The sequence below is a fragment of the Dipodomys spectabilis genome, unplaced genomic scaffold (assembly GCF_019054845.1).
Source record: "Dipodomys spectabilis isolate Male_0828 unplaced genomic scaffold, ASM1905484v1 ptg000075l, whole genome shotgun sequence".
In the NCBI taxonomy this organism is placed as follows: Eukaryota; Metazoa; Chordata; class Mammalia; order Rodentia; family Heteromyidae; genus Dipodomys; species Dipodomys spectabilis.
The window spans coordinates 12,462,984-12,535,072 of record NW_024870752.1 but is presented as its reverse complement, the minus strand read 5'-3'; the positions used below and the strand labels follow the sequence as shown (position 1 = coordinate 12,535,072).

The window sequence follows — 72,089 nt, the reverse complement described above, 5'->3', positions numbered from 1 at the left end:
TAGAGCCTTATCCAGAAGTAGTCCTGAGCAAGCTGCCTGTTTGTGCCAGGTATGTAATTACTAAATGCTCTGTCCTTCTAGAATTCGACATGTGAATGGGGAGCATGTATTATTCTCTAGGTACAGACATTTGATTTGGGAATATTTTATTTATTTTAATAAGGGAAAAGTACATAATGATTGTTGGGTGTGTGCTTCCCACAGTATGGAGAATTGTTCCACATTAAAGGTGGAAGTAATTAGCACTGTTGTTGACAGGTAGTTTGTGTTGTGCCTTTGAATGGTAAGCTTTTCAGAGAGACAGTGTGAGAGCTGGAAGATGCTCAGGACTGGGCGTAGACCCTAGTGAGATGTTTGCTCTGCCTTCCTATACCATGAAGCCAGGTAAAATGGGTGAACTCTTTCTCAGCCTCTTTTTTTTTTTTCTGGTCTGTCAAATAGAGAGAAAGATGCTTCTTTCACAGTCTGCTTGTGTATACATCATTTAATATTGTAGATAAAGAACCTCACACAAGCCAAGCACTGGTGGCTTATGTCTGTAATCCTAGCTACTCAGGAGGCTGAGATCTGAGATCACGGTTCAAAGCCAGCCCAGGCAGGAAAGCCCATGAGACTCTTTTATCCAATTAACCACTAGAAAACTGGAAGAGGTGCTGTGGCTCAAGTGGTAGAGGGCTTGCCTTGAACTGAAGAGCTTAGGGACAGCACCCAGGCCTAGAGTTCAAGCCCCACAACCGACAAAAAAAAAGAACTTCATACAACGTCCCGCACAGAGGGTGGCAATAATTGGTGCCCTTCTCCTAAATGAGATCTACATTTACCCAGGAAGGTGTCAGGTGCACTTTGCTAAGGATTACCCAGGAAGGTGTCAGGTGCACTTTGCTAAGGAGTAGGTTTGTTCACACCAGGGCAAGGTGTAGGCAACGTTGCTGCTGGCCACTGGAATGTGTGCTAAATTATCTTAAACTCTAAATTCAGCTACTTAACATGGCTGAAGTAGCAGATGTGCGGAAAGCACAAAAGAGCTGCATCTTTCCCCTACCTTGGCTGTGTGCGTACCCATGCTTTTTCTGGGGCTTGAACTCAGGACCTGGGTGCTATCTCTGAGCTTCTTTTTGCCTAAGAGCTGAGAGACTGCGCCCAGGTCCAGAGTTCAAGCCCCATAGCTGACAAAAAGAAAAAAAAAAAAAGGAGTCTCACAGACTTTCCTGCCTGGGCTGGCTTTGAACTGTAATTCTCAGATCTCAGCTTCCTCAGTAGCTAGGATTATAGACATGAGCCACTGTGGCCTACCACTTCTAAATATTTTTATGAGCAAAAGTTCATTGTGCACATTCTAAATATCATTGCAATTTTATAGTATGTGTAGAAAGTACTTTGAGCAAGTTCACCCTATCTATGTTGCTCTTAACTACTCTTTCTCCTCTCTTCTCCTTTTTAATGTTTTTTTTTGTTGTTGTTGGGTTTCATTGTCCTTTTTTCATTGTAACATTCACTCCCCTGTCACCTTTCCCCTCCTCCTACCATCCAATCCTTCCATCTGAAAAACACTACCCCTTTTGCAATCATAATGTACTATGTTTTCTTAATTCTAGATTGCATATGTGAGTGGAAACATTGGAAGTTTGTCTTTCTTAGCTCGTTTTATCTCATTAATACATGAAGATCTCCTGTTCTGTCCGGTTGAAATGTTGTTTCCTACACATTCAACATGATTGCGTTAATTACTATCTACATGAAGCTGTTTCCCCAGGAGAAGAGAGACGGAGGTGGGCAGGTGAAGGAGTAAGAGATGCATCCATTCAGAGAGGAGGAAACAGACACCAAATGTAGACTGGAGAGACAGATTAACCATTGTGATCTGAAGGCAACAATAACACTAGCCCAGGTTTCAGCAATGACGTCGTGAAAAATTTCATTTTGTCTACTGAATAAGCAACAAATCCACCAGATGGGGCTCTAATGTTCTAGTTCAGTGACTGAAAATCCAAGTATTTACTGCTAACTTTAGAGGGGAAAAAAAATACATCTCCCATATTAACCTCCAGGAGAATTTGCCTGGGATAGGATTACATCTCTAATAAGCATCTCTGTTGTTAAATGTCTTTTAATTCCCAAGAGGTGACTTATAAAGAGAATGGTCAATTGGCTAAAAAAAAAAAATGAGGCATCCAAAATAGTTGAATTCAATCAATTCAAGTAGTTCGGCGTTAAATCCTTTTGTGAGCCTTCTTTTAAGGGAACAAAGATGTATTTATACCCCAAATGGAATGCATTATCGCTGGCACACTATTCTGCCTCTGAAGTTAATGACATAGTTTAAACTAGGAATTGCTTAAAATTATAATAAATCACTGTAATATTTATCACAGCTGTCATAGATGCTGCCCAGTCTCGTTATTTTGATAGGTTCTACTTTGAGTATTGAAAATCCAGGCTTTTCTTTTTAGGGCTGGGATATGGGTTACCTAAGGGACACATTTTTTTGTCTGTAGTGTTCAGATACTTGTGGAAACATCCCAGTTTTTGGACTTCGTTATCCATGGCTCGTCACAGTCGTTCATCCTGGATGAAGACAGGGCCTGGAGCTCACTCCCGAAGTGATAGAGCTAATGAGGATGGGGATGGAATTTTAACACAGGCCTTGCCGATCCCCTGGAACGTCAGATGGTAATACCTCCTGCAGTTGGAGCAAAGGCCAGACAAGGCTCTGGGCTGGGCTGTGTGTCTACGGTAGTCTGCTTGCTGGCTTTATCGCCTTGAGCAAAACAGGTGTGCTCAGCCTGCGTGCTGCCTCTAGCAATCCCCCTCTTAGGATTCTAACCCCCTCTGCTTCTGCCTGACTTATTCCTACAACTCTTTCAAATATCTGCTGAAATTTCATCTTCTCATTGATTTAAAACTTCCTCTGCCTACCAGTAAGATTTCTGATGGGCTCATTGTTGTTTTCGTGAGTCCTGATAGCATGGATTCCTGTCTGTCTGTCTGTCTGGTCTGGTCTGTCTGTCTGTTTCTTCTCTGTCTCTCCTCCATCTGTGTTTCTAAAGTACCTGGAATGGTATCTGAGATACAGATCAATATCTAATGAATAAGTGTAGATTGGCAGGGCTGAAGAAATGAAGGAAGTAAAGGAAGGAAGCAATGGATCAGCCTGTGTGACTACTGAGGGTTTTTTGTTTGTTTGTTTGTTTTTGTTTTTTGTCAGTCAAGGGGCTTGAACTCTGGGCCTAGGTGCTGTCCCTGAGCTCTTCAGCTCAAGGGTAGCATGCTACCACTTGAGCCACAGCACCACTTCCGGTTTTCTGGTGGTTTATTGGAGATAAGAGTCTCACAGACTTTCCTGCCCGGGCTGGCTTTGAACCATGATCCTCAGATTTCAGCCTCCTGAGTAGCTAGGATTACAGGCGTGAGCCACCAGTGCCTGGCAATGGACAATAAATATTTTGTTTTTGGTGATGTAGAGGAGCCGGGGAGGTTTGTCCCAGCATGTTTGCAATGTGGTGTCCACAGGAGGGTCCTTCCTGGCCAGTAGTCCAGCTCCTGTTTTAACGAGTGTGATGTCTAAGAGAATGGTTTTATTTACTTATTTAAAAAAAATTTCTATATATTTTTTATTATTAAAAGATGATGTACAGAGGAGTTACAGTTATGTAAGTCAGGTCATGAGTACAGGTCATGGGGCTTGAACTCTGGGCCTGGGCGCTGTCCTTGAGTTCTTCAGCTAAAGGCAAGTGCTCTACCACTTGAGCCACAGTGCCACTTCCAGTTTTCTGAGTGGTTTATTGGAGATAAGAGTCTCATGGACTTTTCTGCCTGGGCTGGCTTTGAACCTCGATCCTCAGATCTCAGCCTCCTGAGTAGCTAGGACGACAGGCATGAGCCACTGGCACCCAGCATGAGTACATTTCTTTTTGGACAGTGTTTCCCCCTCCCCTTGCTCTCTTCCAGTTGAGAATGGTTTTGATACCTAAAATATTCTTTGGTTGGAGTTTCCTCTCTTTCTAAGCCTCCCAGGTATCATGTATGTGGATGCCCACTCACTCTACTGTGCCACACACTGTGGATACTCTGCAGACAGAGGTTTTCTTCCAACCACAGGAAAGCAGATAGAAAACAAAACAGAAGCCAGTCTGTGTGTGTGTGTGTGTGTGTGTGTGTGTGTGTGTTCCTGGGGGTTGAATTCAGGTCTGGGCTTTGTCTTTTAAGATTTTTTTTGCTCAAGTCTAACTTTTACCAGTTGAACCATAACTCTACTTTCAGTGTTTTTGGTGATTAATTGGAGATGAGTCTCATTGACTCTTTTCTGCCTTGGTCTGAATTTGAACTGTAATCCTCAGAGTAGCCTTCTGCGTAGCTAGGGTTATAGGCATGAGTCACAGACTACTGGCAGAAATCAGTTTTTAAATCACAAAGCACTAATAGAATGCTAATTTTATTATTTACTTATTTATTTATTTTGGTCTGTTGTGGGGTTTGAAATCTGGGCTTGGGCGCTGTCCCTGAGCTCTTCAGCTCAAGGCTAGCGCTCAACCTCTTGAACCACAGCGCCACTTCCGGTTCTCTGAGTGGTTTTATTGACGATAAGAGTCTCACAGACTTTCCTACTCAGGCTGGCTTTGAACCGTGATCCTCAGGTCAAAGCCTTCTGAGTAGCTAGGATTACAGGTGAGAGCCGCCAGTGCTGGCTTAGAATGTTAATTTTAATGTTTGTTATATGGCCTCGAGGGTGACTGCTACCTTCCCAATAATCTCATTGTTTGTTCCTTATTCTGTCAGGTGAATAGTGCTTCACAATGTTGTAACTAAACCAGCATCTGCTCCAGGTCACTTTGAAGAAAGCAATCATTTATTTATTTAATTTTACTTTTGCTAGTCCTGGGGCTTGAACTCAGGTCCTGGGTGATGTCCTTGAACCTCTTTGTGCTCAAAGCTAGTGTTCTACCATTTGAGCCACAGTGCCACTTCAGGCTTTTCCTGAGTAGTTTATTGGAGATAAGAGTCTCATAGACTGGGCTGGACAAGTTAGCCTAGACTGCCTTTCAATTGCAATCCTCAGATCTCAGCCTCCTACATATCTAGGATTACAGGCATGAGACACTACTGCCTGGTCTTTTTTTGTGTGCTAGTTGCTTTGTTATTATTATTGTTATTATTATTATTTTGGTCTTTTGTAGCTTTTTTTTTCCCCCCCCCCAGAGCTGAGGACTGAACTCAGGGCCTTGTGCTCACCAGGCAGGTGCTCTTCTGCTGAACTAAACCCCCAACCCCCTGTTTTTTTGATATGACTAAAAATGGATCATAAGATACTAGATTCTTGTTATGCTATGACTTCTGGAAGTCTATGAATTCCACAACATATAACTGGGTTTCTTTAAAATTTGTGGCCAAATAATGCCAAATAAGATGATATTTTATTTGACAAGTTGATTTGATCCTCTGTATTAGCCATTAAAATGAAAATGTGAAACAGCTGGGTGGCGGAGGCTCATGCCTATAATCCTAGCTACTCAGGAGGCTGAGATCTGAGAATCATGGTTCAAAGCCAGCCCTGGCAGGAAAGTCTGTGAGACTCATCTCCACTTATCCACCAGAAAACTGGTAGTGGTGGTGTGGCTCAAGAGGTAGAGCATTAGCCTTGAGCTGAAGAGCTGAGTGACAGCACCCAGGCCCCATGACCATCAAAAAAAAAAAAGAAAGAAAATGTGAAACAACATCTAAAAGACTATTCGTCAAAATGAATTCCAAGAAATGAAAACATATTTTTTTATATTGTTGGTTTTTTTTGGGTTTAAATTTGTTTGGATTTCTTTTTGGGGAAAGGAAGGGTGAGCAAATACAGTCATTGTACTCAATATAAAAATGAACTATGTACGCTGGGTGCCGGTGGCTCATTCCTGTAATCCTAGCTACTCAGGAGGCTGAGATCTGAGGATCATGGTTCAAAGCCAGCCTGTGCAGAAAAGCCTGTGAGACTCAATTATTGTCAATTAACTAACAAAAAGCCATAAGTGGAGCTGTGGCTGAAGTAGTAGAGTACTAGCCTTGAGCAAAAGCAGTTCAGGCCAGTGCCCAGGCCCTGAGTTCAAGTCCTCGGACAGTCACATGTACATATAAAAAACCTTGTGGGTAGGATGGGAGAGGGAAAATTGGGGAGAGCAAAGGAAGGGATGAAGATGCTCAAGAAGCATTGCACTCATAACCTGACTTATGAAATTGCAACCCTTTTGACAAATCCTTAAGCTTTTTAACAATCACAAAATAAATTGAATCCCTCTGAACTAAACCTACCTCAAAAAATATGAAACTCTTTGAAAAAAAAGTAAAATGTAACATACAAACTATTGCTACTGCTGTTATAGAGTCTGACTTTGTCCATGTTTCATGGCTGCTCATTTGGGCACGCTGATTAGAAAGTCCAGTCTGACCACTCTGGGCACCAGTGGGAGGACAAAGCCAGCCCAGGCTAACCTCACTCACCCAGCTCCACCCCCAGCCACAGTCCAAACCTAGTCTCCTTCCCTCACCTTCTGGCAGTGTGGGTATGGTTATCAGCAACCAGCCTCACATCCAAACCCATCCTCCAGTGAACCCCCTCCACGTGGGGGCCCACTAGGTGGCCGTCCATGGGATATGCACCGCTTACGGAGACAAAGGCCACGAGGTCATTTCAGGTGACTGTTTAGTCCAAAGTAAGCTCGGCGGACTCTGTGCTCCTGACGCAGGAGGCCTCTGGAAGGGAAGAAGTCAGGAGAGAGGCTGAGAGGGCCAATGCCCGTTGGTCGCCCTAGAGCAACATGAAGCACTATCACCTTCCTGGGTTCGGCACCAGATGTAAGGTTTTAGGCAAGGAAAGAGCACACAGGAGGAGGTAATGGTGAAGAAAGGAAACTTTATTGGGGTATGCTCCCGGGCACACTCCCTGGTCAGGATCAGAGAGGTCGCCCCGAGTCTGGTTGTAGCAGGGTTTATATGGCCAGGGTCAGCAGGAACTTTTAGCATGTAACTTGTTTTGCCAGTTTGAACAGTTTCGGGCTAGAGCCCCCAAAGGAGAGGTCTAGATAATTGGGACAGGTGGTGTATAAGGAAGTGGCTTTTCTCAGCTGCCTCTGCCCTCCAGCGGCCTGACACACATATCACCCAGTTTCTGGTGGTCAGGGGGTATTTCTGGCTCCAAGTGTCACCCTCAGGGTCTGTCATGGGGACAGTCAGTGTGTTTAGTCATCTTAAGACTTAGCTGGGGCCAAACAATCTTCTCCCAAGATGTCTCACTCACATGACTGCTGGCAGGGGGCCTCAGTGCTTGGGCTTCTCTATTAGCTGCCTCAGTCTTCACAGCATGGCTGGCAGTGGCTTGCTGCCTACCCAGGGGGCCGATCCAGCAGCAGACAAGATGGAGGCAAACAGCTGGCTTTGTCTATCTAGACTTGGGAGTCACTCGTGGTCATTTCCATACAAAGACAGTGATGACGCAGTCAGTGGTGTTTGCTTCGAGATGACTAGAGGATAGCAATTCTGGGAGGGGTTTTGGGATTGTGGTACCTCATGATCTAGTTTGAGGTGAATAATTCAGATGTAAAAACTCTGTAGCACACATAGCTCTTCTCTTTTCTCCTGGTCATGCCGTGGGCTGCTGAATAAGGATTCATTGCCCTCGATTTGCTAATCAGTCGATGCAGGAATGAGAGGTGGTATAAACCTGTGCTAAGAATGGTGTGGAAATGAAGCCACCCACAAGGGACATTTTCAGCACAATATTTAAATCAATAGAAGAATCTGAGATGTGACAAAATAAGAAGAGACCATAACAATAAAGAAGCAGGGGGTTACCTGGCTATTTCTTAGAAACCTTCATCTTCTGTCTGGGAGATGTCAGACTATAGGAATGCAGCCCTGAGCTATGGCCAGCAGAGGGCAGACTTCCCTGAGGCAGAGACCTCGGAGTGAACTTCACAATAAAGGAGAAATAGAGAACCATTAAGGTTTAGAGTGGAAAGCAACCTGAAAAAGCCCTCCAGCAAGACCTTATTTCACAGATGAATAAACCAAGGCCTACAAAAGCAAAAGGAGCTTGTTCAGGTTCTCTTAGCCTGCAAGTAGAGTACATGGGATTTGAACCCATCTCCTTGAATATGTTTTGCTTTCATTAAAGTCAATCTTTGTTCATTAGCACGGCTCGAGGAGTACTGGTGGCTCTTGACTCACAGATGTAGCCTGCCACATTTTAGACAAGTGGAAAGGACTAGACTCGCCTCTTTGTTCATTGTATTTGGGCACAAGGATAATAAAATGTGTGATAGTTTATTTTTGACTTGTCACTTTTGTATTTATTATTTTATTGAAAAACATACACACAGTGGAGAAACGACCTAATTTAATAGATCTTACAAAATGGCTCATCATTATAAAATTCATAAGGTTAATATAAATTTAATCAGTGTTCAGTGGACAACGCTCATTGGATGAATGGCACGGTGTTATTTTGCTAGAACAAAGCTGCTGCTTACTACCTGTATTCAGTATTAAGTTTGTGGTGTTTACCTGCCTCTGTGCTGTGTGATAAGCCAATTTTCCCACTATTTTATTCTGTGTAAACCACGAATGAGCCTTCATTTGTGTAGTGAGTCGTTTTAGGATCATTTTGTTTTTCTTTAGTGATAGTGCTTTATTTAGTGCTAGTGTTCCTATTCTCATTAGTTGGATAGCTTTCTTATCTCCAACGTAACTACAAACACAAATGTGGCCTGCTGAGTCTTGGAGGGGTGATTGGTCATAGGTAATTACCCACAGGATATATGGATATCAATGTAAGCATCTCAATGAAAACCCACTCCAAAACGCATCGGCCGCCTCGTGGTTCCCTGGAAATATATTCATAAACCCTCGGGCATCCTCAGGATGCAGCCAGGGACAATGCATAATGCATTCAGTTTTAGACCTGGTAATTTGTTCTAGACAGGCTCTCATATGCTGTCGGAGTAAGCATTACCTTGCTTTCAAATGGAACAAGGAGGGGCATTCACATGTATGTGATTGTCCGTGATAAATGAAGCGCTAATTAATAAATGTATGGGAGCACAGGAGAATCTTCACCTTGTCTCCAGTCACTCAGTTTAAAGGTAGATACTGCAGAAATGGCAGAGTTAGGGCTTAGGCTGGGTTTCCTGGCAGCTTAGCCCCAGAAACTGGCTTTGACCTTCTGCTGACTCAGCCCTGCTGGAAATGGCGCATCCGTTAAGACTTAACTAAAACCCGAAGCTCAGGGAACAATGTGCCACAGTTACCAATGAATACCTTTTGGATTCAATCTAAATATCAGGAGATCCTGCCAGAACAATTGTGCCAAGCTTCTTTTTTGGCATAAGCATAGTGTCCGGGTAAGAACATCAGAAGGCTAGGGCTGTTTTCTAAGGCTGAGATGTAACATTCCAACTCTAGCGTCACATGTCAAGCATGCAGTCTGTCACGAGAGTTTTGCTGGCCTTAGGCCAGCATTTCACAGGGTTTATGTGTATGGAAGCATCCAATAATAAACCTTAAATAGACACCATTTTCATTTATCAGGGGTCGCTTCCCGAACCCCTAAGGCACAGAGACCTTTGTGGCTAAGCCTTTGGATGTTGTCTATTCTGCTCAAAGGTACCGCACCCCTCCCTCTCTTGTGTTTGGGGTAGGGATGGGGAGGAAGTATCCTCTCCTCCCATCTCACCATCACTTCCAACTTGGGATTACACAGACTCTTGAGGGTCTGAAGATGAATATTAATTGGGCTTAATTGCCCAATACAGTTTAGTGGAAAATTTAAAGGTGTGAATGTTTGAACAGTTTGGAGGGATGCTGTAGCTTCCATGCCCATCTCCACCTGTTGAAATCTTTCACTATTTTTCTCCATTTATTTATTTAATCTTTAAATAGCTGTACAAAGGAATTGCCATTTAATGGAACAGTTTATAAATACAATGCGTCTTTTTTTTTGTTGTTGTTGTTGGTCATGGGGCCTGAACTCTGAGCCTGGGCACTGTCCCTCAGCTCTTCAGCTCAAGACTAGCACTCTACCACTTGAGCCACAGCGCCACTTCCGGCTTTTTCTGCTTATGTGGTGCTGAAGAATCTAACCCAGGCCCTCATGCATGCAAGGCCAGCACTCTACCACTGAGCCACCTTCCCAGCCCATACAATGTGTCTTAATCAACATTCTCATCCTCCTCCCCTTATTTTTTTCTTAAGTTTATGGTATATACAATGAATTCTTTGCTGCATCCTCCCCCTCCTCTCCTCTTTACTTGTCTGCCCTTCACTTATTGGCTCTACCCCTGATCTTGTATGTACCTGTTTTCTGGGTAGTTATTTTGTTGGGTTTTGACTTTTTTTTTCTTTTTTTAAAATAAGTTTTTTATTGTGAAAATACTGTACAGAAGGGTTACAATTACATGAACAAGGTAATGAGTACATTTCTTATCCAGCATTGTTGCCTCCTCCTTTGTTTTTCCTCTACCATTCCTTCCCTCTCACCTCCTCAACTACCCCTCCCACCCCTCCCTCCTAAATTGTAAAGTTTGTTTTTCCACATAGTGTCTTGTATATCTCATTGTTGCAATGGGTCAACCTGTATCCCTATTTAAACAATTTATTTTTTCCCTTCCCTTCCCCAAATTATACTAACATCAAATACAGTGAAAACAGGGGTTTATACCGTGGGGGAGGGACATACTAAGCAACAAAAAAATCGCATGGTACCTTATAAATACATTAGAAACAATAGCAAGGAAGAAAAAACCACTTGTGTCTTATCTTGGGGTTCATTTCACTTAACATCATCTTATCTGACCTTTTCTGCTTGACTCAGGCATATACTAGTTATTGCAAATAAGGGAAACCATGGGGACCTGTGTTTCTTTGGGCCTGGCTTACTTCACTTCATATAATTTTTTCCAAGTCTTTCCATTTCCTAACAAATGGGGCAATGTCATTCTTTCTGATGGAGGCATTTTTTTTCTCTCTTTTCCTCCTTCCCTCCCTTCCTTCCTCCCTCCCTCCCTCCCTTCCTTCCTTCCTTGGTCTTGAACTCAGGGCCTAAGAACTGTCCCTGAGCTTTTTTTTTTTTTAAACTCAAGGCTAGCTCTCTACCACTTGAGTCCCAGTTTCAATTCTGGCTTTTTTTTTTTTTTTGTAGTTTATTGGAGATAAGAGTCTCTGAGCCTCCGAAGCCGGGCCTAGAGTGCTGTGCACGTCTGTCCTGGGAATCCTGGCGGATGGGGACCGATTTGCGGCATGTGCAATGCGATCGGCTTTCTCCCACACGCGAGGCCGCGGGGCGCGGTGCCTAGGGCCGGGCTGCGCCCTGTATTGCGCTGCCGCCCTGCCGCGGCCGCGGCAGGGGGCCCGGGAGGGTCTCCCCGGAGAGCTGGGCGCACCGTGTGCGCGCGCGCGTGCCGCGGAGGGCGCGTGTGCCGCGCGCGTGTTCGGCGCGCGTGCCATGCCGCGCGCACGGGGGGCGCATCCCGCTCCGGTGGCGTCTCCAGCGCGGCTCGGACACGTCGCCGCCCCTCTCGGAGTCTAGTGTTCCCCGGTGGCTCGAGGCCTAGGTGTGGGATCCTCCCTCGGCGCTGGGGCCAGGCCAGGCCAGGCCCAGGGCAGGCCGGACAGAGCCGGGGCGCGCGGAACCACCACCCCGGACAGGCCGCAGGGCCCTGCCCCGCGCCGCCTCCGGTTTCTCGGCCGCTTCCGCCTCCGGGTGCCTGACCCGGCGGGCGGGTGAGCTGAGCCGCTCGCGCGCAGTGCTCGACCGTGGGAGCCGGCCGCGCGGAGGATTCGGCCATTAGTCCCGGCCGGCCAGCCAGGCAGCCAGGCAGCAGCGCGTCCCCAGCCGGGGTGCCCAGCCAACGCCACCCACCTCCCGTGTGAATCACGGGGTAAGTGATTTCCTCGGACGGGATGGGGAAAGGGAGGAGGAGAGCGGGGAGAGGAGGACCCCAAGGGTGAGCGCGCCGGCCCCTCCCCTGGCTGCCAGGCTGGCTTCCCAGGCAGGACTGGCGGATCCATCCAGCCGATCGCCCCCCCAGCTACCGGGGTCCAAGCCGCAGAGAACGGGGCCTAGAAAACCGCCCCAGACCCGAGGGGGCTCGGCCTCCACCGCGGGGTTCAGCCGCAGCCGACACGCGCCCAGGAGGAAGCAGCGCAGGTGGGGGTCCAAGTGGGAAGGGTCACCCCACTAGTCTGTTCTTCCACGATGAGAATTCAACATCGCTGGAAGACTGCGTCTGAGAGCCTACAACCTCCCGAAGGAAGTATTTCCCTAGTTTTCCTTTAATTTTTAAATTGCTGTTATCACGATGATGGACAGAGGGGTCACCCCGCCTCACTCTCCCCCAGGGTATTTTTTTTTTTGCCTCCCATCCCCTACCCATGGGTTGTCTAGTTTTCATTTTTAACATGGTGTCTGGTGAGTACCGCTGCTGCATTTCCTAGTTTTCTGAGGTGGAATTTGAACCTGATTTCCCATCACAGACACTCATCCGTGGGTTCTAGGATAGAAGAGTCCCTGGCTTTGGACTCTATCGGAGTCAGGTCACCAGGTCTAGGCACTCTTAGTTTTGTTGGAGAAAGAATGTTAATTAAAAAAAAAAAAAGTGTGTAGAGAAGGCCTAAGCAGGAGCAAGATGGTTAACGTGAAACAAAGCAAAAGCAGAGCAAAAATGCCGTCTGTGTGTGGGTCCCCAAGACCTCAAGCTTTTACTAGGACCTGCTTGACATGGAGGTGGTCAATTCTGGAAAACTGGCTTAAAAGTTTACTAATGTCCAGGGTTTGCAGGTTCATTGGGAAACAAATGAAGCCTGAGCTGCTAAATCTCTTCTTTGCAGTTTCTTCCAGAAGAGCCCTCATATAATCAGGTTTTTTTGGGGAAAATAAAAAAACACCCAGTGGAACCACACTATTTTTATATATTCTCTGCTACACAGGGTCCTCAGATGGTTTGGGCATCAGTCCCTACAAAATATGGATTTGTCCCTATTGCTAGGTAATTATTATATTATCTAAATTTATAAAAGAGTTGAGGAAATAACAGAAGTGGTCCATAACTATTTTTTTTCTAGACTATCACCATTAACATGAACAAGACAAATTTGAACCATTCATCTACATAGTAAGGAAATGCAAACAATGAAAACAAAGAGGAAAATTTCAAAACCTGTTTTTTTTTAAAATCCACCCCCCCAACTCTGTTTAGAACTCCTGAAGGTTCTATTCTGAGAAGTAACTTACAAATACAAATGAAAGGACTGAGGAGGATGTAGTTTGCAAGTGGCAAAGTATTTCTTCTCCATAGTTCAAGTCAGTACCTGGGTTCAAAACCCAGGTGGGGCAAGGAGAGAGGGAAGAAAAGAATAAAGGAACTTGTACTTCTTAAAAATATTTTTGTAGCTAAGCAGAAAATGTATATACTATAGCATTATATATGTACCTATATATGTGTTAAAACATTTTACATTTTATTCCCCACTGTTGTCAACCTTACTTTTTTTTTTTTTGTCGGTTGTGGGGTCTGAACTCTGGGCCTGGGCACTGTCCCTCAGCTCTTCAGCTCAAGGCAAGCACTCTACCACTTGAGCCACAGCGCCACTTCTGGCTTTTTCTGCTTATGTGTTGCTGAGGAATCAAACCCAGGCCCTCATGCATGCAAAGCAAGCCCTCTACCCCTGAGCCACCTTCCTAGCCCTCAATCTTACTTTTGGTAATCTACATTTAGGAGAAACCTTCAGATTTCTAAGCATGGAATAATTTCATTCTATCATCTTCTCATTTCATATTTATATTTCATATTTCTAGCTTAGGATTTAGTCATTATTGAATGATATGAGTCATATCCAGACTTCTTATTAAGATAAGTGAATAAACTTCTTATAAATATTTTATTGAATTTTAAGTTCACGAGGCAAAGAAACAAAAAATATGGCCCATAATGAGGAGAAAGTAAATCAATTTTGATTGATTGAATATCACTTCAGTTTATTTCTAACAACTTGCACAAATTAGAATCTACTATTAAAGATCAAATAGCCAGTTGCCAACTGGAAGAGGCAGAGTGCCAAAGAGAGACAGGGAGTGGGAAAAGACAGCTCTTCTCTGGAGAGCACAGAACAGCTCCACAAACATAAACAAGGCAGGAGAGGACACATACTTAACCCCTATGCTAGAAAGGCTTATGGATGCCAGCAACTTCTTGCCACACTCCTCTTGCCAATCCTATTGAGCCCCGTTGGTAGGACCAGTGGCCTTAGTTTTACAAGATTGGTTTCTCGATGGTGACAAATCCTTGCTCAGTCATGAAAGATGTACCACATGGCTGGGTTGCTCAAATTCTGCTTTTGGGCATTTGAAAGTTTAGCCATGCTCTTCTTGATATGAACTCTGGGCCTGGGCACTATCCCCCAGCTCTTCAGCTCAAGGTTAGCGCTCTACCACTTGAACCACAGTGCCAATGTGTAGGACACATTCTCTACCCTGTCCTCCTACAAGATCCTGTATGGTTTTGGGTAGAAATTTCCATCACTGGTTGACATTTCAAAGGACTCTTGTATAAAGAGATGCTGTTGGCGCTGGGCGCTGGTGGCTCACACCTGTAATCCTAGCTACTCAGGAGGCTGAGATCTGAGGATTGCGGTTCAAAGCCAGCCCGGGCAGGAGAGACCGTGAGACTCCTATCTCCAATAAACCACCAGAAAACCGGAAGTGGCGCTGTAGCTCAAGTGGTAGAGCGCTCACCTTGAGCTGAAGAGCTGAGGGACAGCGCCCAGGCCCAGAGTTGAAGCCCCACGACCGACAAAAAAAAAAAAAGAGATGCTGTTGGGAGAGTAGAGAGCCAGAGACCCGTGCAGATTATTCTGGCCAATTAAGAAGATTTTGGTTGGGCTGGGAAGGTGGCTCAGTGGTAGAGCGCTTGCCTTGCATGCATGAGGCCCTGGGTTCGATTCCTCAGCACCACATAAGCAAAAATAAGAAAAAAAGCCGGAAGTGGCGCTGTGGCTCAAGTGGTAGAGCACTAGCCTTGAGCTGAAGAGCCGAGGGACAGTGCCAGGCCCAGAGTTCAGGCTCCACAACTGGACCCCCCAAAAAAAGAAGATTTTGGTTTTGATGTCAACCATCTTTTACATGATCTTGAAATATTTTCACAAAGATCAGGCCAGTCATCCCCAGTGGATTTTTAAATTTGAAGATTATTCGTAATCTCTTTCTTTTAGGCTTATTTTAAATTAAATGTAATTAATTTTACATTAAATTAAATGTTTACATTTAAATTAAAATTACATGAGGGTGATTGCCCTCATGTAATTGATTTGCAAATCTGATTAAATATCCCACTTCTGAGCATCATACATTTCTTCGGAGAGTAGACAAACTGACTTATGATCCAAATGGTCATCTCCTTAGTTTTGTGTTTGTTTTGAATATTACATTATTATATACTGATGAAGAATGCATTTGCCTCAAAATTCAGTACTCTATATTCAGACTAATTAAATGGCCCATAGCATCATAGTTGAAAATATTTACAGTTTTCCTTTTGTAACTGGGGAAATTATATGACAAAAGTATATGGCACCTTAACATGCTCCTCCAGTCCACATAACTGCTGCCACTTACACACTTCCTTGAAAGTTGCTAGGGGTAGAGCCCGAGTGTTCCATCTCCAAGGAGAGCTGGTGCTACAATTTCAGTGTGTTCCCTCAGAAACTAAACCTGTGGTGAAACTAGTTCCTATTATGGTGGTATTAAGAGGTGGTTCCTTCTGGGAAGTGACTCAGTCCTTAATGGGACTGGCTACTTTATACAACTTTATGAAAGGGTTGTAGGGAACTCTTCATCCTCTCTTTTTGCTACTTGGCCCCTTGCCAGGTGATGATGCTACTGTGAGAAGATGCCAGTGATCCAGCATGTCCTTACCAGACCCTAAGCACCCTAGACGGGCTGATGTGCTCACCTTAGGCCGCCTACCATGCACAACTGTGGGAAATAAATCTCTATTCTTTATAAATTATTCAGATCCAAATGGACTAAGACATGAAGAAACCCTGTCTAATGGGAGAGACAGGTATAGACAAAGGCAAATACTATAAGAGGGCTATGAGCAGGGTCAGGACATCTAAGCAGTGCCTTGGAGCTCAGTTCTACTTAAGGATATGAAGGATGGATAGTGAAGAAGGGAGGCACTTTTCAGTTGAAGATAGTCCTATGTAAAGGAAGACAGGAGGCACGAAGGTGGGAAAAACATGCTGGGCAGCTCAGTGTGTAGAGCCTGATGCTTGGAGACAGTGATCAGAAAGGAGACCAGAGCAGGGTATGGGGCTGCCATGGACCACAGCGCATTCCACCATCTTGCACATCCTTATGGCCACTGTGCAGATGCTGACCTGCTGGTACCAAGGTGGAAAGACTGGGAAAGAAGTTGTACTCCTTGCCATAAAGTGGGGAAATCACTTGGTTGAATTGTGTTCTAGGCTCTGATGGAAAAACAGAACTTGTGAGCAATGAGACTGGGTGCTTAGCTGAGTGGAGTCCTGAGGCAGGTGTTGGAGGAGTGACTTGGATCCTCCTGGCTGTTCTTTGTAAAATAGGAGAGGGATGAATTCGGGGAGGAATTGTTAGCAAAGAGCCAGAACTCTAAGATTCAGAAATGTCTTAGCTTATCCATATTTCAAATTTTGAGGATGCATGTTTGGGGGAGAAGTTGAGGGTATGGCTGGACAGTTGCTCTATAAAGGGGTCCCTGTGATGCCAGTCAGCCATCTTAGCAGAAACCAGGACCAGAGACGGCATCACACCTGCAGAGACATCACCAGTTTGAGTCAAGTGGGACAGAGAAAGTGAGACAGAAGGACGAAAGTGTGTGCTATAGCACATGCCCATGGAGTGGCTATGAATGGATGCTATTTATTCTTCAGTGAAGGGGAAGAATGTCCCCAGAGGCGATTCAGATATCACGAGGCTGCCTTTCCTACTCTGTGTCCAGGGGGAAGGCTGTTTCCTCCTTGGTCTCAGAGTGCAATTCCCTCAAAGGAAGCCAAAGGGGCAAGGTAGCCCACAGGGCCGTGGGGTGGTGGAACATTGAGCCAGAGAGGGTTGCTCTTGAGTCTTGTGAACTTGCGGAGTTGGCCTGGCTAGGTGCAGATTCCCCCGGGACCCCTCACTCATTGCTTCTTTCCTCTTGCTACCTTTTGTCATGACAAGCTCTTTCCTGGGTTTTTGGAAGGGTGTCACTTGTCTGTGTTTTACAGATAAACAGACATACAGAAGTTTTACCTTAGGATAATTTGTACTGAGAGATTTAACCTACGTCTGATTTAGATAAGATGTTGGACTTGAGATTATAGACTAGATGCTGGAATGAATGAAAACTTTGCAGGCTATTTGGAGGGAATGAATCTAGCATGTGAGAAGAATGTGACTTTTGAAGGATGCAGGCACAATACTACGGACTGGATTGTGTCCTGTAAATTCACATGAGCCCCCAGCCCACATAATATTTGGACATAGGTCTTTTCTAGAGGAGTTACAGTTATGTAAGTCAGGTAAAGAGCACATTTCTTTTTGGACAATATCACTCCTTCCCTGGCTCTCTTCCAGGTTTTCCCTCCCATCCCCACCCACAAGTTATATAGTTCATTTTGGATGTGGGATTTTGAAGGTACTTAGGGGATTGTAATCATCAGTCTGATGGGAGTAGTATCCTGATAAGAAATGACATCAGAGCCTTTGCCTTCTTTTGTCCAGGTGAGGCTACGATGAGAAGATGGTCACGTGCAAGCCAGGAAGGGAAGTGAACTGGGGTGCACCTTGACCCTGTACTTCTCAGCCTCCAGAATAGTAAGAAAATAAACTTGTATTTTATGAAGGTCAATGGACTAAGACAGATGTTAATTCACATAAGGAAAAATGCCAGGGTGACAGTGACTTCATTTTTGTTGTTTTATGCTATTTACTTACTTTGGGGTTGTCCGTGTCCTGTGTGCAGTGCTAGTAGGCAGACAGGAAGAGCGGGCCTGTGGGCAGCTGGGCGGAGCAGAGAGGAACAGTGGAGAATCACTAGGGTGGGAGAGAACGTGGGGAGCTTGCACACAGATGAGGCAGAAGCCAGGGGGCGTGCAGAAATTGTCCAAGAGGAAAAAATAGGGAACAAATGAGAGAAAATCAGAAAGTCCAGACACTTAGGACACGCGAGAGAAGAGGTGAAGGCAAGGAGCCTCTGGCTAGAGATGGCAGAGGAGGAAGATTCAAGGCCATTTACAATAGGGCTGTGGCTGAAGCGAGTTCACGTAGGCTGTGGCCCAAAGCAAAAACACTGAGCTGTAATGAGGGCCAGGCCAGGGCAGTGTTCTGGGGTGAAGTCAGTTTACAGTGGGTTCTAGCGAATGAGTCGGGTCCTGTCTTTGTCATCTCTGGCTGCGGAGTCACACTAGCACTGATGGGGTGAACAGCAGACATTGATTTCTCAGGGCTGTGGAGCGTTGGGGGGGGCTGCGTACTTTTTGTTACATCCTCACATGTCACAAAATGCTAGAGAGCATGGGGTGGGGGTGGGGCTCTTCTTCTAAGGGCACTAATCCTGTTCATGGGAGCTCCGCCTTGCTGATGCGATCACTTCTCGAAGGCCCCAGTGCCTAACCCAGAGCCTGCCAAGTGCAGACAGTGTGAAGTGGATGAGGTGCCTGGAGGGGAGGCTGATGGGAAGTGTGATCACCTCCTTCCTCTAACCTTCTTGAAGTCTACCTTCATTCCTATTTTCATAGCAGAAGACTACAGACAGGTAAAGAAACAAAACTCTGTTCTCCTTTTGGGCATATTAACCCAGTCCATATTTTTGACATTCAGATGATTCTGCACTGCCCAATATGGACAAATTCTCTGTCTTCTTCCCCTAGACACTCTTCACCTCAGTGGCTCACATCTACTCTTTGCCTGACAAGCATCATGTCAGGATTCCTACAGTGTGGTTAAAGTTGTGTGTGTGTGTGTCAGTGTAGGGATGAGTGTGTGTGTGTGTGTGTGTATGTCTGTGAATGTGTGTGAATGTGTGTACCAGTATGTAAGAATGATTGTGGTTGGGTGAATGTGTGAGTGTATGATGGATGTGTAGGTTGGGTTTGAGTGTGTGTGTGTGTGTGTCTGTGTGTGAATGACTGAGAGTCTCCTTCCTGAACCCATGGGCCGTGGCCCTGATCTCAGCCTTCCAGCCTCCACAACTGTTAGAAATTAATGTCTGCTGTTTATGAGCCACTGGGCCCAGGCTGAGTGCGTGGGAATATGTGTGTGCAAGAGTATGTGCAGGTGAGAGTGAGGTGGGTGACTCTAACCTGTGTGATGGTTAGTGTGTACAAGCATATACAAGCCATGGGGGTGGGTGGATGGCCATGTGAACATGTGCATTTGGGTCAGTGTGTGTGTCAGGACATGTGTGTAAGTACTTCTTCAGTCATGTATGTGAACTGCATGTAACTATAGAATATGATTTTAGATGCCTGTATTCTGTGAAGAGGATTGGACATCAGAATGATAACTTTTATGTTACCTCTGTTTTACCACTTCAAAAGACAGAACGAAGCTACCCCCAGGAACGTTTATTGAGCTCACCCTTCTTCAGAGTGCAGTCCGAATGATAGATGCGAGGATTTGTGTTGATTCTTTCTTTCTCTGTCCATGCCGGCAGTCAGCCTCTGAGGGCACCCAGGCGTATCTTTCAGTCTTGAAGACCCACAGCTCAACAGATGTGATGTGTGCCACGGTCTGAGATTGCTTCATAGTTGAAGCAAGAAGAAATATATGTATGCTAACACTCTTCTTGACACATCAAAATAATGTGTTAATTTAGGAAAAAGTGATTCAGATGTGTCTTTGTGTAATCGTTGGCTTTTTAAATGACACACATAGCATTTATCTGGGTTTTAGCCTTGCTGAGAAGTGGTTGAATTCCAGCAAGGAAAAAGACCTCCAGCTGGGATAACTATCCTATAATTAGTGATGCATTTTTAAAAGGAAACCCAGAAATTATTGGAGACAGTTGATGTAAAAATCTCCACATTTTTAAGTATGTGTTGCTAACATGACAGGTTGAGCTTATGTGTGGCGTGGAACACAACATCACACCACACACACACACACACACACACACACACATCACACCAGCTCTTTTCTATATTCCTCTAGAAAGCTTTCTGAATCTCACCTAGCAGCATTTCATCTGAAATTTTAATCTGTGCTGTCATGTTTTTAATTTCGATGACTCACATCGAAATTGTCTTAAAAAAAAAACAACAAAAAAACCCCCACCAAGAAACCTGTCACGGTTTCTGGATGCAGAACTTCTCTTATCTCTCTGAGGAGACTAAAGTTATTTAAAATTCCCTTTCTGTCTCTCTAACTAGTGTCTAGGAATAAATAATTTTTAGAGCCTGGGTTCAGGCTGGGGTAGCGTGCCCTCAGCGGCCGCTCTGTGACTGCGTGCTAGCACGCCTTCGTCTGAATAAACATTGGATTCTCGCCAGGCTCAGTAGTGCACTGAGCACAAACATTCTGTTTTGTCCTTTATGAGGCCCTACTAAAACTAAATGAAGGGATTTTTTTTTTTTAAATGAAAAGTAAGATAAACCTGAAAAGGGAAGCCATAAAGGTCAATAACAAAGTACAGGAATTTGGACTTTGTGATGAATTGATGAGAATAAATGCATAAAAAATCATTATTAACATAATAATATTTTTTTTCCTGTCAGTCATGGGGCTTGAACTCAGGGCCTGAGCTCTGTCCCTAAGCTTTTTTTTGCTTCCGGCTAGCACTCTACCACTTGAGCCACAGCTCCACTTCCAATTTATTGGTGATTAATTGGGATGAGAGTCTCATGGACTTCCCTGCCTGGGCTGGCTTTGAACTAGTGATCCTCAGATCTCAGCTTCCTGAGTAGCTAGGATTACAGGCTTAAGCCACCAGTATGCCTGGATTCATAATAAAAATTTTCCTCCAAATCACTTTCCATAAGTTGTATATGACTTAAGAGCTTTCTAATACTTAGCCAGGTTCTTATTTTCAAATTTGAATGATAAGAAAAAGAACTATTATATTATTGTAAGGATACTATATTTTTTGGACTGAATTATTTTCTGTTCTGTAAATTGGCTAATGTATAATCTATAGAAAAAGGGAATACATTATTACAAAACTTGGATAGTATATAATTGATGATAGGTTAGCACTTTGTGTATCTTAGTTTGACTGGATAACCCCCATAGAAAAATGACACCAATATGAAAATAGCACATAAATTATTATATGAAAGCATAAGGTCTATTATGGCAAATTAAATCATTACAATAATGTTCATTAAACATTGTCAAAACAATAACTAGATGGTAATGATTTGGAGAAGACTTCAGGGGAGAAATTTCAATCTGTCCCTTTAAGAATTTATCAGGGTGGTATTTTCTAGCTAGCTACAATAGAGGTAAGTGGAATGAAGTAATGATTTTAACAGAACTATAAGAAAAAAGTAGTTTAGGGATTGTTCAGAGGGATGGATTAGAGTCACGTCCATAAGATCTCCTCCTTTCAAACTTCCTGGTTGTGCTAGTGTTTTGTTTTTTTTTTTGGTGGTGAGCTAGATGTACCTTTCTTTTTTTTCTTTCTATTATTCTTTTAGTTAGGGCTACACAAGTGTTTCCATTCTATTTTGATTCTAGCAACTTTTACAGTATCGAGTAGCCCAGAATCATCTCTAAAATTGTCTTGTAGTGTTTTCATGAAGGCAAAACTGGATGAAATGAGTAACATGCTTTGCTTTTTTGTATGTGTCTTATTTCCCCCATAATGTGTCCTACAAAGTATTGTTATTATTATTATATTATTATCTTGGCAGTACTGGAGTTTGCACTCAGAACTTTGCTCACTCTTGACTTGCTTGTTTGGTTGAGACTTTTATCACTTAAGCCATGCCTCCAGTCCAGCATTTTGCTGGTTAATTGGGGTAGTGTCTTATGGACTTTATTGTCTGGGCTAACAATGAATTATGATCCTTAGATCTCAGTCTCAGGTCTAGGATGAGAAGCTCTCTGTATCTCTTGATAGAAAATGGTTTGCAAAGCCAAAGCCTTGAATGGCAAGTAGCATCAGTAGGGACAGTTGTACCTCAGACAATACTTCCCCGAATGCACTGGTGGGTCCTTCCCAGAGAAGTTGCTTTGCTCTAGGAACGGAGGGGAAAATATAATAAATAAGCTCTATGTCTTGGTAATCATGATCAGAGAACCCGTTCCCTAGTGGATACTGAGTATAAGGTGTACACCTCAGCCAGCTGTTGAAGCTAGCTACACAGTAGAAGGCAAGGGATGGTGGGAGCAGAGGAATGCACAATCTGTGAGTCTACAACTCACAGATTGGTGGAGACTAGTCTGGATGTAGTACAGAGATGGGATCCCTTGTGCCCAAAAGCTAGCACACAAATAAGGAATCCAGGGCCTGGGAAGGTGGCTCAGTGGTAGAGTACTTGCCTTGCATGCATGAGGCCCTGGGTTCGATTCCTCAGCACCACATAAGAAAAAAGCGGGAAGTGGCGCTGTGGCTCCAGTGGTAGAGCGCTAGCCTTGAGCTGAAGAGCTGGGGGACAGCGCGCAGGCCCAGAGTTCAGGCCCCACGACCAGACCCCCCCCCCAAAAAAAAACAAAAAAAACAAAACAAATAAGGAATCCATTTTTCAGGAAGGAACAAAGAAGGGGAAGGACTCACTTTTACCTTAAGCTCTTGGTATCTGGGCAGAGAATAAACTCACCAGGGTGGGGTCTCAGCCAATCCCTTCCTGACTTTGAAAGAGAATAGGTTTGCTTGACTTTGAACAACCTCCACTTCGATTTGGATTATGCCAGAAGATAGCCCTCTGGCCTGTTAGTGCCGAGAACAGCAATACTTCAGCACAGCAAACAGCATTCTGTGCACTGAGGGTGGGCATTTGCAAACCCGAAGGGCTTGGTGTTTTGCAGTGAATTGTTTCCAAGAAAAATTCATTTGCTATCTCTTGATGTCACTACTAAATATATGCCTTTCACTAAGGCCTCCTTGACTTTTGTCCATGAAGATGGAGAGAATGCTGGATTACAAAGAAAGAGCTTTGCGTGGATGTTGCCTAGCAACCAATAACTCATTTCCCCATAAGTTATTGCTTTAAAAGAATTCTACATTAGGTTAAATTAATCTGGGTCTGATGCACAGGTTTCTGTGTGTGTTTGAGGGCATCTGTATACAAATAGGAAGAAAGAAACACTTCTTTTGGGGCATTTGGCTTTCTAATTGGGCTGGAGTCCTGTAGGTGAAATTGTTATCCATTTGAAGAAAATATATAAATCAGGAGCTAAGGGACCATCCAAGCCCCTCCCAGAGAGTGGTTGGCCTCTCTGAAAGTGAACACTGTAGCTTGGCCATGCCCTCCTGATTTTGTACCACAATCCATGGGTGCTGTCTTTTTTTGTGTGTGCTGGTCCTAGGGCTTGAACTCAGTGCCTGGATACTGTTCCTGAGCTTGTTTGCTTAAGGCTAACACTCTATCACTTGAGCTACAGTTCCATTTCCAGCTTTTTGGTAGATTTAGGAAATGAGAGTCTCACAGACTCGGGCTGGCTTTTAACTGTGATCTGAGGATCTCAGCCTCCCAAGTAGCTAGGATTACAGGCATGAGCCACTGACACCCAGCAGGGCATTGTCTTTTTTTTTTTTTTTCAGTTCAGTACCTTATGTCCATTTTTATTTCCAGCTGACTGGTTGTTTAGCTTACGAAGTAATTTGGTGGTGACTGCGTGGATTCTTCCATATGTGGTAAGACAGAATCGTGGATGAGTAAGTCAGGAGATTTTAGGTCACAGTTCTAGCTCTGCCATAAACTTCTGTCTGAACTTAAGCAAAATGCTTCAGTTATTAGTTAGAATAGGCTGATCTATACTGCAGTGATAAACTCTCAGATCTCTGTGTCTTTTTTTAATTTTTTCTTTATTTTTTTATTTTTTATTTTTGGGTCCGGTCGTGGGGCTTGAACTCTGGGCCTGGGCGCTGTCCCTCAGCTTTCAGCTCAAGGCTAGCGCTCTACCACTTGAGCCACAGCGCCACTTCTGTGGCTTTTTTTCTTTTTGCGTATGTGGTGCTGGGGAATCGAACCCAGGACCTCATGCATGCTAGGCAAGCACTCTGCCACTGAGCCACCTTTCCAGCCCCAGATCTCTGTGTCTTTATACCACAAGGGTCAGATTCCTGCTTATGCAGAGTCAGATGGATGTTGGCCATTCCTCTGGAGCATGACATGGCCCTGGGATCCAGGTACCCTCCGTACCACGCTTCCACCATCTCAGCCTGGGACCGCCAAAGGGAACGAGAGAAACGGACAGCTCCGTTTTACCATCTCATCCAGGGAGTGACCTGTCACTTTTGTTCATAATGTTTTGATCAGAACTTTTCAACATGATTGCAGCCTACCTTCAGGGCAGGGAAGGCTGGGGAATAAAGGAGACATTTGGAATATTCAGTGAGCTGCAGCTCAGTTCTTTGTGCCACTCTGGCATCTTTGATACCTCAGTCTAGTCAATTGCAGAATGACCCGGTTGGACCACATGATTCCCAGCGGACCTAATAAAGCGGGGAGCCACCTAGAAGACCATGCCAGTCACTCTGCCACACCTCCAGATGAAACAGTCAAGTCCTCTAAATGGAGTTCTATTTTCTGTTTTTCTTTGTTTATATTTTGTCAGTCATGAGGCTTGAACTTGGGGCCTGGGCGCTGTGCCTGAGCTCTTTTGCTCAGAGTTAGCATTCTCCCACTTGGAGCCGTAGTGCCACCTCCCAGAGTTCTATTTTTAAAAGAAGTCGATTCACATTGTCTTCATCCACTCACTTTATTTTCCTGTGGAAGGAAACAGTTCTTTGGCTGCAAAAAAAAATGCAAAAAATTTTAAGAAGTGTTTCTATTAGGTTAACTTTACAATTTTTTCTTCAGTTGGACAAAGTTAGGACACATATATCATTTATTCTTGTAATTACTTCTTAAGCAGATGATGCAAAGAAATTGTGTAGTTTGTACAGACAACTCATTTTTCACCAGGGAAAACATTTCCTTGACCTGCTGTACACGGTAATTATAAAGCTATATCCAAGATGTTTCTTCATTTCACAGACAGGCAAGCAATTTTAAATGAAGAATAAGCACAAGGTAAAATTTGAGTTTGCATCTGATTTTCAACAATATGCCCATGGAAACTCTACAGATAAATATTTTAAATTAGTCTTTGTTTTTAAAAAAAATTGTGGTACTGAGGTTTGAACTCAGTGCTTTGTGCTTATAGGCATCTACTACTTGCTCATTCCTCCCAGTCCTTTCTTTTCTGTTCTAGTTATTTTTCAGATATGATTCCCCTGCCTCTTCTAGCATAGCTGGTATTACAGGTATGACCCACCATGCTCAGCTTGTTTGTTATGATAGGATCTTGCTAGCATTTTGCCCAGGCTGGCCTCGAACTATGTACCTCCTGCTTTCTGTCTTCTAAGTAGCTGGGATTTTGTTGTTGGTGGTGGTCTTGGGGCTTGAACCCTGGACCTGGGTTCTGTACCTGAGCTCTTCAGCTCAAGGTGAGTGCTCTACCACTTGAGCCACAGCACCACCTCTGGTTTTCTGGTGGTTAATTGGAGATAAGAGTCTCGTGGACTTTCTGCCCAGACTGGCTTTGATCCGTAATACTCAAATCTCAGCCTCCTGAGTAGCTAGGATTTGGCACTAGGCTTAAGTAGCTGGGATTATAGACATAGACTATTGTAGCTTGCTCTTCGATAAGTTAGAATTTATGGCATCTTGGTAGAGTCCTATGAATATGCATTATTTATTTATTTATTTATTTTTGCCAGTCATGGGGCCTGAATTCTGAGCCTGGGCACTGTCCCTCAGCTCTTCGGCTCAGGGCTATCACTCTACTACTTGAGTCACAGCGCCACTTCTGGCTTTTTCTGTTTATGTGGTGCTGAGGAATTGAACCCAGGGCCTCATACTTGCAAGGCAAGCACTCTACCACTGAGCCACCTTCCCAGCCCATATGCATCATTTATTGTAGCCAATCACCTTGCACTGATAGTGGATAAGCACAGAATCCGCATATCATTCAGTCTTATGTAACATCTACAGTCCTTTTTGGTCCATGGACAGATGAAAATAATTCCTAAATTCCTCTTTTGGTAGATCACTATCTAATAAATTCTAGACATATTCTTCCACCTTGGAGTCTAGGCTTTGGTTTTGTATTACCTACGTTTTTTTCTTTTTTTCTTTTGCCAGTACTGGAGCTTGAACTCTGGCCCTAGGCACTTCTTTTGCTCAAGGCTACCACTCTACCACTTGAGCCACAGGGCCACTTCTGGCTTTTTCTGTGTATGTGGTACTGAGGAATCTAACCCAGGGCTTCATGCATGCTAGGCAAATACTCTACCACTAAGCCACCTTCCCAGCCCTGTTGCCTAATTTTTAAAAGCTCCTCAGTGTCCCCCATTCTGGAGAGGCCATTTCTCCTTGTTGCTTTATCTGGTTGATGGTTTTTCAAACATGGTTGGAAATCACTTGATTCCTCCTCTGTCTACGAGTAAGGTCTGTGTCTTCCTCTCTTGAATCTGGGCAGACTTAACAGTTCTTGTTCAGTGGCATTGGGGAAATGGTACAGTGTGACTTCCAAATGTGTATCACAAAGCTCATGGTGCTTTTACTTTACTCATTGGTCTTAGAGCCTGAAGTTTCTATGCACAGTTTCAACTGCTCTGAGAACAGAGCTCAGCAGAGCTTGTGCTGTGCGGAGGCTTTACTGTGGCCCTCATCAATGCCAGTGTATTCAAGGGTTTGAGTTATCTCATCCCAGCCATCAGGCAAAATGCAGAAGTTCCAGAAGATTCTGTCCTGCCACCATTTCTGTCTTCCATCTAAAAAAAACCATGGGGGCTGGGAAGGTGGCTCAGTGGTAGAGTGCTTGCCTTGCACGCATGAGGCCCTGGGTTCGATTCCTCAGCACCACATAAGCAGAAAAGGCCAGAAATGGTGTTGTGGCTCAAGTGGTAGAGTGCTGGCTTGAGCTGAGGGACAGCGCCTAGGCTGAGAATTCAGGCCCCCCACAACTGACAAAAAAAAAAAAAAAAAAAAAAAAAGGCTCTAAAAAAAACCAGACAGTGTGGCTTGGACGTGAACCTTCCAACTTGCCCTGTCTCAGTGCCTGCCTTGCTAGCCTGGTGGCCAAGAACTTACCATCTCTGCTGCTTTAGAGTTTGGTCTGTGAATTACCATGCTTTAAAAAAAAAAATCTGTTTACCATTGGTCAGTTTAAACATATTCAGCAACAAAACTTATTCATCTGAGTGGTATTTTCTTCTACCTGCCACATTTAAAACACAGGGTAGTTTTGATTGTTTCTTGCTTCTCCATTGCATAGAACTCTAGTATGTGGGGCAGGAAATATATTTTCTCATGCCGGCCGCCCAGGAGGTATTCAACACATTGGAAGTGAGAAATAAAAAAAGAGCAGAGATTGACACCAACATTGGCAAATATCATACGTTACCAAGTGATTAAAAAAATATTAACCAGGATGGCTACACATTTAAACAATGAGATTAAAAAGAATCTATTACAATCATTGAATACCAGGGGTTGGCGAACTGCAGCATGCACCAAATCCATCCCAGTTCTGGTTTTTCAAAATAAAGTTTTATTGGAACACACCCGGACACACTCATTTATGTAGTGTAATTGACTGCTACACACACACACACACACACACACACACACACACACACACACACACACACACACACGTTAAAACAGATTCTGTGCTACAGTGGCAAAGTTAAGAAGCTGTGGCAGAGACTGGATGGGCTTCAGAGTCTAAAGATCCCAGAGTTAGACCACCTGAATGTTAACCTGGGCGCTTATAAGCTTTGAGAGTCAGCTTAGACAATGGTGCAAGTATTTGAATTTGAAGGAGCAGCAGACTCTCCTGTTAAATACCATCGAAGCACACACTGCTGCACTCTAATCACCCCCGTGTCTGATTCACATCAGGGCAGGGCCTGGGAATCTGCATTGAACAAAGTCCCCGGTGATGTTGGTGCTTCTGTTTTAGGGACAATACTTGGAATAGTAGTAGACACATCAATGAGGAGAGGTGTCTAAGGCTGTACTGACAGCTCTGTTCTGACTTTCTGGTCCAGTGATCCTGGTAAGGATTGGTTTCCTGGGGCTGGGAAGTTGGCTCAGTGGTAGAGCGCTTGCCTTGCATGCCTGAGGCCCTGGGTTCGATTCCTCAGCACCACATAAGAAAAAAGCCGGAAGTGGCACTGTGGCTCAAGTGGTAGAGCGCTAGCCTTGAGCTGAAGAGCTGAGGGACAGCACCCAGGCCCAGAGTTCAGGCCCCACGACCGGACCCAAAAAAAAAAAAAAAAAAAGGATTGGTTTCCTTCGTAGAGTAAAGGGACTGACCCAAAGTAAGGCTTTCCTACAGCGTTGGGAGACTCCAGTTCCCTCTATTTTCCCACCCCCATTTCTGGAGCTGGGTCCTTGAGATAGTCGTCTTCTATGCTAATCAACCCAGTCATTTAGCACAGGGTGCTTAACCAGTACTGTCTTTTCTGAGTGTGGCACGATTTAAATGAGACTGGCAAGTGTTGGAATAGAGGACTTTTTTTTTTTTTTTTTATCAGTCGTGAGGCTTGAACTCAGGGCCTGGGCACTGTCCCTGAGCTTTTCTGCTCAAGGCTAGTGCTCTATCACTTGGAACAACAGAAATAAGAGTCTTTTCTGCCCAGGTTTGCTTTGAACTGTGATTCTCAAATCTCAGCCTCCTGAGTAATTAAGATTACAGGGGTGAGCCACTGGTGCCTGGCTCTAGAGGACTTCTTAAGGTCTTTTTGGCTTTAAAGTACTAAGGGTTGGATGTTTCGCTTGATAAACACCTCCATCTCCAATCTAGATTAGATCAGTCGTCACAGCTATTCCACAGAGCAGTTGATTCATATCCTGCAAATGGAATGCTTACTTCCTGTCTGGTAAATTGGATTCCATTGATGCTTTCCTGCTGTGTTGCTTACCTTCTCTCAGTCTGAGATAAGTGTCCTGCTAGTCTGTTCTAAAGCATATGGATCAGATATTCACTCAGTCACCGACTACCTACTTGGTCCTTCCTTGGTATAAAGTGAGCATGCAGACTCATCTCCACCCTAATCTGTATGCTTCACAACAAAGCCGTTCCCCTATGCACTCTATGCTTTTTGGCTTCAACACAGAGAAGAATCAGATAACTGTAGGAACAAGAAATCTTGTCTTCCTACTCTTAACAGTTCTCCCCAATTTATTACAGCTCACTAGATGGTTAAATTAGTGAATCAATGAAACATAGTGTGGTGTATATAGAGCAATACATAATCAAATACAACTATTCTTCACTGGTTATAAGGCAGGTGCACACTCATTCTATATGCACACATCTGTAATGTACATATAGACATTTATATGTACACGCGACACCCACTGTGTATGTGTGAACATATGCACATATATGTCTGTTACATAAACACAAATATGTACACTCATTCTATGTGTATGATTATATGCACACACATATACACATATGTGTACTCATTCTATATGTGTGAATATATGCACCCACATTCCTTTTATATATGCACATACATGTATACTCATATGTGTAAATATATATATACACATGTGTTTAACACACATATTCACACACAGGCATATTTTGATAAAGACATAAATACACCACATCAACTTTATGGTTCTTTCCATGGGATACAGTATGTACTGAATACTTATGAAGTCAAGTTGAGGCAGGATGTTGTATAAAGGAAACTTAGGCACAGCTATTATTTTCAGTGAACTTGGGAGATTTGCTTGGTAATTATTCTTTGGAAAATGAAATGAGGGAGCAGGTGGGTGAGAACTCTTTCCTGAGAGACCATCTTTTGTTGTAGGGTTGATGTATAGTCTTTCTGTTTTGTGCTTTCAAATGATATCAGAATGGCAATAATTTGTTCCATGCTGAGCATGAGTCAAGTCCAGTGAAGTGGGCATGGTGAATTCCAGAGGCAGCACAGCTAGAGCACAGTTATGAAAGCAGAAAGTTAAGGTTGGGAGGAAGCCTGCCTCCAGAATAAGCTGAATGATCAAAGGCACACAGTGTACCTTCTGCACAACGAAGCTCTGCTTTTGTCTTCTGTGTGGGTTTAAAAGGCCACTTCTCACTTCTCCCAGCACAATGTTGCTTTTGTAGGGATTTGCACATGTGCTGTCTGGAACCAATTATTTTCTGCCCAATCTTAACCACATCTAATTGACATCAAATTCTTGGCTTGACAAATCTTGCCTGAATGCCTGTTACAGGACAGATGTTGGTGTGGCTGCCTGGACTGTGGAAGACACAATGCCACAACACCACAAGGAGATGAAGGCTGAGAACAGAGAGCAAGAGTAGCCAACTACCTGGGTTTCACGAAAACAGAGCTAAGACAAAGTGTCCGAAAGCTTTTTAATATTATCTGGTCCATTAGAGGAGCACCTAATAGAATCAGTAAAATTTCAGCTTAAAGACAAAGCCTGTCAGATAGGATGGATACCAGGAATTAGAGTTAATCTTTTTACTGTGAAAGGAACGTGGCATTCAGAGCCTTCTCAAGAGAGCATGTATCCAGATAGGTCTGAAGCAGACTTGTAAGTAGATGTGGAGTTGTTCTGCATGGTAGAAGGAGGAGGAATGGGGGCTGGACAGAGTAATGGATGAGAAGAATTGAGAAGTCACTTAGAAAACCCAGGGTAGGGATGTTAAGTGATCTGAAGTGATGAGTGGAGAGGAATTCCTTGGTAGTTGAGTAATCTAACAATGTAAGAAATGGCTGTCCAATTTCTGTTTGAAATTTCAGGACCAAGATGAAATTCGGTTCTTTCTCAGACTCATTAACGTATCACATACACATAGAAGCATTGTGGGATGCTAACTATGCTGGAAATCAGAGAAGAGCTGCCCACCATGGTGGATTCTTTGTGGTGCCAAAGGCAGAACATGAGAAAGAAGTTCAGGATTTTCAAAGTGAATCTCATTCTCCAGTCGAAGGCCTGTAGATAGATGCAACAATGTGAGTTGCTTAAACCTTGGTAGGAAATTTAAACTTCAGTTAGGAATGAAGCCTCACAGCATTTGATTGAGGAGTTGTGGGATTACAAATATCAAATCTGCCACCCAGGTCCACCTTTTCTATGTGGATACCCTGGATACTAATAATTACTCAGTGAACCTGAATACCTGTGCTTATAGCAGAAATATTCAATGGCCAGAATATGGAATCAACTTAGGTGCCCATCGGCTGATAAGTGACTAAGGAAAATATAACACATATATACGACAACACAAAGGAGTATTACTCAGCCAGAAAGGAAAATGAAATTATGTCATTTGCAGGGAAATGGATGGAACTCAAGATCATCATGTTAAAGCTAGGCTTAGAAAGACAAATACTACATGCCTTCTCTCATTTGAGGAATCTAGTCCTTAGAAATGAATGACAGGAACGTGAAATAGGTTTTATTTGGGTTGGTTACCAAGTAGGAGGTGGAAGGACAGAAAGAAAGGGTGAAAGAGGCTGAATGTGGTTAAGTGGAACAATAAAACCTATTGAAATTATTTTAACAATTGGGAAGAGGAGGAATGAGAGAGGTGGTGAATTTAACAGGGACACATTTTATGTACACACAACATCATCATGGAACCCCTTCGTACAACTAATATAGACTAATAAAAATGTATAAAAATAATAAAAATCCTCAAAACAAAAATTAATAATTACCTGGTGACATCATTTAGGATAAATTCAAAATCTTAAGTAAATTTTCTGAGATACTGAAATTAACCTGAAATATATTTGGTATTTTCTTTGCTTTATTTTTATCAGTCGTGGGGCCTGAACTCTGGGCCTGGGTGCTGTCCCTCAGCTCTTCAGCTCAAGGCTAGTGCTCTACCATTTGAGCCATAGTGCCACTTCCAGCTTTTTCAGCTTATGTGGTACTGAGGAATCGAACCCAGGACCTCATGCATGCAAGGCAAGCAGTCTACCACTGAGCCACCTTCCCAGCCCTCTTTGCTTTAGTTTGTTCATATGGATTTTGGAAAGGCTGCGCATAAATAAGTGAATGAACAAACAAATCAGAACATTTACAAATTAGCTCTTTTGAGACATTTATTTTGGCAGTGTTGGTTAATTGTATAGGTTTTGATGTGAATTCCTCTCATCCTTGGCTCCAGACTATGATTTTTGTCACACATGATTTAATGCATAGATTCTTTAATATCTTCCACATTGGAAATTGCCGTGTTTGGCAGTGTGCTACTTAAATATAAATTAGAAATTTGTTTCTATCAACTTGATCAAGCGTTGGAAGAAGTCCCATAGTTTGTGTTCTGAAAAATAACATGAAACATTTTTTTCCTAGAAGTGTAATAAGAATCTTTCAACAGACTATTCATTGAGAGTCTACTTGTGAAACAAATTGTTCCAGGGGCCAAGGGAGGAACAGGTTTTCTTCATGAAGGCCTAGCTGAGAAACATGCTCATAAATGATCATAAACAATCAGCAAAACAAGGTAGTGAGCACTGGGAATCAAACTGTGTACACATTAAGTACCCATGGATCTCAGGAGATGAGAAAAATGTTGCCTGGGGTGGTCAGAGAGAGAGAGAACTCTCTGGAAGTTCTGAAATGTGAAGTACATTTGAAAATACTTTTTCTATTTTAGAAGTTTTATAGAATTGGTGTCAAGTAGCTCTTTATAAAGTGCAAATTTTAGTATGTTTTTAGCATATGTATGCATCCATTCAAATCAAGGGCTAGGCATGGTAGTATATGTATGTAATCCCCGCAACTCAGGAAGTAGAGGTAGGAGGCATATAACCAGAAGTTGGCCCAGGAAAAAGCATGTATCCATTTCTTCTAGATTTTCCAGTTTATTTGAGCATAGGTTGTCATCCCATTGTGATCGTCTGGGTTTTGCAACAAGTATATTTTCTTCTTACTATGTTAAGTATTTTTTTTTTTTGACAGTCCTGGGGCTTAAACTTAGGGCCTGGGTACTGTCCCTGAGCTTCTTTTGCTCAAGGCTGGCATTCTACCACTTGAGCCACAGTACCATTTCCAGCTTTTTCTGTGTATGTGGTGCTGAGGAATCAAACCCAGGGCTTCATGCATACTAGGCAATCACTCTACCACTAAGCCACCTTCCCAGTCCTGTTAAATATATATATATATATATTTTTGGGTCCGGTCGTGGGTCCTGAACTCTGGGCCTGGGCGCTGTCCCTCAGCTCTTCAGTTCAAGGCTAGTGCTCTACCACTTGAACCACAGCGCCACTTCCGGCTTTTTTCTTTTTGCTTATGTGGTGCTGAGGAATCAAATCCAGGGCCTCATGCATGCAAGGCAAGCACTCTACCACTGAGCCACCTTCCCAGCCCCCTCACGGACTTTCCTACCTGAGCTGGCTTTGAACCACGATCCTCAGATCTCAGCCTCCTGAGTAGCTAAGATTACAAGCCTGAGTCACCAACGCCCGGCTTTCCACTATCTCTTTTAAAACATATTTTTATTACCTTTAAGTAGTTGTACAAAGTACTTGCCATTCAACAAAGCAGTTTATGAACACAGTGCATCTTGATCAGTGTCACCCCTCTCAACATTCTTACCTCTTCCCTCACTTTTCTCAGTTTTGTAGGATATATACGAATTCTTGGCTGCATTCTCCTCCCTTCCCCCATCTCTTCATTTTTCCACTGTCCCTCACAATCTGTCTTCTATTGCACAACGTAGTTGGTTGGAGGAGCAGTTGTGCCATTAAAAAGGTCAAACTGACTACAAGCGTTTGCTTCCTTCTGCTACTTGATGGTAAAGTGCTTGCTGTTGGCCATTCATCTACCTTTGACTCTCTTCCCAGTCTTCCTGTGTTGTCAATTTTGAACAGGTCTCTGGATGGTTGCTTTTGGTTGTAGATATTTGGTGGAAGTGAATTTTTCTTGGCTCAGTAATCTTCAGAAGGCCTGTGTTAGGGAGGAGCTAGGGCTCTGGTCCAGGGTTGCTGGAATCTTCCCAGTGACCTGCGGGTCTCAGTGTCAGTCTCTTCAGCCCACACTTCTTCCCAGCCCATGTGAGATAACCCTTGTGGAGTTTTCACACAGTCCAATTTCTGTTGTTCCCCTGTTGCTATAGTGATAAGTTGCAAATATGCTTCTTGAAGTGATTTCTCATGGATCAACATTCTGAATTCAAGGAAGCTCTTGCTGCCAGCGTGTGCACTCTGCCCCGACTGCTGCAAATAAACAATGTCTGTTTTGCTCACCAGGGTATTTCTCACCAAGAAATATGCTTTGCTGCTTCTCTCAAGACCCAAAGCCATAACATGTCTGCACTTTCTGCCACACATGTTCCTGTTGATTTTCTACCTTTGGCAGACTTTTCATCCACATAGTGCGGGGTTTTCTCTTGCCTGCCTTCGTTAAATATGGAGCTTGCATTAAAAAAATTCTTAGCCTCTTTCTGGCTTTCAGATGATTCCTAAGGAAGTAAGGAAGGTATTCTAAATCTAAACTATCATCTTGAAACTGGAAGTTCAACTTACGAGCTGGAAAGACAGGTATTGCAGTGTATTCACAGTAGTTTTTGATGACAAACAGGTTTAAGCTGCATAATGGACAATAGTTTAATCTTAGCAAAGAGAAGATATCAAAAGAAGTTATTCAAAGATAAAAAACCTTCCAGGTAAGGTTGATGCTTTAGGTACATATATACCTTGGGAAGATTTTCCGATGCAAACCTTGTGACTTTAAAAATGTATTATATGAAAGAAAGACAATACGTGTGAGAAACCCTTCATGATACTGAAGCAAATTGCAGTCCAGTAAATGTGAATGGGCCCTGCGTTGTCTCCTCTAATCAGCCTCTATAGACCTTTAAAGTCTTGGACCATGAATATTAATTTATATCGTGAATGCTAGCTGATTAAGTGAGAATTTTGTGGTAACTTTTATAAAAGATAAAGCATTAGGTATTCATAAAAAATTACCCTTTTGATTAAACTACTACTATTATAGAGAAAATAAGATTGGGCTTGAGTAATTTTGAATGTTGAAATGTAATTCTGTACAAACATTAGCAGTTTCTTTAATTAAAGCTCTCTTATTAAAGTATCACTTTTTGTCCTGAAAATTGGGAAAAAAATGGAGAAATTTTTATTTTAAATGTTCCTGATTTTTTTTTTTAACATAGAATTGTGAGGTGCATATCAATGCTGTTTTTTTTTTTCCAGTCATGGGGCCTGAACTCTGGGCCTGGGCGCTGTCCCTCAGCTCTTCAGCTCAAGGCTAGCGCTCTACCATTGGAGCCACAGCGCCACTTCCAGCTTTTTCTGCTTATGTGGTGCTGAGGAATCCAACCCAGGGCCTCATGTGTACAAGGCAAGCCCTCTACCACTGAGCCACCTTCCCAGCCCTAATGCTGTTTTATTAATTTTTCCATTCTGAAAAATGAGAAAAATAATAAAGGAATTTTTATTTTATTATTTTTTTTGTTGGTTGTGGGGTTGAACTGAGGGCTGAGGGCTTTCCCTGAGCTTTTTTGCTGAAAGATAGTGCTCTATCACTTTGAGCCTCAGCTCCATTTCCAGCTTCTGGAAGATAAGAGTCTCATAGACTTTCCTGCCTGGGGTGGCTTTGAACCACAATCTCAGCTTCCTGAGTAGCTAGGATTATAGGCGTGAGGCACTGGCACTTGGCTCAGAATTTTTATTTTAAAATTTCCAGATTTTTACATAGAATTAAGAGTTGCATTGTTTTTCATTTTCTCCATATTTCATCCTTCAAATGAGGAAAGTCCTTTTACTTCAAATAAAGGGTATCACATTTAATTTTATCAAAATATTTCTCTGCAGTTCACACCCATGTTCATTTCACTTGATGTGCTTTTGTGAGCATAAATGTAAAACAACCAACCAACCAAACAAGCAACAGCTATCATCTCCAGGTTTTAGTGTGGTAGTTTTAAAACAGGTCCAAAAAATTACTTGGGTCTACTCTTATTTGAAGGGTAGAGCCTAACCCCTCTCTTCTTGATGCCAATTGGACTTAACAGCTTGCTCTTAATGAATGGATGATGGGTGATGTGATGGTGGAGATTCCAAGAACAGGTTAGAAGTCATCGTGGCTTTTTCCTTGGTCTGATTTTTGGGTAGTTTGCTCTGATGGGAGGCTAACTTCATGCTGTGAACAATCCCAACTGATTCTGTGAAGTGCTTGTTTGGTAAGATAGTGAGATCTCCTGATACTAGCAAATAACCAAGGCCTCTTCCAACAGCAGTGGGAGTGAACCATCTTGGACATAGCTGCTTCAGGCCTGTAGAGTCTGTGGAGGACAAGAGCCCAGCCCCTGTCTTGCCTGCAGCCTCAAGAACAGTCTTCAGCCAAAACCGTCCAGGCAAGTCAACTCTGAATTCCTGGCCCACAGAAACTATATTTAAAACTATGTTTTAAATGGGTAGGTTTGGGGATCATTTGTTATATAGCAGTAGACAGCTAAAACAATGTGATTGATTTTATTTTCTCTATAAGGATGCACTAACACAGACTGTGCACTGATAGTTCATCAATTGTAAAGCAACCAGCTTAACACTCATTATTGCCTGCTTACATCTTAATTATCAATCCCTCTACCCCCACATCTTGATATACCTACAATTCCTTAACAGTTGGATCAATAATAACAACCAATATTAAGGAAACTTCTGAAAGTTTCATAATGTTCTGGACTCAAGGGAAGAAAAAGACTAAATATTTTTGACAATGAAATAGGTCCCTTGACCATTTAAAGAATGTGAACCCCTGACATATTTGTTGACCAGAAAAGGAGTGACTGAAATGGAAACTTATGTGTTCCTTGTTTTTTTTTTTTAATTTTAAATACTAATAAATAGAAAACAACACTAGCAATGAGTCCTGCTAACATCTCATGTTCTACTCTACATTGGCCATAAAAGGAAGCTAATGATCAGAAACCTGCTGTAACTTGATAGATAAGGGCAGTCCTAGGGCTGAGACAATGGAGCGGGCAGAGTTGATTAGTAATTGCTTTCCAGGGCGCTAGAGGAAAAAGCTGGTAAGTATACCTGGTGTCTGTGCCATCTGAAACTCAAACCTATTTGCTTCCAGGAGGACATGGGTCATAGGATGATAAATGTTGGAGTCACCAAACAAGTCCTTCCTCTTCATCCCCATCTCAAGACCAACTGATTACTTTTGAGTTAACTTATTAGGGGTAAGACAAGTTCCTCTTCCTCCAAACCTCTCTCCTCTTGGAACTCTGCCATTGTGGGTGTGACCTCAACAGTCATGAGAAGAGAGATGTGTTCCCAAAAGATCTACACAGAAGAGGGTAAAGGAAAACTGGTTTGTTTTGATAGAAGATCAAAATGTATCACTTAAGAAGTTTATTTCTTTCTGGCTCACTTCATCAAGCTGTTTGTTACAGGGTTGAACTTGTGTATGAAGTTAGTTTATGGAACACTCTGTCCTTACGGGAGGCAGATCATGACAGAGCTTTATTTTTCTCTCATTCTACTGTCTTCAGTAGTGAGCTGTTCAATGTCTTGCTCCTTTCTTTTAGCCGCAGTTTGAGCTGATCCCACTGTTTTGGAAGTTTTAGTTTTACCTATTTAAAATGCTCATACTGTCCTTTTATTAATCTAACACTTAAGTTCAGTTTGGACAAACACCTGAAAGCCTGGGATGGAGGCAGGGAAGGGAAGACATATTAGGCTCCTTGGTTCTTGGCTGTGGTCTGAATGGTTCTGTTTCCCTGCTCTCCGCATTCATATGCTGAACTCCTAACCCCTAATGTGATTCAGAGATGAGGTCTTACAAAAGAGTCCTGAGAGAGACACCATCTTTTCTATCACCTAGGGTACTGGAAGAATTTGCCATCTATGTAACAGAATGTGAGCCCTACCCAGTCACCACATCTGCCAGTGCCTTTGCCTTTGGATTCTCTAGCCTGTAGCACTGGGAGAAAGTGTTCAGTTTTGTAAGAACCTCCCAGTGTATGTCAGTCTAAAGGACTACTCCCTTTGCTCTTCTTTCCTTTCTCTTCACTCTCTTGCTGGCCTTTCTGGCACCTCTAGGATTAAGTACATAAGGGACAGGGATGGTGGGAAGAGCAGAGTTTTCCTGAGAGCTGAGTTGGGCCTGGGCACCACAGAGGAACATGTCACATCTCCCTCACGGGTGGAGAACGAGGACATGTTTACAGAGAGTTTCTGTAGAGTGGACCTCATGGAAGGCAGATGGCTTTAAGTCATTTTGAAGAGACTTGACTCAAGAGATCTGTCACCTAATGGATAATATAATAATATAATAATAATATAATATCCTAATGGGTCAGGTAATCCCAAGGAGGGAGAATCTTATGGAAACAGTACCAGGTCGACAGGAAGTTCCCAGTATGGAGACCCAGCCAAACTCGGTCTGTAAGCACAAGAGCCAACATCTGGGCAGCTGCTACCCCAGTCACCGACACATGATATTGGCATGAGTCAGATGAGGTCATGTCTGCTCCTGCTCTGTCCTCTCTTTTGACCACATTTTGAGGCAGGCAGTAAGTGGGAGGAGTCAAAGGCAGATAAACACTACATAGAGACTTTCACCTCTTACCCTTCACAGGGTTCTTCAGAGTGTGTTACACATGAAGGCTTGATGGGAGGGGATGTGCCAAGTGTTAGGTCCCCCAGGGAAAAATGGCCCCTTTCCCCATTGTTCTTGCTGGGTGCACACATGGCCCCCTCACCAGAGGCCCCTGTCCAACATTGGTAACCCAGGTAACTGGTGTACCTGATGGCAATGGGCAGTCCCCCAGACTCTGAGGTCTTTGCTGCGGCCACACCTCCTCCCTGCCCTCTCCCTATCTATCAGTCTTCATCATTAGTTCCGCCCTTTGTTTTGCCCCTGGCCCCCTTGCCCTCCCCATTTCCCTTCTCTTCCCCTTCCCCTGCATTGCTTGCACCCCCGGCACGCCTCCATCTTGTTCAGGTCAGCAATATGCTCTCCCCACAATAAACTCTTTTTCTGCCTGAACCATGTGGCAGTCTCCTTTACACCAAGCAAGAGTGAAGATTTAGGTAAGAATGGATTAGACTCTGAAGTCAATAGTGAGGATGTTTATTAATACCTGACAGTGATTTGCAAAATATCTGTTTTATTTTTAGCCGACATAAGAGAAGATAACACCTGAAAGTCAGGGGAAGGAGGAAAATAGCGTTATTCTGGGGTGATCGCCGCTCTCTTCTGAGTCTAGCTTTTGCTTTGTATACAAACACTTAGCTTCTTACCCCTCATAAGTACTCAATAAATATGATGTGGAAATACGGTTATCTTCCATATTACAACAACCACATCAAATTCTTCCATGTTCAGACCCTGTGGTAAGTGATACACAGGACGAGAGGCTCACAGAGGTTGTATATGCATGGCTGATAGAATTCCTTTAGTAGTGGCAGGTAAGCACCTGGGAAGTCCTATTTTCTGTTTCATAAAAGATACGCAATTAAGATGTAATGTGCTTTTAGTACTAACTTCCTCTTGGCTAAGCTGAAAGGATGAGGGAAAATGAGGAAGTTCAGGTCTATTACTAAATCAAACTTTAGAATTGTGGGGGAAGGGAGCAGAGGCAGAGCCCACAGAATAGAATGCTCCATTTTGAAGCTTCATGAGATAGTTGCAATGTCCATACAAAGGACATGTTATGGTTTAGAAGTGAGGCGATGAGCTGGGCCCCAGTGGCTCACACCCATAGTCCTAGATACTCAGAAGGCTGAGATCAGAGGATCATAGTTTGAAGCCAGCCCAGGCAGACAAGTCCATGAGACTCTTATCTCCAATTAACCACCAAAAAAACTGGAAGGGGTGCTGTGCCTTAAAGTGGTAGAACACTAGCCTTGAGTGAAAAGGCTCAGGAACAGTGCCCACGCCCTGAGTTTAAACCATATGACCGGCCCCCCCCCCCCAAAAAAAGTGTTTACCCTATGATATGTTAAACATTACTATATCATATGAGGGTGTGATTGTTTTCATTATTCATAAATTATCATTCTGGTTCATCTCTCATGCCCTTTACCTATTTTTCTTCAGTGCAAGCTTTGTGTTTCATATAAGCACAGTACCAGCTCCACTTGGAATCTGATGCTTTGTTTGTTGTGAGTCCTCTCTTGTCATTAGTAATTGCAGACATTCCTGCCTTATGGAATTTCCCAAGGGACCACTATCCGAGACTCCAGCCCATAACTCACTCTTCTTTATCTGCTCACAAGCAGAACTGACTCCCTCCATAGCCTTGAAGATGAAGAAATGCCGGCAGTGGTCTTTATGTCTCTCCTCTAAGTGCTGTTAATATTGGAAGATATGAACCTTCTTCTGGAAGACAGTCTGAGGACTCTTTAGATGGAGTGGGGATTTTATATTTATAGCCTATACTCTATCTGTACAGGAACAGCAAGATGTATTTGTCAACCTGAACAAAGAAGTTTGTATCCTTAGCAAGGCCGATCACCCTGATTATAGGATGAACCTCTAAACAATGTCAATCTCAGATTGCATCCTGAGTATGTCATGTAGTTTGGAGAATCTCAGTATTTTGTCCTAGGGGCTTCCTGTTTTCAACATGGAGCCTTGGACTATTCTCCTGGTCAGTCTGAGGCCATGGAGAGACTGGTGGGCTGGCTGTGGATTGTCAGCCAGCCAGTGATCAACAGTACAACTTGGACAAGTCTCTTTGTATTTTTGAGCTTCATTAAAGCTGGGTAGGGGAGCAGAGAAAGGAATTGGTGGATCTTCTTTTCAGATGACTCTACTCCACATCTCACTTCAAATCGGTCTTGTCTTATATCACCGATGTGGAAGACACTAGAAAGACCCTGTTTGAAGTCTGTAGTTTGCTTCCAGACTTCTTCGTCCCCTGGAAGAGGTCATCTCCATGCTTCCCGCTCCCTGTTCCCGTATATGGAGTCAGAGCCCGGAGCAGTCTGCTTCTCTCCTCACCCCTCACGGTCCTTCCTGCTAAATTTAGTAATCCTTTCTTCTTTCCTGAAAAGGAGCTATAAAAACCACTCTTATCCTCAGACCCAAATTATGCTTCGGATCAGAAAGTGTTCAGAACGTGGAAATACAGTGTTTTTTTCAAGGATTTAAATGCAAAGCAGAGTCACCCCACAGCTCCTTCATCGCATTTTAATTCTATTTCATGTAGTGTTAATTTAAAACCATGACCCGTGGAGCACAGCAGAGGACATGACAGTGAAGCCAGAAGGTACAGGCCTGGGAAGACAGATAACGTGTCTTGGCCTTGTCCCTCGATAACCAGCCCACCTTCCTCCTGTCCATGGCCCAGCTTTCCTAGCACTTGATTTAATAACTGTAGGGGATTCTCCAGGCTTAATTTATTGTCTTTTCCCATGGCAACCTCTCATGATATTACCAGCTTTTTTGTTGTTGTTGTTGTTGTTTTTGGGGCTTGAACTCTGGGCCTGGGCACTGTCCCTGAGCTCTTCAGGGACAGCTCTAACACTTGAGCCACGGCGCCACTTCGGTTTGCTGGTGTTATTTGGAGATAAGAGTCTCACGGACTTTCCTGCCCAAGCTGGCTTTGAACTGTGATCCTCAGATCTCAGCCTCCTGACTAGCTAGGATTACAGGCGTGAGCCACTGGCACCTGGTCTACTAGCTCCTTTACAATGGACTTGGTACTCTGTCTGCTCTGCAGAGTCAGTCAGTGCACCCTGGGTTGAGGATGCAGAAGGAGATGAAGTGATAACCAGCCACATCCGACCAAGAGCATCCTCAGCATCCTCAGCCACACACTCTTCACGTGGCTCCCTGGAGGTGGCTGTTTGATACTTGCTTTTGCTTCCAGTCCTACAGAGGCTCCAAGAACACTGGGGCTTCTAGTACTTCTCAGGCACAACTGAGAAGTTTCTGACATGCCCATGAGAACCTGTGAGACACAGGTTTGGTTGTGTGGCTGAGTCTTAACAGTGCTCCCTGCTGCACCTTAGAGGAGGGATGGAGAAGACTTGATGCAGACAAATGCTTTCTCTTAAGAATCCAGAGCAAAGGTTGTGTATCAGCCAGGGGTTATGGTTCAGCTCACCACAGGACGCTCAGAGGTCCTTCGGGGCAGCATCATAGCAAGTGACGCACGAGACCAGCCAGGCCTTTCTTTTCACCTCCCAGAATGGTGGGAGGAGAGCCTGAGATGAAGGCATGGCTGGCTCAACAGAAGTGACACCCTTCCAGCCGGAATGGTGGGAGGGGCCACCAGCAATGCCACGCTCTTGAGCTTGGTGTAACGGTCAACGTTTCATTAGGGCAAGACGGTTGAGAAGTCGGGAGCAGGAAACTGCGTTTCTGGAAGGTGTTAAGTTGGGTGGCGGGAGTGACTGTCCCTCAGCCTTTTGGTAATTCTTTTTTTTTTTTTGGGTCCAGTCATGGGGCCTGAACTCTGGGCCTGGGCGCTGTCTCTCAGCTCTTCAGCTCAAGGCTAGCGCTCTACCACTTGAGCCACAGCGCCACTTCCGGCTTTTTTTCTTTTTGTATATATGGTGCTGAGGAATCGAACCCAGGGCCTCAGGCATGCGAGGCAAGCACTCTACCACTGAGCCACCTTCCCAGCCCCTCCCTCAGCCTTTTGGGATAGACTTCTCCCAGACATTTGGGGACGTTGAAGACTGAGTTAGAACAACATGAAATGCTTAAGGTGACAAAGCATGGTGTGACAAGAACTCAAGAGACCAGAAGTCTCACCAGCCTCTGTCACTAGGACACCACATCTCTCGTCCCCTCCCCCCTGTTCACAGGACCTCTGATCTTCACTCATAAAATGTCACTGGTGAGATTCTGATTTGGAGATGGGAATGGTTACTTTAGGCTGTCTGCTGAGATTGAGTTTCACCTGTGTGAGGAGACAGAGATAAACACAAGCTGGGTTGTGCTCATTTGGCTCAAGCCTGGAAAGAACATTTTATATTTGACAACGTTGAACCAGGGAGTTCACCTGCCGCTGTACAAGCAAAGTGACCTTTTAGCATTCTGGTAAATTGGGAAACTTGGCAAGGACAAACCTGCATTCCAGGGTGAAGGGCAGATAAAGCCAGTAAGGAGCTATCCTCGTGATGAACGCTGGCTCTCTCTGTGAATTCTTCAGGAGCTAGCATCCACTGTGGGGTACAGGGGGTGATGCTGACACTACCGCACCAATCTAAACAGAGCCTGCTTAGCCCTAAGGATTTCCAGGGGAAGAATTTGAGCACAATGAACAAACCAGATGGACAGTTTTAAATACTACTCACCAGAATGGAGACTTATTTGCAGTTACTGACAAAGAGAGTGAAAAGCTTGAGTGGGAAAGATAATGCTGTTGGGCTTCAGGTATGGTCAGAACAGACCGAATTTCTAATAAGCCTTGGTACATCCCGTCATTTAGACTTGAGCAAATAGTAGAAGCATACACCCACAGAGAGCCCATCAGAGAAAAACAGTCCTGTTTCCCCACAAATAAGATAAACTACATAATCTGTATTTACAACTGGCATTATGTGTGATAAACCCTGCTAGGCATCATGAAAAACAGAAAAAGAAAAGAAATTGCAGAATAATTTACCTACTGAATGACTTTCCTTAGCAAGTTATTCACATTCTCAGTCTCTCAGTTTTTTCATCTGAAAATGAGGATATTAATTCTACTGACCTTACAGGGTTGTTACATAAAGGATTTAACAGAAAACTTGGCACTGTACCAGAAGTATTCATTATTATTATTCTGATTATATATACAAAGTGGTGTCAAGCTTCTTGGGATGTGTATGAAATTTTATGATTTATGAAACACTTAGACATAATGACTCAGATGTTATTGGATTCTCACAACAACTCTGCAAAGAAGGAATCATTAATTCCATTTTGCGTACAGGAACGGAGACTTCCTTGATGTTACACACCTAAAAGAAGGACTTCAGATTGTCTTATTTTATGTTTTGTTTCTATATAGCAAAAATACACGAGACAGTGATTTATGAAAAATAGAGATGTACTTAATTCACAGCTCTGGAGAAGGGAATCCAAGGTCAAAGTTGGAGAAGGAATATCTAGTTCCTCTGTTAGGACCTCATGCTGTTTTGTAACTTGACAGAAAATCAGAAGGGCGTGTGTGTGTGTGTGTGTGTGTGTGTGTGTGTGTGTGTGTGTGTGTGTGTGTGTGTGTGTGTGTAAGAAATGAATACTGAGGGGTAGTCTTGTTTCACAGCCATCTCTCTGTGGTAAAGAATCCACTCCTGGTCTGGGAAGGTGGCCCAGTAGTAGAGCGCTTGCCTTGCATGCATGAGGCCCTGGGTTTGATTCCTCAGCACCACATAAGCAGAAAAAGCCAGGAGTGGCTCTGTGGCTCAAGTGGTAGAGCACTAGCCTTGAGCTGAAGAGCTGAGGGACAGTGCCCAGTCCCAGAGTTCAGGTGCTACCCCCTCCAGCCTCCCCCCCCCCCCCACCAAAAAGAAAAAAAGAATCCACTCCTATGAGAATGAGAACTCTTTCTCTCCTGGGAGAATTAACCCAATTTCCCAAGGGTGGCTCTAACCCCTTCACAATGGCTGAGACCTCCTGATCCAACCACTACCTCGCACATTGCTACAGTGGGAATCACATTTCAACAAGACTTTTACAGTTAATTATTTAAATGCTAGCATGGTTGACTTTTAACTGAATTCATTTTTCTTTTCACTTTTTTCAGGTACATTTCATAAAGAAAATGGAGCTCATGTTCTTAAGGGCTATGGTATCTGGAAGAACCAACAGTCAGACAAATGGAAATGACTCGTACTAAGTAAGTGACTAATTTTAGTCAGGATGTCGGTGACTCAGTCACTGCTCTGGCAGTATAGGAGTAGCTGTGTAGGGGTGGAGGTGGGCTGCTTCTTGGGTACCTGACACATTACCATTCTTCATGTAGGACACATCCAACCATGGAACAGAGGTGTTGTGCTGCCTGTAGTCCTAGACTTTCCCTTCTCTAGTTGCTTCCCTTTGTCCACTGACCTCTAGCATCCCGGTGTCTTGCAGATCTCTCGTCCCTGTTGTGTTCGATCACAGCATGAAGGGTCCATTAAAGCCCAATAGATGATGTTGAGTGTGACTGAGTTTCACCGCTCCATTTTCTTCCCAGTTTCCCTTACCCTAATTCTATGTCTGATACGTGCATCTTTGAGGAACAAAGGTGGTAGCCATGTACACATGAATACTTTGGAGTAGTGAAGAATTTTAGGAGAGGGAAGTTGTATTGGAACTATTTAAAAATGTACTAAATGTCCGATGGTTCTGAAATCAATAGAATCGTAAGTGAATCAGCTCCAGCAGGTCAAGGACTATGTGTTTCTTGTTCACAGATGTATCAATACGACTGCCCAACACCTAATGCGTAGCTGGTACTCAGCTGTGAATGAACTGGCACTCTGAGTGAACTACTTCCTGGTTGAATCAATGAAGACTCTTCCTGTGGATTTACATGAAATTAATTCTGCGGAACTGAGCATTTTGACTGGCTGTCCACAGAAGTGTCATGAAATATATGACATATTATAGCTTCAAGATGATAAAAACCCTTTCATTCTGAGTCTTTTAAAAAAAAAATCTGGTAAGCAAGAATAAGGATGATAAAATTCGTGAAACCTCTCACCCACGTGCCACGGAAAAATCTATTCTTCACCAGGGTCCTCTTGCCCTAAGGACAGCAAAGGGAAGGAGCAAGAAAAAGAAGTTGTTTGATCCCTGCAGTTTTTCCCAGCAAGAGAAGATTGTCTCCCCTTGCAGAGAGGGAGGAAGTTTCCCTGGATCAGTAGAGATTAGAAAGATTGTTGGGCGTGGCACACCTCCTGGGAAGGGGACGGGGGCACACTGCCTGTCTCCACCAAGTCCATCTCTAGAATCAGTACTGTGGCCTTGAAGGGCTGTAGAACATCACTCTTCTCCAGGCCGCACCCAGGCCCACAACCCCCTTCCCTCACTCAGAGTGACTGCTCCGTTTCTTGGTCCCTGCTGTTGCCAGGAACGATTATATGGACTAAACCAGGAAAGTAGGCCGGGTGACTGCAGGCCTACTGCTTGGAGCTGGAGCCTGCTGTTGTACCTATAGACTGACTCGGGGAAGAAAACAAAGGAGAAAATGGCGGAGGGTGGCTCTGGGGATATGGACGATGCTGGGGACTGTTCTGGGGCCAGGTATAATGACTGGTCAGATGATGATAATGATGATGATGACAGCAATGAGAGCAGGACCATAGTGTGGTACCCTCCTTGGGCCCGGATTGGGACTGAGGCTGGGACCAGAGCTAGAGCCAGAGCAAGGGCGAGGGCTAACAGGGCTCGTCAAGCTGTCCAGAAACGGGCTTCCCCTAATTCTAATGATACTGTTCTGTCCCCTCAAGAGCTACAGAAAGTACTTTGTTTGGTTGAGATGTCTGAAAAGCCTTACATTCTGGAAGCAGCTCTCATTGCTCTGGGGAACAATGCTGCTTATGCATTTAACAGAGATATTATTCGTGATCTGGGTGGTCTCCCAGTTGTTGCAAAGATTCTCAACACCCGGGATCCCATTGTTAAGGAAAAGGCTTTAATCGTCCTAAATAACTTGAGTGTGAATACCGAAAACCAGCGCAGGCTTCAGATATATATGAATCAGGTGTGTGAGGATACAGTCACGTCTCGCTTGAACTCCTCTGTGCAGTTGGCTGGACTCAGATTGCTCACAAATATGACTGTGACTAATGAGTATCAGCACATACTTGCTAATTCCATTTCAGACTTTTTTCGCTTATTTTCAGCAGGAAATGAAGAAACTAAACTTCAGGTTTTGAAACTTCTTCTGAATTTGGCTGAAAATCCAGCCATGCCTAGAGAACTGCTTAGGGCCCAAGTACCAGCTTCACTGGGTTCCCTTTTTGATAAGAAAGAGAACCAAGAGGTTATTCTTAAACTTCTGATCATTTTTGAGCACATAAATAACAATTTTAAATGGGAAGAAAATGAACCTACTCAGAACCAGTTTGGTGAAGGTTCACTCTTTTTCTTTTTGAAAGAATTTCAGGTGTGTGCAGATAAAGTTCTGGGAACTGAAAGTCGCCATGATTTTTTGGTGAAAGCAGAAGTTGAAAAATTCATGGCCAAACTGGCCGAGCACATGTTCCCAAAGAATCAGGAATAACTTGTTGACTTTGTTGTTGAGAAGTAACACACAGTGTAAACTATTCCTTTTCTCCACCTTGTTTATATGGAAAAGGAATTCTTTCAGCTGCCAATTTTGACTAGTGAATACCATATTGTATCATCATTGCTAATATTTAACCAAGTTGGTCTTCAGGTTTAAGCTGGGTGAATGAGTATCAGTACTTGTTCTGAAAACATGTTTGTTGCTTTTGATCTCGTTGTCTAGATTGACATACTTTTACTATCTGCATAAGTGACAGTGACCCAGCTCATCATAAGCTTTTTTCTGTCCTTTGCAGTGATGTAATTTGTGTATTATCAATAGACATGTATGTTAATGCTAGAAAGGAAATAAAAGGAACAGAGAAACTATCTTTGTCAAAAAAATGTATTCTTCAATAGTTGATCGCACTATTCTGTATCACACATACTTCTTTTTTCTCCAGTGCATTGGAACAAACATGAATTAACTAAATGATACTGACATATGTAGCTCTTCTGAACCTTGAGTAAATGGTTGTTCTTTAGAGGTCTTCATTTGATATTTACTTTGTGAGGTCTGCTGGTGGGAAAGTTTCAACCTTTGCAATTGGGAATGAGTTTACATTTAACACGCATATTTGAAAGATACTGTCAATAGGAATAACTCTAGGTTGACATTTATTTATTAATGAACAAGTTGGGGCACATGAAAGATACTGCTCCATTGTCTTCTTTTTTTTTTGGGGGTCCGATCGTGGGGCCTGAACTCTGGGCCTGGGCACTGTCCCTCAGCTCTTCAGCTCAAGGCTAGCGCTCTACCACTGAGCCAACTTCCCAGCCCCTCCATTGTCTTCTTATACTCATTGTTTCTGATCAGTGATCTTCCATCATCAGTGCTTTTACTACTTCCTATTTTGCTCTCAGCTGCTCTATAATTCCTATTTGTTGGTTTCAATTGCTTTTTAAGCATCTGGTTATGAGGATCTTGATGTAGTTTTCTTTATATTTGTTTTACTTGAGACTTAATGAACTTCTTAGATCCTTGGATTTATAGCTTAAAAAAAATCAAATTTGGGGGCTGGGAAGGTGGCTCAGTGGTAGAGCGCTTGCCTTGCATGCCTGAGGCCCTGGGTTCGATTCCCCAGCACCACATAAGCAAAAAGAAAAAAAGCCGGAAGTGGCGCTGTGGCCCAAGTGGTAGAGTGCTAGCCTTGAGCTGAAGAGCTGAGAGACAGTGCCCAGGCCCAGAGTTCAGGCCCCATGACCAGACCCCCCAAAAAAAAAAAATCAAATTTGGGTCAGGCACCAGTCATCCTAGCTACTCAGGAGGCTGAGATCTGAGGTTCAAGGGTCAAAGCCAGTCCGTGCAGGAAAGTCCGTGAGACTCTTATGTCCAGTTAACCACCAGAAAACCGGAAGTGGCACTGTGGCTTAAGTGGTAGAGCGCTAGTCTTGAGCTGAATTGCTGAGGGACAGCACTCAGGCCCTGAGTTCAAGCCCCAAAACTGACAAAAAGAAATTTGGAAAATTGTTACTTCTGGTTTTTTTTCTAGTAGTTTTCCCTTTGTCTTTTCCTTTACTGAAGACTCCAATTAAACATACATTAGGCTATCTGAAATTGTCTTAGAACTCACTGATACAGAGTAATAGTATTTCTTTCTAATGGTTTTAGGTTTGGCTTTGTTTTGTTTTGTTTTTGTTTTTTGTCAGTCATGGGGCTCAAACTCAGGGTCTGGGCACTGGGTTTCTTTGCTCAAGGCTAGTGCTCTACCTTTGAGCCACAGCTTGACTTTAGGTTTTCTGATGGTTAATTGGAGATAAAGAGTCTCATGGATTTTCTTGCCTGGGCTGGCCTTGAACCTCAATCCTTCGATCTCAGCCTCCTGAATTGCAAGGAACACAGGTATGAGCCACCAGTGCCTGACTTGTTCTTGTTTTTCTAAGAGCTAGAGGTGCATCATTAGGGTATTAATGTAGGTGCTCATAGCTACAAATTTTTATCACTGCCTTTGCTGTGTCACAAAGGTTCTGGTAGGTTTTATTTAAGTTCTCATGAGATTTTAGAAACTTTTGGATTTCCTCTTTTATCAGCTTGATGACCCACTCATCATTTAACAACTTGTTCAGTCTCCACAAGTTTGAATATTTTCTGTGGTTTCATTTGCTGATAAATTTTTATTCCATTATGGTTTAACAGGATACAAGAGACTATTTCAATTTTCTTATATATACTGAGACATCAGAATACAATCTATTTTGCATCCATAGAATAAATAGTCCTGACAGACATCTATAGAATATTTCATGGAGCTGCCAGATGAAGTTTCTTTGTTAATTTTTTTTCCTGTATGACCTATCGGTAGGACACTGGCATCTTCACAAGTTAGAGGAAGTTATAGAACACTATATAGATAGCAGTTTTGATGTTCTTTTTTTTTTTTTTTTGTCCGTCGTGGGTATTGAACTCTGGGCCTGAGGGCTATCCCTCAGCAATTCAGCTCAAGGCTAGCACTCTACCACTTGAGCTACAGCGCCACTTTAGGTAGCAGTTTTGGTATACTTCATTTCTTTGTATAGATTATATTTCTATCAGGTATCATTGTCCTTTAGAAATCTTCATTTAATATTTATTTTGTGGGGTCTGCTGGTGGGAAAGTTTCAACCTTTGCATTTTGGCTACTGAAATCTCCTACGATCATTGTGTTGGGGGGTGGGTGGCGTCTATGTATGTTTATAAGTCCAGTAGTGTTTGTTTTAAAAAGTTGGGCATGTCTACAGCTGGTGGCTAAATTTTAAGAATTTTTGTCACCTTTTGATGGAGAGTTCCACTTACTAATATGAAATGGTCTTTGTCTTGACTAATTTTGAAGTCTACTTTGTTAGATATCTATATAAGTACTCCTGTAAATGGTATATGTTTACTCAGAAGAAATTTCTAACCTTCTTCTCTAGCTAATGATTGTTTTTGTCAGATAGATTTCTTCCTTGAAGACAGCAGATGGTTGGATCTTGCCTTTTGATCCACCTCACTCTTCTATGTCTTTGGATTGGAGAATTGAGTCCACTGATATTGAGTGTGGAAATGGAAAAGTATAGTTTCTGCCATTTTAGTTCCAATTTTAGTGTTAGATTCTTTACTGTGCCTCCTGTGCTTATCTGCTCATCGTGGGATTTGAATTCTCCATTTTTTTAAATGTCTCTGTTGGTCATTCTCTTCTGTGTGAAGGATATCTTTGACTGACTTCTATACTGCTGCTTTTTTATGGAATGTTTTTATTTATCATTCTGTTACTGATGATGCCTTTGCTGAGTAGAGTATTTTGAATTGGCAGCTGTTAACTATCTTGCTTGAAATATGATCATTCCAAGACCTCTTTGCTTCTGTTGAGAGATCTGCTGTTATTCTGATGCATTTACCCCTGTAAGTTATATGTGTTTTCTCATACAGCCTTTGGTATTTTTTCCCCTTGTTTTCTATATTTAGTGTTTTAACTAAAATATGCCTTGGGAAGTGTGTTTTGACTACAATATTTCTGGTCAGATCTGTTGGGTGTTCTGAAAGTCTCCTGCACTTGAATAGGCTTCTCTTTTTCAAGCTTTGTGAGGTTTTCTGCTATTACTATGTTGAATATATTTCGTATGCCTTTAACTATCACCTTCTTATCTTCAGCATGTCAATAATCATAGGTCATTTAATCAAGTCCTGAAGTTCTTTCAAATTCTTTGTACATTTCTTTGATTATTTTTGTAATTTTTCCTATTTTTTTCAATATGCCTACTCTCTTCAAGCCCTAAAATTCTATCTTCCATTTTGTACACTCTACTGGAAATGCTTTCCATTTTATTTTGTGTGATTTTCCACTTCTTTTAAATCTTTATTGAGATCCTTATTCATGTCTTGTATTGACTTTACTCCATTCATTTATATATGTCTTCCTTTCCAAGGAGAAAAGCCAAGTGAGCACCATTAGCTTAAAATCTCAGACTTTTGCTTTGGCTTGAAAAGATCTACCGTTTAGCTATGGCCTCTCAAGAGTAAACATGTGGCCTTTACTCTGCTGTTGAAGTTCCTACCTCAGCCTGTATACTACACCCATCAAATTGGCATGGATGAGATTCCTGGGGATGAAGTAGATTATAGAAAAGCTTGGTGGTGCTTGTCTCCTGCTGATATTCTGTTGCCCTTACCCATCAAGAAACTAGGTCCATGGTTCTTATGTCTACCTGCTTAGCTGGAGTCCTCTTGTAGGTATGTGTATTCAGGTCTTCCTTGGGTTGGGTTGGTGCAGTGCCTACAGGAGTTGCCTACATTGCCTGTCTTACAGATTCAAGTCTGTTCTTAATTCTGAATTTTCTCCAAGTTGGATTGCTGTTCTCCAAGTATTGGAACTGTTTATAAGTTGTGTATGTGTGTGTGTGTGTGTGTGTGTGTGTGTGTGTGCACGCGTGTGCATTTTGCCAGAGGGAAAGTGGAGACTGAAGAAGATGAAATTCAAAGTACCCGCCTTCGCCCCCTCCCTTACCCCCCCCTACCAAATACAACACAAGAACAACCAAAAGGTCCAGGAGGGAACTTCCATCTTGATGTCAGTGTGGCCTCCATCTGACTAAAGTTTATGCCTTCCCCTTTCTTTTAGAGGCTTAAGTTTGAATACTTTTTATTTTTACTTTGTCTGCCTATATTTTCTCTTACACCCTTACCCAAGCTGATCTTTCCATGAAGTCCTGTACCTGGAGTTCATCTACAGAGACAGAGGAAAGATGGCTGTTGGCACCTCGCTCTTTTCCCTCCAGCCTGAATCCATCTGTGAATATATAGGAAATATTCATCTTTTGTCTATCATGTTAGGTGCCATCTCAGCCCAGTTCAGTGTGTCCTCTTCTTTTTGGTGGTCCTAGGGTTTGAACTCAGGACCTCACACTTGCATGTTTTCCCTGGGACTAATTGATACTACTGGTATACACCACCACACCTTCTAATTTGGATTTTTTTTTGACAAATAAGTTAAATTTTCTATTCAGTCAAACCTGTTAATCTTATATTTCTTTAATTTAATTTTTATTATTATAAAGGTGTTGTGCAGGGGTATAATTATATTTCTATAATTTTTGTGTTAAAAGACCTTCTATCCAGAGTATTTTTTTTTGTGGTTTAGTTTTCTCCTTAATCCAAGTAGAATATATCCATCAGTGAATTAAATGCTGAGGCAAGTATTTAAATGGATTTCTCCCCAAATTTTCTGATTTCCCAACACTTTTTTCAACATATTTTTATGGAGCAGCTCTTTCTGCGCCTACTGGATTAAGCAAATCTGGGATGTCCAAGACTTCTGGCTAGCGGGAAAATCTGTGTCTACAATGCCCATTCTTTTTCTCAGGTCTGAGCTGAGCATCCATCCTTGACCTGAGACTTCTGTTTGTTTGTTTTTGTTTTTGGTTTGTTTTGTTTTTCTGTTCCTGGGGCTTGAACTCAGGGCCTGGGAGCTATCCTTGAGCCTTTTTGTGTTTAAGGCTAGCACGGTACCACTTGAGCCAGAGTGCCACTCCTGGCTTTTTTTTCTGAGTAGTTTATTGGAGATTAGAGTCTCACAAACTTTCCTGCCCCAGCTGGCTTTGAACCGTGAACCTCAGATCTTAGCCTCCTGAGAAGCTAGGATTATAGATGTGAGCCACTAGTGTCTAGCACGAGGCAGTTTTTGACTCATGCATTTTGGTGTGTTGTGCGTGTTCTACAGAATATCCAATTTTCCTCTTTTTTACCCAAAGAATTTCTGTTGGGAGTGACGTACAGACACCTACAGATACTGTAATGAGAGCTATTTGTAGCAGCTACACCTCAATACTGGTCATTTCTTATAAGGTTAATAAAGCAAACTGCCACGTGACAGAGCTTTCATACCAGTGAACACATTCACACATGCATATACACACATACACACTTGGTGCTAGCTTGTCAGCTTATCACCATCTCGGCCTGTCACTCTACCAGTTGAAGAGCCAAAGTACGGAGAAGGTGAGAAGAGAGATTGCTGGTGCATATGCAACTGTCAAAAATCTAAAGATAGGTCATACATGTGGCTAAGAATCATCTCCACAAATCCATCCCCCCAGCATATTTTCTCATATCTACATCTCAAATCTGCATTTAGAACTCTGCTAATGTTTCTTCCCAGCTTTCTGTCTTTCTAATAATCTCTTTCCTAGCAGATCTTTTTCACAGGGCTGTAGCAGTTACAGGGTTGTTCACAAATATTCCATATTTTAGTCCTTCTAATCATGGCAGAATTGAACTCGGGCATTTTTGAAGTGACGTGCTTTGGCCGGGGACTTAGGAACAGAAGAGTAAAGATATAGTATGTTCTTTGGCATGGAGCTAGTTAAATCCCAGATGGTTAGCTCCTCCATTAGTGTGGATCATGGTGTGAGTCAAGTCCACAGACAATAAGAATATATTATATAGGTGGGAAATTGATCATATTGTTTGGTACTATGAATACTTGGAGACTATTTGTTCCACAGTATACCTAGTCTAATTTGACTGATATATATATATATATATGATATATATAATAGAGGCTATATATACATACATACATATATATATATATATTTGTTGTTGTTGTTGGTTATGGAGGCTGAACTCTGGGCCTGGGTGCTGCCCCTGAGCTCTTCAGCTCAAGGCTAGTGACCTACCACTTGATCTACCGTGCCACTTCTGGCTTTTTTCTACTTATGTGGTGCTGAGAAATCGAACCCACAGCCTTATGCATGCAAGACAAACACTCTACCACTGAGCCAACTTCCCAGCCCAAGACTATATTTTTAAGACAGGAAAAAGTGAGAGATATGACTTGTAAAGATGTGGATGTGTGTGTACCTGGAGCATGTTCTTATGATAATTATAATAATAATAAGAAACTGGATGGGCTAGAGTAGTCAAGGAAATCGGAAGATGGCTTTTCTTTCCTTATCTAATCAGCAGATCTTCAGCGCTGAAGTGGCAATAGTAGAAACAATATTTAACACCAGAAGTCTTCTTATACCATGGATAAAAAGCACTACAGAAACTTTGCTTTATGTGCCTGGCTGGAGGGTATAGTCTTGTCTCTGCAGCCAGGCAGTCATTTCAGCCTCCATGATTGACGCTTGTGTTCGTACACTGGGTTGTGAAGATTAGTTCATGTTCTTGTTTGAAAGATCTTGTAGTATTGGTCACTTCCCCAGCAGGTGTTCGGTGAAAGCAGAAAATTCAATAAAGAAATTCTAAGCAGATGCATAATTAGTGATAAACACTAACATTTCTATAACTTATCTCAGGTCTGAAGCAAGGATCAGCATATTTAATTTTGGCTTCAATTGGGCCTTTGTAGTGTTAGGGGTCTTTTCCATTTGTTGCCTTGTCTGCACTGCTATGGCTAATAACTTATTAGGGAAATTCTTCAGCTAGCTGGGTGAGTGGGGTTTCTTTCTTATTTTAATTAGTTATTTCAAGGGTTTTTCATAATCTGGATTTGCAAAGACTTCACAGAACCTCATTAATCCTGGAGATTATATTCTTGTGCGTTAGGACCCTCCCTTTACTGTTATTATTTTTTTCTTTTGCCATCGCCTCTGTCATAGCTGTGGTTAAACCTCCTTGATGGGCACTAATTGGATGGAAGGTCAATGTAAATTAGTTACCAGACTGAATTAGAGTTCTTTTTTTTTTAAGAATTACATTTTAAATGAAAACAGCCAACTCAAACTAAATTTTCAGAAATTTCTGACAGAAGTCTTCCAAGTAGCAGTCCTGCTGAGCTGCTGTATTGAGTAGATAAAACTCACTTATAATTACTAGCCCTATTTGCATACAAACAGTTAATGGGCTAAAGTCCTTAAAAGTGATTTGCTCCCTTCCAGGAATTGAATGTGTTCCCCCCATCTTTGTTGGGTCTAATCAGCTGGTTAGCAGAGCCTGCTTTGACACACTGAACCTGGTCTAACCTATGCTGGCACAAAACATAACTGAATTAGTGTCCTTAGAAGAAATAGGGTATGAGTGAATATAGCCAGGTGTTTCTGAAATAGTAACTGAGTTATTTATTTATTTATTTATTTATTTTTGGGTCCAGTCTTGGGGCCTGAACTCTGGGCCTGAGCGCTGTCCCTCAGCTCTTCAGCTCAAGGCTAGTGCTCTACCGCTTGAGCCACAGCACCACTTCCGGCTTTTTTTCTTTTTGCTTATGTGGTGCTGAGAATTGAACCCAGGGCCTCAGACATGCAAGGCAAGTGCTCTACCACTGAGCCAACTTCCCAGCCCAGTAACTGAGTTTTAAAAAACATTTCCTGATTTCCCATTCCATCCTTATGCAGAGAGAGAGAGGGAGAGAGGGGGGGAAGACAGACAGACAGATAGACAGAGGGAGAGGAAGAGGGGAAGAAAAGGGGGGAGGGAGGGAGGGAAAGAGAGAGAGAGAGAGGAAATCCTCAAGTGGTTAAGAAGTTTTCTCACCTACAGAATAAATTGTTTGAATAGAAATTAAATTGTAGAAAATGTAGAAAACAGTAATTCACAGGTACTCTTGGATATAGGCTTAAATCCAATCCTACAATCAAAATTCTTTTATAATCTTAGATGCTTTCTTGTAGAATACAGTACAAGGGATTCACTGTTGGAATCAAGCAAGGCTATATGTAAAGCTATTGAAATCGGGTATTTTCCTTGCTTATGGAGATTGATGTGAGAACATGCCTTTCCATATTCCTTTGACCAGAGTATGCTTATTTAAGTCTGAGGCCAGACATCATCTCAGTTTCCCTATTCATACTCTTCCTTTCAGTCATGGTTGCAGCAGGAAACAGTTATACGTTCAAATTGGGTAATTTGTGGAGAATTCCTAGAAGGGCATGGCCAGAACTCATAGAAACTACAAGGAATAAACGCTGGGACCTTGGAGCCTAGAACATCAAGGCCTGAAAAAACAGGGTATGATGTGGTCCCTAAGACCTGATGCTGGGAGCCATGAGTGGGCTGTCATAAAACAGAAACCAAGATCATCATGGCTGACACACAGAGACTCAATGGGAAGGAAATTGGGGAGGCAACGATTCCAACCTTACTCGGCATCATCACCCTTTTCCCTTCAGTCTCCTTTGATGGGTTTTCTTACCAAGTGAATCCAACTAGAAGTCAGGATTTGACAAGGGAGCCTACTGATACAGTCCAAGAGACTAGCCTATTGCATTATATGTTGTTGTGCATCATATGACTCAAAAACCTAGTAGCTTAAAATAGCAAAATTATCCCATAGCAGGAGTGAAACAGGAATCTGGATAGCTGGTTCTGGTTACCTTTTTATGAGGTAACGTAAAAAAGCCAGCTGAGATTGTTCATATCTGAGTGGTTCATATCTGTAATCTCTGCTCCCTAGTTGGAAGATGGAGACCCAGAGGATCACATTTCTGAGGTGAGCCTAGGCAAAAAGCAGGCAAGATCCTCATCTCAACCAATAGCTGGATGTGGTAGCATGTGCTTGTCATCCTAGCTGCTAGGGATGCATCCATAGGAAGATTGTGGTCCCCACCGGCCTGTGTGTAAATGCAAAACTCGATCTGGAAAATAACTAAAGCAAAAAGGGCTTGAGGTGTGGTTTAATAGGTAGTGCATGCCTACCAAGCATGAGGCCCTGAGTTCAAATCCTAGTACCACCACCAAAAATGAGTATCTGAACTGTAATCATTTGAAGACTCCTAAGACGATTCATACCCAGGTCTTTCAGCCAGAGACCTCAGTAACATTGCAGGGAACTTTCTTTGTAGTTCCCTGATATGTCCTCGTGATGGAGGAGCTTGCTTCCCTAGAGCAGATGACCTAAGAGAAGAATCAAGACACACCATGTTTATGGCCTTACTTGGAAGGTCCCATGCTAGAGCTGCAGTCATCCCAATGCTCATGCAATGTGTGAGGGTTTATTCAGGGACATGAAAATGGAGGATTTACTGGGTGCCATGTTGGAGGCTGTTTTCCACCATCATCCTACTGACAGGGTTTACAAGAGCAGAAAGCAGGTCTAGAGATGCAAAGGGAGCACACCCACACATCCTCCAAGCAGCAATTCACTCTCCACCCTGCCAAGAAAAATGTCCTCTGGCGTATTTCTGGCTGAATGAAGACCATTCCATGGACAATGTATTCAGCATGGCATCTTTTCCTGGGCGATCTTACAGCAGCCTGGGCCTGCACAGCCAGGAAGCTTTCCATAGTGCTGAGGTTTAGAGAAGGGAATCTAGCAGGCCAGTATCTGTTTCCAAAACCGGTGTGGCTTCAAGCTTCAGTCACAGGCCAGATCCATGCAACCATGTTGGTCTTCAGCAGCCAGTGGGGAGGGGACACCCATCCTTCTCATGTCTGAGCTCCTGTAACCCTCTGCTCAGGACTACCCCCCCTGGGAGGGACATGATAGAGCAGGGCAAAGCTCTAACCTTCAGCCCTGGAACCTAGCTCAGAGAGTGGACCTGAGCTGGTAATCCATCTGCCATGATGGTGGGGATGTATGATTGTTGGTCAGTATATAGCAAACCAGGTGGCCAGTGGAGTGTGCAGAGGGCAGTGGTAAGAGGCTGTTTGTGAAGGAGAGGAATGAAGTTCCTTTTTCAGAGCCAACAAAGACATTACAGGAGGTGCTACAGTGGCAGGCTGGGGACTTGAGCACCATCTGGAAGTGACTGAGGGCTGCAGGTAGGTCTGGCAGCCATGCCTGGTGGAAAGGATTGTCAGAATAACCACCGCTGTGTGTTGCTTTGCAGCCTAGCCGGGTCTTCCCAAGTGTCATCACATTGACTCATTGAATCTGAAGGTGGACTTCTTTTTGAAAAGGGAAGAAATATTTTACAGATTATCAGACTCAGGGACTAGGTTGAACCAATTAATGGTTCAATGCTCAAGTGATTAGGTTAAATGTACAAGATGACTTCTATCTGGGGTCATTTCTTATGCTGCTACATGTGGGAGAAAACATGATCATTATTTTTCTGAGTGTCAGTCTGTAGGATTTGTATCCACGTCTGCACACCTCATGACCACCTCATGTCTTCTCTATGTGAAAGGCAGATGAGTCTTCCAGGCATATTCCAACAAGGAAGGTCAGCAAGGACGGCAAGCCTGCAAAGGCCTTTCTGGATCTATCTATTGGGGAGAGAGCACATAGTTTAGAGTTGGCAGGTTCGCGGTTAAATCCTTATCCTCAACCACTCACCAACTATGCATAACTCTTCTTATCATCTTAAAAAGTGAAATAAACTTGTAAACAATGTCTTCTAATTTCACTTTTGACAAACATCTGTTTTATTATGCCGACCAGATTATACGCTCCTAAATCACGGTGCTTTATCCCCTTGGCGTTTGTCACTGTGGGTTGATGATTAGATATGGAAACACTGACAAGGTTGTTAAAATACAGGTAGGCTGGCTTCCCAACACTGAAATTCAATGACTATGCAAGGCATAATCTGCCAATTTGTAGTTATTAAAGAATTTAAACTCGTTGGTAAGCAAAAGCAGGTGCGTCTTCCTGCAAGTGGAATGCGAATGTTAATTTGGAGTCTGCTAATCAGTAGAACATTGTCCAGCCTGAAACCATTTACTTGTGCTTTGGGGTTGAATGCTAAGAACCCCCAATCTGAATACATTTAAACATCTCACTTGACAGGTTTTAGGTTGCTCTAAGAATGAGGTTACAGCTCTAAACATAAGCTCACAGTGTCACATGGGAGAGACAAAACAAGTATTTATAGACTGAATATCATCTGTCCCCCAAAGTTCTTATATTGAAGTTTGGAGATGGGGCCTCCAAGAAGGAGGTAGGTTACAAGGGTGGAACCCTCCTGAGTGGGTTCGGTGTGTTTATAAGTAGAGGCAAGCAAACTCTCCCTCTCTAGTCACCCTGCGTGAGGACGGGGCATCAGCAAGCTGGAAAGAGGGCCCTCCCCAGAACCTGACCCTGCCGGCACTCTGAATTTGGACTCCAATTTGAAACTCCAGAGCCACGAAAAGCAAACTGTCTGTGCTTTATAAGCTAGCTAGCCTATGATGCTTCTGTTATAGTAGGTTGGAACTAGTAAGTTTGAAAAAATGTACTAGATGGGTTTTTGAACTCAGAGCCTTGTGCTTGCTTGTCAAATACTCTTTCACTCTACCTTCTTGCTTTTAGTATGTTTTCCAGATAGGGTCGCCTACTTTTGTCTGGGCTAGCCTTGGAACCTGATCCTCATACTCCTGCCTCTGTATCCTGAGTAGCAGAGATAGCAAGTGTGCCGGGTTTTACTTCTGTTTTATTTTATTTTATTTATTTATTTTTGTTAGTCATGGGGCTTGAACTCTGGGCCTGGGCTCTGTCCCTGAACTCTGCAGCTCAAGGCAAGCACTCTACCACTTGAGACACAGCACCCACTTCCATTTTTTTCTGTGTTTGTGGTGCTAAGGAATCGAACCCAGGGCCTCATGCATGCAAGGCAAGCACTCTACCAGTGAGCCACCTTCCCAGCCCTGTTTTATTTTTAAAAACAGAAAACTATAGTCACTTTCTAGTGCTTTAAGTAATAGAGGAGACTGCTGAATGCAATCACTATAGACATTTTTTTTGTACTAGATATATGCAAAACAAGAATGAGCCTTTCATATATGCAAGTTGCCTCTTGGGTCACTTAATATTTCATTGTAAGGAATGTCTTTTTATTAAGGTATTGTCTATGGAAACAATAGTGCAGAGGGTGGATGGATGGTGGATAAATAGGTTACGGAAATATATTGAAGTCAGATGATTCCATCAAAACCAAGTTATTAATGTTTGCATTTGGTGGTGACATTCAGTCTATCATAAAGGGCTTTGGGGGTTCTGGTGGCACACAGGAAATACCCCATGAATCTGTAGCTAGGAGGTAGAGGTACAGCATTTCAGTCACATGCCAATATTGCACTCATCTATTTCTTTTCTTTAGCTTTTTCTGTTCTAGGGAAAGAAGACTATTTTCCCAATAGCATGCCGTCAGCCTCAAGGTGTGAGCTACAGTATTTGGTTGCTTTCCTCTGTTGTAGTGGTAATGGCTCAGTTATTTCAGCCAGCGGGCTGATTTCCAGCATCAAAAAAAGCAGCGGAACACTTGGAGAAAGAAGCAGTCATGATACTTTCTGCCTTTGATTCCTAATCTCTCAGTGCGAAAGATCTCTAAGCATGTTAACCAAAACAAAAAAACAACAAAAAACCCCATCACTTTCCTGGTTACAAGTTAAGGATGCTGATTGTGGGCTATGTCCCTCTAACGCTTTTCTGTTATGTGTGTGTAAAAATCTCCACACGTTCTCCAAGAAACAGAGTCAGTCTGTGTTTTTCTGGTGGAAGAGCCAGATATGAACACAATGGAATGGGAAGGCAAGTCTTTGGAAGGCATCAGGTGCACGTGTGTGGATGCCTTTGGGAACTGGAGGGCTCGTGGCCAGGCTGTGGCAGCCCTGCCTTCATTGGCTGAGGCCAGAAGAGCATGTTTGGGTTTTGATTTCTTTTTTCTATTGAGACAGGGGTCACAAGAGCTGTCTGAGTCACAGGAACTCCACTCCATTTCCCTCTGGTCTTCCTCACAGCAAAGATTTGCCTCATTGACCAGATTGGAAAGGAGGGGCTCCGAGGAGTCTCACGAGCCCATGCTGCTCTATTCTTTGGACCTCTTTCTCTACTATTTCATGCCTGTCTCAAGGAGAGCGTTTTCTTTCAAGATAGGTTCCCAGGAAAATTTAAAAGCCAAAGATAAACGGAGCTAGTCTCTTTGCTCTCCAAGGGAAATGCACTGATTTATTTTTGGTTTGGCATCCTCCATTTGCTGTCTCTTTCCTGGCTTTGTTCAGGGTGAGACCAGTTTTAAGCTTGGGGGGTGGGGGTTCTGCCTGGAAACTAACCCAGGGTAAGGATGTTTTGGTGTTGACGTTTCCTGTCTCATTTCCTCCTTCGCTTCCTTCTGATGAACATCCCACTGTGTTCCTGCCTTCTAGCCAGAGACCCCGCTACCCAACAGGAACTCTGTGCCTGCCATTTTAAAATTAAAAATAACAGTAGGTAAAATCACCAATTAAAGATCACTTGGCTTCTTCTGCTGTATCTTTAATATTTTTCTGTTCCTTGAAGATTACTGTGTTGTAAGCAAGTCATAGACATGCCATTTATTTATTTATTTATTTGAGGTAAAGTTTCACTATACAGTTGGCGGGGTTTGAATTCATGTATTGTCTAGTGTGGCTTGAACGTGAAATCTTCCTGCCTCAAACTGCCGAGTGCTGGGGTCACAGCATGTTCCATCACGACTGGCTCTACATGATGCTATTTAATCTTTCTAAGTCCATGCAAAGAGGGAGGTCAAATTGTCTTCATTTTGAAGATGAAGGCATGAAACAGAGAAGTTAAGTAAGTTACTGAAAGTACACAGCTAGTAGTGACAGTATTCACATTCTGAGTTATCTTGATTGTGTGTGTGTGTGAGCAACTCGAATTATAATTTTTATTATTCTTGTAATTAATGTTGTAACCACTCACCCATTGTTAAATCTTTCCTGTTGGGTCTGGGGATGAGGGAATGTAAGTCATATGTAACTGCTTCCTCCTAGAAGTTTTCAGTTTAATCAAGCAAGCTGGCAGTCTCACATTTCATCCAAAGAACTATGAAGAGTTATTGGAAATGAAACCCTATTTGTCCTACTAAGTCTCAAGATGTGCCAAACTTCCTGTATTTTCGAACGGTTAGCAGATACTAGATATATTAGGCGGAGTACACTATTAAGTATAGTCCAGTCTCACATCAAGGACTACTTCATATTTCTTGTGTTTTCCACAAGTAGCCTGTGGGCTTTAGGAGGCCATTTGTGATCAACAGCTACTTCATTGCACCCAAGCACAGACGATGCCCAGCCACGCCTTGGTATGTCAGTAGGTGGCAGTCTGGCTTTGCACTCCCTGTGCCTAGAAGCCTGTGATATTCGGAAATCCACAAGCCATGAAAATCCTTATTATCATTCTCTTCAGATCTTTTGGAACCTAAAAGCAATGCTTTTTCCAATGGGAAAACACAAATATTGTGCCTGAGCCATTTTGAGAAACTCTTACTCGTCTTAGTTGAGCTTTGCAAAGACTCTACAGGGAATCAGATCTGTAGCAGGGGTGTCCTGTAGTGGATTTCACCCTGCCCATGGGTGAGAGCCCTGCAGGACAACCTGATCTACTTCCCTGAAATGGCCTTCTTGCGCTTACCTGCATAGCAGCCTCCTATCATTTGCTAAGAGAATTCAAATGGTTTTGTCCTACAGTTCTAGTAGCTGTTCAGTTAGAGTCTTCTAGAATTTATTATAACCTCATCATTTGAGACCCTAATCACTTGGTATTTGTGGACAATGATGGCTGACAAGTGTATGTGTGAATTAGCTATGAAGAATGTGTTTGCTGAGGAAACAACCTTACAGATGAAGTCATGAGAATCGTGAAGAATTAAAGGGAATCCCAAGTCATAGACTGTATGACTTTTTCCATTGTCTAAATCAAGGCATGTCATGGTACATTCCCTTCATTGAATAGGGTTCTACGGAATTTTTGTTTAAACTTCTGAGTTAGTGGTAATCATGACTTGCTCTGTATACTAGAAAGAATAATGCAGGTTTTAGACATTTATATCATTCTATGGACCTTTAACTTGCAGAAGTTCAATTCCTTCCTTCCTCTCCCTTTTTTCCCTCTTCCTTTCTTCCTCCCTCTTCCTCATTCTTCCCTTTATCCTTCCTTCTTCCTCTTTTGTTCTTTTTGAGACAGTTTTGACTCTGTATCAGGCTGGCTTGAATTAGTGGTCTTCCTGACTCCGGAGAGCTGAGGTTACAAGCGTGCCCCACCATACCCATTTCACAGTTCTTTTCAGCAGAGGAAACAAATGCTGGAGTGGCCTCGAGATTTTCCATTATTAATAAACAGCAAAAGAAATCAGTTGTAAACTGCTGCACCAAAATTTCTTAATCATTTCTTTATTCACTTTTACATGGTTACAGGTTAACCTTGTAGACCCCAGTGATATTTTCTTCTCAAGCAGAGACTGAGATATTCCCTCAAGTTGGTCTACAGAAATGAGTTTGGAGGTCACTGAAGAAGTGAACAGTTGATGGCCCTTCCAGTTCATTTCACTCCAAGGTAGGTTTTTCTGGCTGCGATATTCTTTTATGATTCTTACCAGTTCTAGGTATTCTTGAATACTATTGGTTCCTTATATTTTAAACACAAATTTAATATTTAAATATAAAACCCAGTTTTACAATTTCACTTTTTTTTTTGTCAGTCATGGGGCCTGAACTCTGGGCCTGGGTGTTGGCTAGCATTCTACCACCTGAGCCACAGCACCACTTCCGGCTTTTTCTGTTTATGTGGTGCTGAGGAATCAAACCTAGGACCTCATACATGCAAGGCAAGCACTCTACCACTGAGCCACCTTCCCAGCCCCAATTTCACTTTTTTATATTTTCTACTACTGGGTCTCAAACTCAGGGTATCACACTCTTGCTTAGTTTCTTCAACTAAGGCTGTAATACTCTGTCTCTTGAGCCACACCTCTACTTCTATTTTTTTCTTTTTTGCTGTTCCTGGGGCTTGAACTCAGGGCCTGGGCACTGTCCCCGAGCCTCTTTGTACTCAAGGCTAGCACTCTTACCACTTGAGCCACAGCTTCACCTCTGGTTTGTTCTGAGTGGTTTATTGGACATAAGAGTCTCATGACTTTTCTGTCCAGGCTGGCTCCAAATTGTGATCCTCAGATCTCAGACTTCTAAGTGGCTAGGATTAAAGGTATGAGCCTCTGGTGTCTGGCTATTTGTATTTTTTTTTTTTTCTGGTTAACTGGAAAGAAGAGTTTCAAGGACTTTTCTGCCTGGGCTGACTTTGAACCTAGATCCTCAGATCTCAGCTTCCTGAGTAGCTAGGATGACAGGTATGAGCCACCGGCACCCTTTTTACAATCATTTTCTGAAATCAGGAAGGTACTTGGCAATGACATCCGCACAGTGAAAGGTGTTTTTTTTTCTTTTAAAAATTATTATATTTTTATTATCTTGAAGTGATTGATCAAAGGGATTGCCATTCAACAGATCAGCGCATCTTGGTCCAACAGTGGAAGTTTGGACTGCACAGCTGTGGAGTCAGTTCCAGGGCAGACAACCTGAAGGCTGATCCTGAACTTTTTCTTTATCACCTGGGCGTGGGATGGGAGCTGGAAGCTTAATGATGGCAGATACAATCGAGAGTAAATATGACACCCTTTGAACGATGGAGGGGAAACCCTGAGACTTTCTCAGGGCAGCACATGGCTGAACCAGTCAAGGCTTTGCCTTGACTCACTGGCCTGCAAGTCTGGGCTGTCACCTCAAGGTCATGTGCTAAGTCAGGGTCGCCTCTCAGGGAGCTGCTCCTGTCAATGGAGGCTTCTGCTGACCCCATCTGCTGCAGGCTATTTTGGGGCTTGGTGCTTGCGTCAGGAATTTCTCTCCGGTAAGATAAATGCTGTTTTCTCTCTTTCGTTCTTCCTTGTCAGTCATTTGCTATCTTGCAGGGAAGTGCTGCTATGGCGAATTTGAGCTGTGTGTTCGTGCTTGCCCTATAGGATTGAGAAACAATCTCCTATCTTGATATTTCGGTTTTGTTTTATTGGTGTTGTTGTTCCAGTCCTAGGGCTTGAACTCAGAGCCTGGGTACTGCCCCTTAGTTTTGATGCATAAGGCTAGAGCACGACCATTTGAGTCACTTTTGGTCCCACTTCTAGGTTTTTGATGGTTAATTGGTGAAACGAGTCTCAAGGAACATTCCTGCCTGGCCCAACTTTGAACTGTGATCCTCAGATCTCAGCCTCCTGGGTAGCTGTTGGTGCCCATTTCCCTGAGGCTTTTCAGCCTTTTCTGTTACCAACTAAGTGAGCTCAGCAACTGGTAGGGAGTGACTTAGTGGACTGTTTAAAGAGTGACTTCTCAAACATTCATGTTTGTCAGCCGCCTGGAGATTTTGTTAAAAAAGAAAATCCTGACTCAGTAGGTCTGGGTTGGGGCCTGAGATCCTGTATTACTAAAACGCTCCTGGATTCTGATGCTGCGGGTCCAAAGATCACACTTGGTAATTGGTTGTTGTTGTTATTGTTGGCAGTGGGGCTTAAAGTCAGTGCCCACGGCCTGGGTGCTGTCCCTGAGCTTTTGTGCTCAAGGTTAGTGCTTTACCATTTTGAGTTACAGCTTCATTTCTGGTTTTCTGATGGTTATTAGAGATAAGAGTCCCATGGACTTTCTTGCCTGGGCTGGTTTCGAACCATTATCCTCAGAGCTCAGCTCCTGAGTAGTTAGGATCACAGGCGTGAGCCATTGATGCTCCATCCACTTTATGGATTTTTAACTTACTTGGCTTGGAACATTAAAGTCAGAAAGAATGACTTACCAACATTCAGGTTTTATGGCAGACCTAAGAATTCAGATCTTAGGCAAATGGATGAACATCATTGAATGTGTTTTGTTCTTTTCTATAATTCAACTTAATGTTTATGCAGGCTCCCATTCTGCTGGGATGAATGGAAATGCTCAATGTGAGTCTTTCACTCCCTTTCCAGGTGTCTCAGGCAGTACCAAGCCACCATAAGAATGGAAACCAACTGGTCCTTATGGTATCTGTCAACAAGAACATCCACTACGCATTGGGTCTCAAGAGTCATTCATTCTTCTGGGGGAATCTATGTTGGTTTCCTTCTACTACTGACTCTCACCAATCCTCTGGGGTTTTTTTGCTGCTTCCCTGGGACACCAAGGGAGCAAGGCACAAGATGGTTCTTCTGGGACTTGCATACTCTGTTCCTGTTGCTAGCTTGTTCACTCACCACAGACATGCTGACACCTACTCTTACCATCTGCTTCCTTTGCCTTCTGCAAGCCTGGAAAATCTTTCTTCCAGGCTTGGAAGAAGAAAGTATCCTCTCTTGCTCATTGCAGTCATTTTATCTAGGGTTTTCTATTTCCCCAAGGGTATCTGCTTTCAAATCATGAGAAAGAATTCTTTCTTATTCTCTCCTGTCATGTGTGTTCTCTGAGGCAATGAACACAAAATGGTTTCATTGGGATGTGGGCAGGAGAGACAGAGAGGAATCAAAAAGAGAAACTAGACATACAGAGGAAACTATGGCAAATATTTAAGAAACTATGGCAAATATCTGATCAAACCACCACTAGGTTCTCCCTATGGTTCTGCTAAGACTCTAGCCTTCTTTCATCCTTGTCTTCTTAATCTTCTGACATGAATGGCTCTGTGAGTATTCTGACTCTGTGTGATTAAAGCCTTCTATGCAAGTTGTTCCTGTCCATTTTGTCCTTCTGGTTAGGTGATATGCTCATTAGAAATTTCCCACAGAGACTAGCTGTGTTCTTAGGCATAGAATATAGAATACAGACTTACAGAAGTGCTGGCCTGTACATTGCTATCTTGTCTTAATTCTCTTCTCACTTGTCTTCATTCGTTTAAGAAAAAAAAATCCCCCAAATCTCTTACAAATGTTTCTAAGTCTAAATCTCTTACAAATGTTTCTAATTAGCCTCACCATATAAAGCTAATTATATGTCAATAATTATAATTATTAAATTATATATAAAACATATGGCTGTGTATGTAAAAGGACAGAGGGCCACATGGTTAAAATATATCAACAAAATCCTCTCTCTCCTTTCACACACTCCTATGTAAAACTGGGTTCAGGACTTAAAGGAGAGTCCTTTGTGCTGAAAGAATATCATTGGGAAATTAGGTATAAGCATGATGTCCCAGAAGGCTTCCCTAAGGAGAAACTTGGTATGATTCATTTAAGTGAATCTTCCCAAAGCGAGGTGGCTTTATAGATGGAGTAGACCAATGTGCAAAGATGCTCAAGCAGGAGCAATATTTGGAAGTATGAGTAACTGCAAAAAGCTGCCATCTTGGGCAGCCTTGGACAAGGGTGAGACGAATGTTGTTAGGAGTTTGGAAGGAACTACTGGTTGCTACTTATTAATAGACACTCTGTGTGTGTGTGTGTGTATGTGTGTGTGTGTGTGTGTAACTCCAGGCATTTTCTGTAAGCACTTTTGCAGTTTTTTATTTTTATAAAAAGTTAGGTACCACATGTGATACCTAAATGATAACAAGTCTAAAAATAGCATGAGAACAAAGCAGGTTGATGGTGTATACATTGTTTGATACTTCAGTTACATCTATCATTCATAAAGGCTATCAGGAAGCTGAATCCATGCTAAAGAATCTGGAAGAAAAGCTTTACAAAAGACAAGGTAGATGTTTTAGCACAAGCAAAAACTTAACTGTGGCCTAAAAATAGGCAGAGCTTCTCCCAAATCTGTCTCCATCCCTGTCACTCACCAAGACCTTTTCTTATCCAAGTACTTGTCTACAGATGAACTTATATCCAGAATGGGAACATTTCCTAAGCATGCCAGCTCTTGGACTCTTAATCTTAAACAGAACATTAGGCTTTCTCATCTCCTCTGGCTAAGTGACCAACTACCCTGAAAATCAGTGTCAATCCAGGGGACTGGTTGTGAGTTGGATTCAGATTCTCAGACACAGATCTGCAAGTTTGAGTTATGCTGCAGAGGGAAACCGAAGGCACCCATTGGTAGAGTTGCAGATCAAACTCTGGGATGAGTTTAGAGACACCAGTTGTGTGTATATGTGAGTAAGCATGCTAGGGCAGATAACAGTGAAGTTAGAGCACACAGGATCACTTGTTGTGTGGTATGATGCACGGCTGTTATTTAACTGCTTTGTACAGACAGAGGGCAAAGAGACTTGGTGGGAAATAGCCAAAGTTAGAGTACCAATTGGGGTCATCAGCTCAGCTAGAGGGAGCAGTCTGACGGTGCTTCTGTACTCCTCACTTTATTAAGCCTGCATATGGAAAACCTCAGACAGAACTTCACTCCAGGACCCGTTCCTTCTTGCACAAAATGCAGGGAAGGGCTCAGTCTATACTTAGCACTTTCTTGCCTAACTTGTTTGGATCTCAGAGAAGAAAACTCTGCCCCATACCAAGTACGCAGAAAGAGGCAAACCTGTTGTTGGTGATGGGTAGCAAAGCATCTTTATCCCTTCTTTTAGTTGTTTAGTCATTTTTAATGCTGGTACAGAGGTTTGAACCAGGACCCCATGCTCATAGTCTGCTTGCTCACAGCTGGTACACTGTTTCTAAAGCCATGACTCCGGTCCAGCCTTTTGCTTGTTAATTGGAGATATAGTCTCAGGACATTTTCTGCTTAGTCTGGCTTTGAACCATAGCCCTTTGATCTCTGCCTCCTAAATAGCTAGGATTATAGGTGGAAGCCACTGATGCCTGGCTTTCTTTGTACTAATTGTATTGTGTTCTTCCTCACTATTGTTTATTATATTTTTATCATATATGTATATATTTCTCCTATCTTGTGTCTCTCTTTTCTCCTCTACAATTCTATTTTATTAGTTATTAATACCATTACTTTTAATAGTTTTCAAAGTACTAATTTATCCTGTATCACAGCTCTCTTCTTTCTTATACTTTCTGGGGTATAGTTGATACTTCAATTTTTTTTTGGTTGGTCATGGGGCTTGAACTCTGGGCCTTGGCACTGTCCCTCAGCTCTTCAGCTCAGGACAAGTGGTCTACCACTTGAGCTAGAGAGCCACTTCTGTTTTTCTGGTGGTTAATTGGAGATGAGTCTCATAAACTTTTCTTGCTTGGGCTGACTTTGAACCCCAACCTCAGATCTCAGCTGTAGCTAGGATTATAGGCATGAGCCACTGGTGCCTGGCTCTCTCTATTTCAAATATTTTTAACTATACTTAAATATGTGTGTGTTTGTGTGTGTGTGTGTGTGTGTGTGTGTGTGTGTGTATGTTGGTCCTCAGGTTTGAACTCAGCACATAGGTGCTGTCACTGAGCTTTTTCAGTCAAGGCTAGTGATTTGCTCCTTGAGTCATACCTCTACTTTTTTTGGTGCTTAGTTGGAGATAAGAATCTCATGGAATTTCCTACCTGGGTTGGCTCTGAACCATGACCCTCAGATCTCAGCCCAGAGTATCTAGGATTAGCTCACCAGTATGAGCCACCATTGTCTGGCTTTGATTTGTTTTTAGTAGTGCTATTTACTTTCTGTACTCTGAGTGGTAGTGGAGATTGTGACTCCCAAAGAAGTTTACTACTAAAAAGATACCTATTTAAAAAACCGGGAAGAAATATTAATTCCAAAAGATGCACAAATGATAACACAGAAACACAAGAGAGAAGAAGAAAGGTTAAATGAATCTTCCAAAAGCTCATAATTCTTCCAATAACCAGATTCAAAGATACTGAAATGATTGAAATATCAGACAAAAGATTAAAAAATCTAGTTCTAAAAGTAGTCAATGACCTCAAAAAGGTTCAAACAGATGATTGAAGTAAGTAAATCAGTGTAATGACTGGATGAGAAAGTCAGCAACATGGATATAGCAAGGAAATGAAAGAACTCATCAGAATGTTAGACATGAAAAACTCAGTAACTCATCTTAATAAAACATAGTGGAAACATTACCAATAGACTAGATCAAGCAGGAAAAAGAATGTAGGGATTAAAGACAAGCTCAAGGAAATATCATATTCAGATAGAAATAGAGAAAATGAAGAACTCAAAGAAATGACTTTTAAGAACTCTGACATGATGTAAGAATTTGTGGGATAGGAAGTGGCGCTGTAGCTCAAGTGGTAGAGCGCTCGCCTTGAGCTGAAGAGCTGAGGGACAACGCCCAGGCCCAGAGTTCAAGCCCCACGACCGACAAAAAAAAAAAAAAAAAAAAAAAGAATTTGTGGGATAGAAAAAGGAGTCAAGATACAAACTAAAAGCACATAAAACATATTCAATGAAGTTATGGCAGAATTTCCTCTAGGAAAGATATTGACATCCAAGTACAAGAGACATTTATATCCCCAAATCTAGGAAAGATATTGACATCCAAGTACAAGAGGTATTTATGTCCCAAAATAGCTGTGACCAGAAAGAACTTCTTCATGTCATATTATAATCAAAATGCCAAGAATATAAAACAAAGAATCTTAAAAGCTGCAAAAGACAAGTATCAACTTACAAATGCAAATTCAACAGTTACATCAGATCTCTCAGCAAAAAAAAAAAAACCCCAAAAGCCCCCGGAAGTCAGGAAAGCATAAATAGATAGGCAGGTAGATAGATAGATAGATAGATAGATATAGATATAGATACAGATAAAGTTCTGATCCCAAATAACTGCCAACCATGATCATTATATCCATCAAAATTAACCTTCAAAATCAATAGATAAAGACCTTCCAAGACAATCAAAGACTAAAGCAACTTATAACCACTAAGCTAACATTTCAGAAGATACTTAAAGGAATTCTACACAGAGAAGAGCAAGAAAGAAGTCACCAAAATAAGAGCTGAGGAAAAAAATAAATCTCAGGAGAAAAATATATGAACAAATGATAATTAGGAAAGAATCAAACATGCTCAACTAAGCAAACCACCAAAGTTCTGAGAACAAAGATGAAAGAAAAGAATAAAATATTCAAATCAGCTCTGAGAAAAAGAAACAATATTAAAAGTATCAGCAAATACCATTCAATTATAAACCTACATATAAATAGTATTATCTTGCCAATTAAAACATAGACCAGATGAAAAGATTGGAAAGTCTAACTATTTATTGTCTACAAGAAACAGATCTCATTGGCAAGACAAACACAGGCCGAAAATGAAAGGATGGAAAGTTTTATACTGAGCAAGTAGAATATTCAGATTTGGCAAAGCAAACTTTAAGCCCCAAATAGACTAGACAAAGGTCATTACATATTAACTAAGGGAATAATCCATTAATCAGATACAATAGTTGTAAACATATATTCCCCACATGTTGGTATAACTGATTTTATAAAACAAACACATAAAAGGATAGATAGATTCAAATACAATAACAGTGGGAGTCTTCAATACCCCACTCTTATCAATAGCTAGGTGATTCAGACAAAAATTCACAGAGAAATTTAAAACTAAATCGACATTGAGATCAAATAGATTTAACAGACATCTACAGAATATTCCATCCAACAGCTACAGATTATACATTCTTCTCAGCAGACTGTCTCAGAATAGATTACATTTTAGTCTATGAAATGACTCAACAAAATACAAAGAGAGGAAACCCAAGTTAATAAAATTAAATACATAAAAAAAATATTACAAGTGACACCCCTAGCCAGAGGATCATTAGGGTTTGAAAATTTAAAACATTTTTCAAAAAATTGGAAAATCTAGAAGAACTGGAGAAATTTCTAGATACATATAATCTACCAAAATTGAACTAAGAGAGAATAAATAAATAGATCTGAAATGAGCAATGAGATTGAATCAGTAGTAAAGACTCTCACAACAAAGAAAATTGCAGGACCCAATGGGATTCACTTCTGAATTCAATCTGCTCCTTAAAGAATTAACTCTAATGCTCCCCATTATATTCTATAAAATAGGAAAGGGACACTAGCAAAATGATTCCACAAAGCCAGTATTACCTTTATACAAAAACCAGATAAGGACACACAAAGAAAACTATACATCAAGTATATGTGATACATATACACAGCTGAATAGAGAAGAATGAAATCATGTCATTTGCCAGAAATTG

The 72,089-nt window shown here is 42.6% G+C and overlaps 1 protein-coding gene and 1 long non-coding RNA gene across 2 annotated transcripts; both read left to right on the top strand.

The window, feature by feature from the left end:
• Positions 1-11,635: 11,635 nt before the first annotated feature.
• LOC122110187 lies at positions 11,636-36,557 on the top strand. Its single transcript, XR_006147844.1, has 3 exons — positions 11,636-11,909; positions 17,768-17,860; positions 36,443-36,557. It is a non-coding gene; the product is annotated as an uncharacterized LOC122110187 (long non-coding RNA).
• Positions 36,558-37,308: 751 nt separating this feature from the next.
• On the top strand, positions 37,309-47,748 carry LOC122110186 (armadillo repeat-containing X-linked protein 3-like). Its single transcript, XM_042682694.1, has 3 exons — positions 37,309-37,399; positions 44,909-45,001; positions 45,561-47,748. The coding sequence occupies exon 3, from the start codon at positions 46,337-46,339 to the stop codon at positions 47,372-47,374; it is 1,038 nt and encodes a 345-aa protein (XP_042538628.1). The 5' UTR covers positions 37,309-37,399; positions 44,909-45,001; positions 45,561-46,336; the 3' UTR covers positions 47,375-47,748.
• The last annotated feature ends 24,341 nt before the right edge of the window (positions 47,749-72,089 follow it).

Coding starts and splice junctions, on each gene's coding strand:
- LOC122110186 (XM_042682694.1), top strand. CDS start 46,337: ATGGCGGAGGGTGGCTCTGGGGATATGGACGATGCTGGGGACTGTTCT.